Below are 72,089 nucleotides of genomic sequence, written 5' to 3'. Positions count from 1 at the left end.
TGGACAGAGTCTCCCCACCTCAGCTGTAGATCTCTGCAGTTCATCCAGAGTGATCATGGGCCTCTTGGCTGCATCTCTGATCAGTCTTCTCATTGTATGAGCTGAAAGTTTAGAGGGACGGCGGGGTCTTCGTAGATTTGTAGTGGTCTGATACTCCTTCCATTTCAATATTATCGACACAGTGCTCCTTGGAATGTTTAAAGCTTGGGAAATCTTTTTGTATCCAAATCCGGCTATAAACTTCTCCACAACAGTATCTCGGACCTGCCTGGTGTGTTCCTTGTTCTTCATGATACTCTCTGCGCTTTACACGGACCTCTGAGACTATCACAGAGCAGGTGCATTTATACAGAGACTTGATTACACACAGCTGGATTCTATTTATAATCATTAGTCATTTAGGTCAACATTGGATCATTCAGAGATCCTCACTGAACTTCTGGAGAGAGTTTGCTGCACTGAAAGTAAAGGGGCTGAATAATTTTGCACGCCCACTTTTTCAGTTTTTTATTTGTTAAAAAAGTTTGAAATAGCCAATGAATTTCGTTCCACTTCATAATTGGGACCCACTTGTTGTTGATTCTTCACAAAAAATTACAGTTTTATATCTTTATGTTTGAGGCCTGAAATGTGGCAAAAGGTCGAAACGTTCAAGGGGGCCGAATACTTTCGCAAGGCACTGTATGGGACGCACGCTCAAACCAAGTGAGCTACCAGGGCGCCCCCAATCTATCAAATAAAAGTCAAATATTTGTGTATTAATAATCAATAATTATGGTACATTTGCAAATGTATTTTAATTAAAAAGTCAATAAACTCTTTAAAAAATGGAAATGTTGTGGTTATTCACAATTACAGGTTTCTCATGTTCTTTTACCATTAATATGTCAATTCAAAGTCTATTTTTGGTCTTTTTTGGGGTATTTCGTGTTTGTTTAAAAAAAAAGAGGAAATATCTGTAAACTAATTCGGTAAAATTATAGTTTTTTTGCAGTCTGGACACACTCCTGGGGTCTGGGTGGAGACAGGAGAAGGTTGTCCAGTACTTGCAGGGTTGGTGGTTTGATCCCAGCTCCTCCTGTTGGTTTGTCAAAGTGTCCTTGAGCAAGACTCATCACCCCAAAGCTGCTCCAAATGGACTTTAATAGATGCTTTATAAATGCAGTCCATTTACCATGGGTGGGGGTGAAGAGGGGGGGGTGGTTTGGAGGGGGACACGTGTGAAATGAACCAAATGAAAGAGAAGAGATCTGCGAGCCTCTCATTAAAATTAAAGTGCTCATTAAAACTAATTGCCAATTTAAGGAATCTAGAGAATCTATCCGGCTCCCTTTCTGCGTGCGATCTCACCGCCTGTCAATCACAACCGGCAGAAAAAGACCACCGAACACCCCCCACCCCACACACCCCACACACCCCACCCCCACCCCCACCAAACCAGGCCGGAGCCAAACCTGAGCCGCACCTCTCCTCCTCTTCTTCTTCTTCTTCTTCTTCTGAAAAGGTGGAAATTAGCAATTGTTGCTGTAACCTGGCCCAAGACATATTCTCTTGTTTAACAAGTTTAATGTTTATTTGTGCATTGTCCCTGTTTCAAAAACAAAACAAAAATGTGTGTGTGTGTGTGTGTGTGTGTGGTGGCAACTCAACCAGCCAACATCCAAAATTATCAGGATGATAAAAGTGAGGAGAGCAGGGGGCCCTTCAGCATCGGCAGGAGAGTCATTCATTTCAGCAGAGTTCCTCCAGGCAAACTATTTGCTTACAGACACACAGAGGATGCACATACAGCATACACGCACACGCACACACACACACACACATGCACTCACACACACACACACACACACACACACACACACACACACACACACACACACACACACAGAATATCAATATAAATAGCATGTGAAACACACCTTGGATCAGTTTAGCTTTCAGCCAAAACAAGTTGCCGGCTGATTGTGAACAAGCATTCAAGCTTGTGTCAGCGAGGTCAACAAACGGGCGTACAAGTCCCCACCAGCGGCAGCTGCCGCCACCGCACATCGATCCAAAACGCATCACCAGCGGGGTGATGGCTCGCCGAAGGTCAAACACGCCTTCGGTTCACGCAGAAACCACCGCACACAGTGTTTTCTGATTTACTTTACAGGACCGACGGATGTTTATGACGGCTACGTGTGTGCAGCTGCAGGCCATGAGACATGCTGTGGATACCAACCACCCGCTGACCTTCCCTACAGCACCAACACAAGCTCACAATTCACTCCTGACAAACACTTTCAACACTGAGTGGATTTTACTACAACTTTTCAAAGGATATTCTTGGAAAACCTTTTTTTTTTTGGTGACCCACTGACCCTGTCTCCAGTGTCAGCATTGGTAAGAAATAACCATATACGTACACTGAAAATAATAAAAAAAAAAGAAAAAAATAACTGCAGCAGGCCTGTGGCAGAAAAATTGAGACTGAATCCACTTTTAGAGAAACGCAACCGGATGTCGCTCTGCGGTGGCCAATCATGTGCGTTGATCAGACTTGTCAGAATGGTTTGAGGCGGTGTGAGAGTCCCGTACAGGAAACAGGAAACATCACTGCCTCTATCTCTGCCACAGGAACGTTTTTAAAACACCAAACACAAGCTCTGAACTGCCCGGGAGTTTGTGGAACAGCTGACTGTTTTTTCAGTCCCTCCGTCTATTTTTTTTCTCTCTTTCTCCGTGAATTGAAGCTGCAGTCGAGGTCCATGGCTATGTGTGACATGCAGCCTTATGAGGCTCCATCTCCACCGCCACGTTTTGGTTTTTACGCGTTAAGTTTTGAGCCAAAAGCGATCTCGGTGCACCAAGTGTTTTTATCTCCAGTAGAAGAACTAATCTCCGTTTAAACTAACACGCCCAAAACCTCATATCTCATCAACATCCTGGTATACTGGACATAAACAGGAGGCAGCGTGGAGACTCCGCCCACTGCTGGTAGTTGTCATGGTAACGTTAGTAACTTTAAGACCTATGAGACCCAATCAGGACGGAGAGAGGTTGGCGTCAGTGTCGGCGTTGCCAGAGGTCTCCCTTTGGAGCCGTCGAGACTGAAACACCACCCGGCAGAGTACCAACCAAAACGGGTCAGAAGTGTTTCCTAATGTCTCCGGTTTAGGGGCTCGGAAACGCCAGAGCAGGGGGAATGAGAGGGGGGAACACCAGAGCAAGGGGAATGAAAGGAGTAAACACCAGAGCAGGGGTGCTATACAAATAAAGTTATTATTATCATTATTATTATTATTATTATTATTATTATTATAAGTACAGAGCAAAGTTCTTTGTCTGAAGCAATTAGAAGGTCATTTGTAATTTTCTCTGTGCTAAGATGCTCTCTAAACCCTGACTGACTGTTTATTGGGACACGTTCTCCTTTCATGGGTTTAAAGATGGCGTCTGTGTTCAGTCTCCAGTGAGAGATGTGGTTTATTGGAGCTCTTGTGCTGGAAATATGAACAGCATTCTGGGAAACAAGTCAGCAAAATCTCATTCATGGCACGCAAGCACACGCACTCACTCACTCACTCACTCACTCACTCACTCACTCACTCACTCACTCACTCACTTCACTCAGACACCCTGCAGGCCTAATAGGCTCGGAGGGATATTAACATTTGTGTTTTGGGATCTTAATTACTCGTCGGTGTGTGAGAATGTACCATTTATAACGAGCACCCGGCAGCTCCGCTTACCTTGGTGAGCTCTCGCTAAATTGGGCGATTACTCACTCGGGCGGGTAAACATGACACGCAATAATTGCCGCTTGCAGATTTGACTTATTAGTATGATGTATCAATCCGTCTGGCCCCTCCGCGCACGCCGGCCACGACTCAAAATCCATAAGCGCTGTTTCCTGTTTGTTATCTGTGAAAAAAGGTCAGAGAGAGGGAGGCTGAACGTTGCAGGTCGAGTCACTTTTTTTATTTTGTTTCGCACATTTCAAACTAACGGTATCTGATTTAAAAACAACACCTACTGATGCACCACACGCCCTAACCGCTTGGGAAAGGCCCTTCCTTCTTTTGGGAGCGTGCCTATGTTCCCACATTTCTAAGAGTTTTTTTTTTTTTCACTGAAAAAAAATTTGGCCCTATTTTCCCACATTTCCTTTTTCATAAATTTGTATCAGATTTTTATCCCCCTTTCTCCCAATTTGGTAGTCAATTACACCCAACCTATTATCCAGTAGCAATGGACTACAGATGGAATGTAACCCTAACCCTAACGTAGGGTCTAATTTTAAGAAAAATCTTAGAAATGTGGGAAGATAGGGCTGTGGGACCATTGGGCTGTGGGACCATAGGGTTGTGGGACCATAGGACTGTGGGAACATTGGGCTGTGGGAACATTGGGCTGTGGGAACATAGGGCTGTGGGACCATTGGGCTGTGGGAACATAGGGTTGTGGGACCATAAGGCTGTGGGACCATAGGGTTGTGGGAACATAGGGTTGTGGGACCATAGGACTGTGGGAACATAGGGCTGTGAGAACATAGGGCTGTGAGAACATAGGGCTGTGGGAACATAGGGCTGTGGGACCATAGGACTGTGGGAACATAGGGCTGTGGGAACATAGGGCTGTGAGAACATAGGGCTGTGGGAACATAGGGCTGTGAGAACATAGGGCTGTGGGAACATAGGGCTGTGAGAACATAGGGCTGTCCCCCTTCTTTCAACGTGACATGGTCAGTAGTCCATCCAGAACTTTAGATGACATTTTATTGAAATTGAAATTGTTAACCTGAGTCTCAGTAACTTCGCTGGCAACAGAACACAGTTGTTTCCTTGTTGTTTCCTTTTACACAGCAAACCCTCTGACTTCCAGCAGATAAAACCAGAGGTGGAACTAATAACAAGAATGATGCCTCTGTTCCAGCAATTAATAATGTGACTGGTTACATCTGTGTCTGAAAAGTCAAAATGTCGAGTAGGTTAGTTTTACTCCCGGGTGCGTCCCAGGTAGTTAATTGCGTCCACGTTTCCTTCCCTTGCCTCCTTGCCTCCTTTCCTCGCGTCTTAGTCCGAGGAAATCGTGGGAGGAGAGAGGCAACGAGGGAATGTGTTTCAGAGGGATGAGATGTCCTTTCCTCTGAAGAGTCACGTGAATATGTCAACTGTATGGGCGGAGTCAGCAACTCCTTTAGCTGCACGGTTAACATTTTTTAGGGGTTAGGGGTTTTAAATCTTAAAATGTGGGAACATAGGGCCTAATTTAAAAAGAAAACTTAGAATGTGGGAACATAGGGCCTAATTTAAAAAGAACACGTAGAAATGTGGGAACATAGGGCCTAATTTAAAAAGAAAAATGTTAAATGTGGGAACATAGGGCCTAATTTAAAAAGAAAACGTAGAAATGTGGGAACATAGGGCCTAATTTAAAAAGAAAACTTAGAAATGTGGGAACATAGGGCCTAATTTAAAAAGAAAACGTAGAAATATGGAAACATAGGGCCTAATTTAAAAAGAAAACTTAGAAATGTGGGAACATAGGGCCTAATTTAAAAAGAAAACTTAGAAATGTGGGAACATAGGGCCTAATTTAAAAAGAAAACGTAGAAATATGGAAACATAGGGCCTAATTTAAAAAGAAAACTTAGAAATGTGGGAACATAGGGCCTAATTTAAAAAGAAAACTTAGAAATGTGGGAACATAGGGCCTAATTTAAAAAGAACACATAGAAATGTGGGAACATAGGGCCTAATTTAAAAAGAAAACTTAGAAATGTGGAAACATAGGCACGGTCCCGACTCAAAATAAGGTTCTAACATCAGCTTCTCCGCAAAGACACTTGTGAGTTGAAATGCAGACTTCAGATATGAACTCCAGTTGTTTTCATCTGTAGGAGGGGCCGGTGGGGTGATCTCCTTCCTGCTGATGGATGGGACTTCCTGCTCTTTGTTTTGACAGGTAGACTGATATTCCCGTTACACCCCGATCACCACAGACACGTCACGAAGCAGGAAACGGCTGTGAGAGATGAATGCAGCGGTGGCGAGAGCCGGGACAGGTGGCAGCTTCGATTAAATGTTAAATGATGAAGAGTGTGGGTGGGGGGGAGGGGAGGGAAGGGTGGGGGAACGGCTCACCTGTCACAGCCCCTGTCGCCTCCGCAAACGTCCCCAGAAACGCCAGAAGGGATCTCCGGACAGGCTGATTCATGACCCGGCTGGCAGGAGGCTCTCAAAACTATTTAAGGATGAAGTATCGTCATTTTTTAAAACCGCTGTCGCTCCGCTCCGCCCGTTTTTTAACGCCTGACACCACGTTTTCTCTCCTTCTGTGGTTAAAGACTTCCAGCGCTTGGCGGCAACTCTTTTTGTCACAGCTGACAAGTAGTTTGCTTCAAACTGTGACACCAGTGGAAATGTGTCAGCTCCTTGATTAGTAAAAGAACTTTAATTGGATCATTTGATGGCATGAGGGATCTTTATTAGTTTACGTTTCATTTTGTGAAGCCCATTAGTCGGCTCCAACAGGAACGTGTCTCTGAGTGTTTGAGACACAGAAGATGTGTCGTGGTTCTGCAAGCAAAGGGCCTCGCCGGCTTTCCATTTTAATAAGAAGAAAAAAAAGGAAGATAGGCATTCAAGTGTCAGGCAGTGATGAAGCAATGGTTCCTTTTGTCATGTAAATCTGGCTCTAACAGAGACGGGGAAACATTTGTTGCAAATAATAAATGACGCGGAGCTGGAGGCTGGACCTGGATACTGTCTGGATTAAAGCTGAACACTTTGATGCTGGATTTGGAGTGGGGGGGGGGTGCAAGTCCTCACAGTCTCACCTGAGATCAGGACTACACACACACACACAGACACACAGTCAGAGAGAGACACACACACACACACAGACACACAGAGAGAGAGACACACACACACACACAGACACACAGGCAGAGAGAGACACACACACACACACACACACACACACACACTCAAACACACACACATAAACACACACACACATAAACACACACACACACATACACACTCACACACAGACACACAGGCAGAGAGAGACACACACACAAACACACAAACACACTCTCACACTCAAACACACACACACTCACTCAAACACACACACACACATACACACACACAGACACACACACACACACACACATAAAGACACACACACAAACACACTCACCCACAGACACACAGGCAGAGAGAGACACACACACAAACACACTCTCACACTCAAACACACACACACACTCAAACACACACACACACATACACACACACACACACACACACACACACACACACACACACACACACACACACACACATAAAGACACACACACAAACACACTCACACACAGACACACAGGCAGAGAGAGACACACACACAAACACAAACACACTCTCACACTCAAACACACACACACTCACTCAAACACACACACACACATACACACACACAGACACACACACACACACACACATAAAGACACACACACAAACACACTCACCCACAGACACACAGGCAGAGAGAGACACACACAAACACACACACACAGACACACACAAACACACACACACTCTCTCACACACACACACACACACAGTCACTAACACACACACACACACACACACACACACACACACACACACACTCAAACACACACACACACACACACACACACACACACTCACTCACACACACACACACTCAAACACACACACATAAACACACACACACACATACACACACACACACAGACACACAGGCGAGAGAGACACACACAAACACAAACACTCTCACACTCAAACACACACACACTCACTCAACACAACACACACACACACACACACACACACACACACACATAAACACACACACACAAACACACTCACACACAGACACACAGGCAGAGAGAGACACACACAAACACACACACACAGACACACACAAACACACACTCTCACACACACACACACACACACACACACACACACACACACACACACACACACACACTCACTCACACACACACACAGTCACACACACACTCACTCAAACACACACACAGTCACACACACACACACACAAACAGACACACACACAAACACACACACACTCTCACACACACACACACACACCACAACATAACCCGAACTCATTACCTGACGGAACAGCTGGCACCTCACCTAAGAATCTCCAGCAGTTTTATCTCCGTTTATTTTTCACATCTCTTCTTCAGGCTCCTTAAAGGATGAAGAATATGTTGGAGACACACTTAGTTGAAATGGATAGCAGCATCATCATCCCGAGGAGAGTATTCCTGTGAAACTATATGACAGCCGGGCTAATTAACTCTTTTTATTCAGACTACAAACACATAAACACACAGAAAATTGACTAATTACAGCGATTATTCACTGTGTCTAACGTATTCACTTTATTTTCATTTTGTTTAATCAATAAAAAAGCCCTTTTTTAACAAGCTGCCTCCACATGATAAACTGTCTTCAAGCTCACTTTAACTGCTGTGAATACCGAACACGTTAAAAGTAAAACACTGCTGCTGTTTTTTTTCATATTATTTTTTTCTTAATTATTTTTTCTTCCTCAGGTCAAATATATCAGGGGATGTTTAAAAAGTGAAGAAAAAAAAATAGTGTGTTCTAAGGATCGACCGATACTGGCTTTTTGAAGGCCGATACCGACTATTACGCATTTACAGTCCAAATGGAAATCTTTAAAGGGGTGATAGAATGCAAAACCGATTTTACCCTGTCATAGCTGAATAACGACAGTTCGGGGGGTAAATAGGACATTCATAGAAGCTCAAAATCCCACTGACACCCCTTTACTATGAAAATCTCATATTTTGAAACTGCCGCTGAAAACGGACAAATCTCAACAAAGCTGAAAGCTGACGTAAGCATCTCAACACCTGTTCCTTTGTCACTCCCATGGGTGTATTAAGAGAACGGTCATGTCCCAACATTTACATAGGCTACACAACTTACCTGAGATCAGGTCTTCTGAATCTAGATCACGCAGATCTCTGCTATTCCATTACTAAAATTCACTTCTGAAACTTTTTTATGCGAGAAATCAACCATGTAAAGCTCAAATATGGGCCGTTTTACGAAAATGGATGGCTAATTGCAAATTTTGTCCGACTGTGTGTCGGAGTTCAGAGGCCGGTGCTGCTTGGGTTGCTACATCGCCGCCCTGCCTCTCCTCCGTCACAAACCCCGGCCTGCTGTGAGCTCGATTGAGCTCGGCCGGCAGCCCGGTGCTCAATACCCGCGCAAACTCACCCTTTTCTGGGTGACTGGACTACCACACGCCGCTGCCCTGACAGAGCTCCAGGGCCTGCAGCTCGCTGTTCCACCTCCCCTCTTCCTGCTACCGGCCGGTCAATGAGTGACTGAGAGCGCGGTCAGCGAGCTTGTTACGCCCGCAATCTCTTACCACAGCCCGCAGGTTCCAGTTAATCTTCTAATGGGTATGTGTGTTGAGTTATTTAAACAAACAATCGGGGAAATAAACGCCTCTTGTCCACGAGTCTCATTGATAGAGCCGCGGTGAGCTGGAGTCTATCAATGAGAGCTAGCTAGCCTCCTCCTAACGAGACCTCTGACATTCACAAAAATGCATTCAATTGAAATCCGAAATCGGACAAGTGTTAGCTAAGCTTTGTAAGACCTTGGGGAACCTGTAATGTTCATGTCGTGACGAAATTCAAACTGTAAATATACTATAGTTATGCCGAAAGTGTAGCTAGCTAGCTGCGATATTTCCCCATTGTATTGAATGGGACATATAGCTAGCTGCTCCTCGTAACAATACCTTAAATTCAAATCGGACACATCGTTAGCTTTGTAAGACCTTGGGGTAGCTGTGATATCAGTGCCGTGACGAAATTCAAACTGTAAATATGTTATAGTTATGCCGGTAGCCGGCCGCGGAGCCCCGTATGCAGTATCCACAAAGGGTGACTTTGCCCTGGGTATGGAGCCCAGCAGGCTGCCGCTTTCTCGTCAGACTGTGTGGAGCTCCTAAAGTCCAACACGTCTTACCAAATTTGCAATTAGCCATAAATTTTCATAAAACGGCCCATATTTGAGCTTTATATAGTTGATTTCCTCGCAAAAAAAATGAAACGAAACATCGCAGTGTCTGGAATATGAGATTCTGTTGCGTCTCTAATGGGGGGGGGATTCGCTCAACCAATCAGCGCGCGTCTCTAATGTGTGTGTATGGCGATTCGCTCAACCAATCAGAGTGAGTCTCTAATGTGTGTGTATGGCAATTCGCTCAACCAATCAGCGCGCAGCTCATCTAAATATTCATGACCATACCATATTTGGAAGAAAAGCTCTTGTTACAAATTGGGCCAAAACACAGGGATGCATAAGGGCCAATAAAATATCAACCAGGCCATTTTCAGCCCAACCAATGTTACATACCCCATTAGGAGACCATAAGGAACAGTGTGAAATACCCTATATAATCATTCTATCACCCCTTTAAGACAAATCTGGATTTTGAAATGTGACAAACACAAAACTTTTGAATGCTTTTATCAAGTATTTAATGAATAAAAAACACTTTGAACATAATCCCCTGAAAGAGAGAGTCAGATAATGTTGTTAGGGAGAGGGGGCCTCATTTTGTCATCGTGTCAAATTTGACCCGTTTTCAAAGTTTTTTACATGATAAAACATGGGATGTAGAAATAAGGGCCGAAAATGTAAAAAAAAATAAAATATGACAAAATGTTGGGAAAAGCAACAGAAACACTGAAACATCAGGAGAAAATGTCAAAAACTTCGGAAAAAGCGTCCAAACCATAAAAAAAAGCCCAAAACATTGAAAAAGTTACAAAATGTCAGAAATAAAATGACAAAATGTCAGATAAAGCAATGTCAATTTTGAAATAAGTGAACAAAACGTTGAAAAAAAAACACAAAAACTTGGAAAAAAGCAGCTAAAACATTGAGATAGGGACAACAAAGGTGTTTTCATGGTTGACGGGAAGACAACACAAGGGTTAAAGATGCATAAAACTAACTTTCTGTTATAATTGCTGAAACTGACCCTATGTTCCAGTAGAACTACATGAAGCAGGTCATCTAAAAATAACCCACAGCCTGTAGTGTGATTTGCAAAAATCCACCGCTCCCTGTTCAGATGCACCAATCAGGGTGTGTCAACACTGCTCAGACACATGCATTAATTCTCCCTTGTGGGGGGAGGGGCTTAGGAGACCGTTCTGGGCTGAGAAGTTGTCGATGTTCACATTTTTTGGCTAAGTCCTGGATCTTCACAATCCTACCTACAGCACCTTTAAGTCAGACTCAGTGTTGAGTCAAACCGAAGTAGAGGGACAGACACAGAGCTGTAGAGGAGCCAAAGTAGAACACTTTTTAATCATTAACTTTATCCGTTATCAGGAAAATAAAACACAGATACAGATCATCTGCAAACTGCCAAAAAAAGGCCAGATAATCGGCCAGGTCCGATAACCGGTCTAGCATTAAATTGTTTTGATAGTGTTAGTGTTGCACAGCCTTAAAAAGCCAAATGATATGTATCTGACTCAGGACTGAGTGCAGCAGCGGAGGTGGCGCTCTCCGTGGTGCTGATCCTGCTGCTGGGAGCAGACAGGGAGCTGTCCGTGGTGCTGACTTTCTCCCATAGCTGTGTGGAAGTCTTCTGCCAGTGGGAATTTAACCAATAACTTCCTCTTTAAATCATTGGCTTCACCTCTTTCCTATCACTCACACACACACACACACACACACACACACACACACTCACACACACATTTATATATATATAAACAGCCCTGTTAGTGTTTTCTGTTTATCAGCCGATAAAAATCAGCGATCAGTCTCCATAATTCAATACAAGTTTTTAAAGACTTGTTTCGTTCAGTAGTTCACAATAACCCTCAACACGCACACACACACACACACACACACACACACACACACACACACACACACACACACACACACACACACAACACATATAGCCCTGTCAGTGTTTACTGTTTGCAAAATCTTGAATCTCCACCGTAGACTGACCAGTTAGAAAGCCTTTTGGATGCCAAAATATTTTGAAGCCCCCCACATTTACACGTTTCTCAGACTCAGGGTTTATTGCCAAAGTAAGTTGCACTTACAAAGAACATGCCCTGGTGGTTGGTGCATACATAAAACAAACAAACATATTGAACATTAACTTGAAATAAATTATAAATACAAAAACAAATACTCAGCCAAAAGGATAGTCAACAGACGACAATTGGATTCATATCAAATCGATTTGAATCAGATGGTCAAGACACAGCTGTGAAGAATCTGGTTTGAAAAGAACCAGGTTTAACAAATGTGTGGAAAGAAATATATTCGAGGGTGGGCCACACACACACACACACACACACACACACACACACACACACACACACGCGTAAATGTGTGAGTGAAGATGCTTAATGCGAGCAGAAGAACATCCACACTAAAACCAACAGCCGGCCTATGTTTGATCCGTCTCTGTGGTCGCATCCCGCTGGACAAATTAGCCGTCAGTTGGCTTTCGCAGAGGATAGGGGGCTGGGGAACGTCTCCATCGTGGACATAAAAGCCAGAGGGGGAGGGGGCGAGGGAGATAAAGAGGCGGCGCCGCGCCTTGGCGAGGATGTTAGCGGCCCCTCTCGGCCCCCCACCCCTCTGCTCCACCGCTGCCCTGCGCCCGCCGAGAGGCCAGAGGACGAGATGGCTTTCAAAAAGCTCCTTCATGTCAGCAAGCTCACATCAAAGAGCAGCTGAAAAGCATGCTGGGAAAGCGAGAGGCATTCACACACACACAGAGCGTTAAGGCATGTGTCAGAACATCATGTTACACACACACACACACACACACACACACACACACACACACGCGATTCTGTCCTCTGCACATTCATTTTATAGATCCTGAACTTTTGCACATCGCTTCACATTTGCACGTCTTGCACTAATCCATACAGCCTCTGTTTTTCTTTCTTAACATTAAATTATTATATGTATGCATGTGATATTTCTGTATTTATTGTGTGTTTGTCTCATATTAATGTTTAATTTGTTCATGTATGCACCAACTACCAAGGCAAATTCATCATAAAAGCTTCTTAGAAATAAATCCTTTCCTGATTGTTATTCTGACACACACACACACACACAGATACATACACACACACACACACACACACACACACACACACAGATACATACACACACACACACACACTCTCTTTCAGCAGGGAAGGCGTACCTGCAGTGGTGTCGTGGCCTCTCTGGTTCACTGGATCCCTCCTCCCTGCTTCTCTCTGCGGGGGAGGCTCATTAGACTGAATCGTGTGGTCTGTCCGTCACTGAGGTGGAATGTAACTAAGTACATTTACTCCAGTACTCTACTTAAGTCCAAATGTTGAGGTACTTGTACTTTACTTGAGTCTTTTCTTTTCATGCCACTTTCTACTTCTGCTCCGCTACATTTCAGAGAGAAATATTGTACTTTAGTTACTCCACTACATTCATCTGTTACAGCTTTAGTTACTAGTTACTTTAGTTACTCCACTACATTCATCTGTTACAGCTTTAGTTACTAGTTACTTTAGTTACTCCACTACATTCATCTGTTACAGCTTTAGTTACTAGTTACTTTAGTTACTCCACTACATTCATCTGTTACAGCTTTAGTTACTAGTTACTTTAAACATTAAGATTCCTGCACACAGAACACATGTAGTTTATAAAATCTGATGTTTGATTCTAAATGAAACTAGCCGACAATATAACGGCTACAAGTCCCGCTGAACTTCCACCGGATGTCCTTCTTTTCTTTTGGATGTCCGTCCCCTTCCTCTTTCTTTGTGTTGGCGTTCTAACCTCCGGTGGATTTGTGAGGACTATGGTTAACTGCTCCTCAGATCTCTGCAGGGTAAATCCAGTCAGCTAGCTAGACCATCTGTCCAATCTGAGTTTTCTGTTGCACGACTAAAACTACTTTTGAACGTTACACACGTTCCACCAAAACAAGTTCCTTCCAGAGGCTATTTAGCAGAGGCACCGCCCAAGACGATTGTGATTGGTTTAAAGAAATGCCAATAAACCAGAGCACGTTTTTCTCCCATCCCGGAATGCTGTGTGGACTAGCCAGACCTTCCTCCGCAGCACTGTGGAGGAAGGTCTGTCAATGCTAGACTACTCACCAAATGGAAAATGGCGCCGCGTCTGCGCTTGTCGAGCATTCATTTCTGAGCCTGTTTACAGGCTCACTCAGTGTGGTTGTAGAATCGGTTCAGCATGATTTCCAGAAGTCAAAGTTAATATAAAATTCCTCAGAAAAACAAAGACTTAAAGTTAAGTTGAGACACACTTTAAACTTCAGCGATGCATTGGTTGTTATTTCTTCGCAGCAGCAGATCTGCCTGACTGTGTGTGTAATTATGACAGGAAGTCAGTCAGTACTAACAGAGATTTAAAGCTAATGAGAAGACAAATGAAGCGGAGGTGAAGCCCTCCCCCCTCCTCACCCCCCCACCCCCATCCCCAAGCATAATCAAAACATGCAGGAATGCCGACTCATTACCCACATATAATTACCAAGTCATACTTACTGTATGTGTAATGGGAAACTTTGGTTAGTCTTTTTTTTTGTTCTAAACCATATTCAGTATCCATTTTGATTTCACTTTCTCTGTCTCTCTCTCTTTGTCTCTCTCTGTCTCTCTGTCGCTCTCTCTCTCTCTCTCTCTCTCTCTCTCTCTCCGCTCTAAATTGTATTCTGCCATTAGTCTAATAATACATAATTGCATTTTAAAGAGGCGATAGATTATAAATTCGCATAATGAGGTACCGCTGCCATCTCATCTATGGCATAAATCTCTGTCAGCATAATGTGTGTCCTTAATAATGCTTGTTCACAGCCTGCTGAATTCATCTAAATCAATTGAACCTGATGTATAAATCAAGGTAATAAATTATTTCATTATATTGTGTCGCTTTGTGTCGACAAAAGCGACTATTTGTCAAGTGTTTGTGAACGCAGCTCAGCGGCAGAGTCGAAGGAAGCGGTGCGATTGCTCGACGAACGCCTGATAAAAAGGGGGGGGGGAGTGCTCGACATTTAAAAGAGGCAGTTTGTTCTTTAAAATTAGAAACTTATTACCCAGTTACATCATCTGGAAGTCTGACACATTTTCAACCAAAATGAATGCAGACTGGATTACATTTAATATTAAAGGTCCCATATTATGCTCATTTTCAGGTTCATAGTTGTACTTTGGGTTTACTATGAGAACATGTTTACAAGGTTTAATGTTAGAAAAAACACTTTATTTATCGCATACTGTCCGTCTGAATATGGCTGTATTTAGCGGCTGTCTCTTGGATAGCCGCTGTCTCTCTCTCTGTATGTTGTCGTTGTCACACTTCGAGCTAATGAGCTACACTCTGAAAATGTCAAGTTCTGATGAACGTTTGGACAGTGCAACAAAGCAGGCCTGCTTGGTTCTTTTGGGGAATGATTGTAAAGATTTACAAAGAATATGTTTAGGGCATTTCCTCTCTAACTGGGAGGTTTTGGGACCGATTGGTGGGATTGCTGTGGACCAAGTACACACGGAGATATACTGGTAAGAGCCAATGAGGTGTAACCATGTATCAGCTAATTTAAATAACTCACGTTACTGTATTGTGTCAACAGTTAACGTCATTTAATATTGTATGTGGCGTTTTCTTTTGGTGCAAATGTTCCACCAAAACAAGTTCCTTCCTGAGACTATTTAGCAGAGCCACCGTCGCTGCGTCTGGAGGTCAGACAATTGTGATTGTTTTAAAGAAATGCAAAAAACCCAGAGCATTTTCTTCTACTATCCCAGAATGCATCTGTGGTGTAGCCAGATGTTACTCCACAGCGCTGTGGAAATACAGCTGGTAATTCAAGATTAGATTTGATACGAAAAAGGTCTGCAGTGACTTATGTATTACTATTTGTCCGTCTTACCTCTTTCTGTTTCTTTTGAACCATCTGCAGACCAAACAACTCCGACACTCTTCAGCCCTTTTTCTGGATCAAATCACTGTGCATGTAATGATGTCAGTATAATGTGTGTCAATGTGACGCATTAAGGCCCCTGAGCCCCCTCTGTCTGTGACGAACCACCAGGTATGATCACAGGTGGCATCCCAGAAGCCCCTGCACAGTGTGAACCGATGTGGCTGTAATCTGGTTTTCACGGCATTACTTGATATTGAAAACCCAATATGTGGTACACGGCGTGCTTCCTGCAAAGTTCCAAAGATCAGCTGGCCATTTACACCTCGGAGGTAGCCATTGACCTGCGTTAATGTAGAGGAAGTGGATTTATCAAAAGCAGGTGGGGAGAACCAGGGAGAAGGCCCGAAGGGCGGGGATAAGTTGATTTGTGTAGCAGGATTGATTACAGTGTAATGTCTGTTTCTCTGCCGAACACATTAATGTCCCGAGCTCCTCAAGTGGCTCAGCTTCCAGACAAGCACTTGTGTATTGATTTATTACGCTGTCTTGGTCTAATTACTGGGGAGGAAGGGCAGCGAATGAAGGAAAAGTAGGAAGAAGCTGCTCCGAGAACAGATTTCAGTTTGATTCAGGTGAAACCACAACGGAGGGGTTGTGCCTGCAGGGGCTTCTGGGATGCCACCTGTGATCATACCTGGTGGTTCGTCACAGCCAGAGGGGGCTCAGGGGCCTTAATGATAGCATTACCAGCACAGTGATTTGATCCAGAAAAAGGGCTGAAGAGTGTCAGAGTTGTCTGGTCTGCTGATGGTTCAAAAGAAACGAGGTAAGACAGACAGATAGTAATACTTAAGTCACTGCAGACCTTTTTCGTATCAAATCTGGTTGAATCCCATTTCTCTGTCTTACCCCTTCACCTTCCTCTACCCCTTTGTCTTACCCCTAGTCCCTCGAAACAGAGTGGTAAGGGCTAGGGGTGAAAACATACCCCTATGAAATGAGACACCACTTGTACGTCATCATACATTGTACATACTTGGGTCTGTTTGCAATAAATACTCTTATACACACTGCATGGTGTGTTGTATATTCAGTTTACACTGTTTTGACAAAAATCTGTCTTTATTGCCCAATAAAGTAAACATAACAGGCAAAAACATTATATGAAAATAGAACCATTATCAATTATTAGAACCATAACTTACATGGCACACACATAAAAAAGGCACTCAAATGTATAAAACAACAAAAGACACAAAGACCACAAAGAAACTACAGCTATTGTTGGCCAGTAACCTTTCCCTCCAACCCCATTTCTTTCATTAGTGTCCTGTATCATAACCAACAACTATGTACAGGTGCATGAACCGGAATGAATTACACATGATTACAATAATACAGTACCAATACAATAATGAATGGCTACAACATGAACGCAGAAACTTCTGCTTGTTTTCAGCCCGAAAGTGTCCTCAGGCGTCCCTGTGTGTGATACAGGACGGTATATGTAAAGCATGTATCGATGTCTCCAAAGGAAGTAGTGTTATGCACTGATATCAAACGAAATTCGCTGCTAATGGACTTTAGTTAAAACCGTAGACATGCATGGAGTCCATTCAAGGCAGAGAAATGCGGGACTGTTGTGCAAATCAGCAATGTAACGTTAACGTTAGCGTAGCAAACTAGTGATTTTTAAAAACGTTTCAATTAAGAACATGGTTGCAAATATATATGTACAGGACTGTGTAGAGCACAAAACAAGACCGTCGTAATTTTTTAATCAATTCTTTAAGCCGAAAATGAATCTCCTTGTTTGTAGACAGAAACTTTGAAAAATGAGCTGGCTAACCACAACCGTTAGCTCATAGCGTTAGCGTTAGCCGGCTAACGCTAGCATGCTACGTCGTTCTCAATAGCAAATCACTGCTACAACACACACAAGTTCACCATAATGTACAAAAGAACTACTTACATGTGCGCCCTCATTTAGAAGTCTCCCTGCCTTGTAACTGACCAAAGTTGGAGAAACAGCTTTCTTTTACTGTCTCTAGAGTTAGCTAGCTGACATGCTCTACATCTGAGCTACTGAGCATGTGCGAGTGCAATCAAAGATAGTACAGAAGAAGAAGATGAAAAGAGGTCTCACTCTGTAGCTAAAACAGAAACCAGGTGAAAAGAGGATCTGCAGCAGTGAGAGAGAGCTGTGCAGTACAACAACAATATGGTGTTTTTTGAAAATTAAACCATGTAAACCTATTCTGGTAAAACCTTAAAATATAGTTATGAACCTGAAAATGAGCATAATATGGGCGCTTTAAGTTAAGCAAAACGTTGTGGGTGGGCTTACGTTTCCATGACACGCGGGACAACAATGGGACGATCGGGTTTAGGAAACGTGACATGCAGGACACGATCCCCGGTCTCCTGGGTGAAAGTCCTGTTGTTTGACCCATCCACCACCCCAACCAACCTCCCTATGTGGATTTTCGGTATCATACTCGCTCTTAATGTTACGTCATCTTCTCATTGACTTTACTTTGGCATTGTTTTCCGCGGTGGCCACACATAATTTTCACACATTCGGTGCCACCAACACGTATTGCGCTGTTTACAGTTTGTGATCATTTTAACGGAATTCTGTGAGACCAGGCTGAAAAAGGCTTAAGTTAAACCTTCAGAGACATTTCCTTGAACCACTTCCTCAATGGCTGCACACAGCTCTTTTACAACAAGCACAAATTCAACTTTAACTGCTAATATTCTACAGCAGCGACGGTGGCTCTGCTAGTCTCTGGAAGGAACTTGCACTATGCAAAAGAAAACACCACATACAATATTAAATTAAGTTAACTGTTCACAGAGTAATGGGATCCTCATTCCACCAATGAATCAAAGTCGTTTTGCTATGTAAAATTAATAATCAATGTTTACATTAACCACTTTGTTCTGTTTCATGCATCCAGGATAAGCTTGAAACGGGGCCATTTTTTTGGTTTAGCAGCCAGTTTTCCTGACTTATTTTATTTGGGGTTGTCTTTTATAAACCTTTTTATTGTTGTCTTTACTTTGGACACACTGGACGGCTGCTCAGCAATATTTTACATAATCTGTTACCATCTCTGGTTCAATAAGTAACTCTTTTTTAGTTAGTAGTGGATGAATTTCGGTGTCTTGACACTCATCCTTGCAGGTTGCGTCAGGAAACGCCCATCCTCATCTCCCTGCGTCGAAACATGTCAGCTCTCCAGAAAAGCAGGACACTCGTTCCCAGGATAAAATACCTTTTAATCTTTAAAGGAATTATGTATTAAAAGATGTGTAGGTGGGTGAGAGTCAGATGTTTCTGTCTCTCGAGAAAGTCGACAACAAGCAGCCAATTAAACGCTGATGCTAATGCGATTTAGCACAGTTCAGGATTAGCGGCCCACAGCTTTTTGCTCACAGATGCACCGTCATGGCTGAGCTGCTTTGACGGACGTGTGGAGCAAGAACTGGAGACTCTGGACATGCATGTTCATGTATAACACAGACACACACACACACACACACACACAGAGACCTTCACAGTTTTCTCATTAATCTGCTTCCAGCCAGCTGTGAGTCAAACATTGAAGAATATATTATCACTCCTCCATCATTCCTCCTCACTGGATTATCATCTTCCCTCACTAGCAACTATTGATTATTTTCGGAGGGATCTCTGAGGAGCTATGAGCGAGGATGGAGGGATCTCTGAGGAGCTATGAGCGAGGATACAGAGTGCAGCCTTCCTAGAAGCAGAAAACACCCAAATTCAATTTAAGTAGTGAATTGGTCGTTTATTTTACGGAACCATCCATGTTATTTATTTTTATTTTTTTGACGTGATTGAAAGAAACCCACAGTTTCTGACATAAAAACCTTTTGAAAACGGGTCAAATTTGACCCGAGGACCACAGGAGGGTTACAATAATTTAAAGGTCCCATGGCATGAAAATTTCACTTTATGAGGTTTTTTAACATTAATATGAGTTCCCCCAGCCTGCCTATGGCACCCAATGGCTTAAAATGGTGATAGGTGTAAACCGAGCCCTGGGTATCCTGCTCTGCCTTTGAGAAAATGAAAGCTCAGATGAGCCGTTCTGGAATCTTGCTTGTTATGAGGTCATAAGGAGCAAGGTTACCTCCCCTTTCTCTGCTTTGCCCGCCCAGAGAATTTGGCCCACCCATGAGAGAGAGAGAGACATCATGGCTTACAAACGAGGAAAGTGGCAGTTGGTCAAGGCCACACCCCCACCCTCCACTTTGCCCCGCCCTCTCTCCTCCTCAATAGCTAGAGACACAAAAATGGCACATCCTAAGGAAAGCACATTGTGGGACTGGCTCTAGTGGCTGTAATTCTGCACCAAGGCTGAATTTCGGGAAAGAGACTTCAGATACAGTATTAGGGAACCACTAAAGTCTATATAAAAGAGACTTCAGATACAGTATTAGGGGACCACTAAAGTCTATATAAAAGAGACTTCAGATACAGTATTAGGGGACCACTAAGGTCTATATAAAAGAGACTTCAGATACAGTATTAGGGGACCACTAAGGCCTATATAAAAGAGACTTCAGATACAGTATTAGGGGACCACTAAGGTCTATATAAAAGAGACTTCAGATACAGTATTAGGGGACCACTAAGGTCTATATAAAAGAGACTTCAGATACAGTATTAGGGGACCACTAAGGTCTATATAAAAGAGACTTCAGATACAGTATTAGGGGACCACTAAGGTCTATATAAAAGAGACTTCAGATATAGTATTAGGGGACCACTAAGGTCTATATAAAAGCATCCAAAGAGCACCATGTCATGGGACCTTTAAGATTTTGGAAGACTTGTAGGACCCATCAAAACATACGGTTCACAGGAGGCCTTCAGGGCCACTGCGGGTCCGGAGCACCGGTCGCTACTCCAGCTTTTAACCCTTGTTTTGTCTTCCCGTCGACCTGCAACTTTGTGCTGTTGGGTCAAAATTTCAAACATTTTGTTTTTTTCTACACTTTTTTTCTACACTTTTCTCGACGTTTTTGTGGATGTTATTCAAATTTTTGTTGTCACTTTTTTTTTCCAGTTGTCAATGTCACTTTTTGGCATTTTTTTTAAATTATTTTTTTGTCAATTTCTTAAAGTTTTTTGTCGCTTTTTCTGATGTTTTTTTTAACAAGTTTTTCTCACCTTTGGCGATGTTTTTGATGTTTTTTCTGGTAACTTTTTTCAGCGTTTAAAAAGAAAATGTTTTCGCAGCAATTTCCAACATTTGTCACTTTTTTCAACGTTCTTTTGTCATAGTTCTGATATAGAAAGTTTTTGTAAACGGGTCAAATTTGACCCGAGGACAACAGGACGGTTAGGAGAGAATGCCTATCCAGCTTTTAAGAACGCACACATCACCCTGAGAGAGATTCCTGACTCAGAGAGTTGGATTAAACTGCAACACTTCTCCCTCTGCGGAGGTTGACTCTGCTCGCTCTCTCTCCTCGGCCGACATGCTGTTTGCTATATTGTCATCTTAAATTGGGATTTGAACCCTGAAAGACCTCGCAGCTGCTGATGTCTTTGTCTGTTTGTGGCTGCATTCACTTTAAAACCCCTCGCTGTAGTCTTTACATGCGGCGTGCAGGCGCAACGCGATAATCTCTTTTTAGCATGAGGATAATCTCCTCCAATTCGACTATAATCAGGCAGACATCGCGTCCTCTGCTGACCCAGAAGCCTTCTTGTTCTTCATCTTCTTCTTCTTCTTCTTCTTCTTCTTCTTCTTCTTCAGCTAAGCACTTAAAAAAAAAGAAGTGAGGTGGAGGAGCAGCAGCGACGGAGACATGATCAACAGAGCTGAGCCTCGGGCGTATCAATCGCTAAATCCCTCTGAAAGAGACTAAAAGAAGAAAGCACCGGGTTTTTTTTTTTAAAGGGAGACAATATCATCTGAAAGGAGGTGTGAAAACAGAGAGAGAGAGAGAGAGAGAGAGAGAGAGAGAGAGGGGAATAAAAAAAAACATTGTTAGGAATCTGAGCCGGCCGGCCGGCCGGGGGAGAAACAATGGCACTTTAATTGTTTCCTGGGGGATTTAGCGTTAGCTGCGGATTTTTTCGTGCAGCCCCCTCGCCTTCATTATGATGCATTCCCCCCCCCCTCAAAACAATTCCTGGCACTTGTTGACGTGGGCACCATGCCTCCATCTCCTCCTCCTCCTCCTCCTCCTCTCTTTTCCTTTCGCCCACAACCGCTCAATCTCCCTCTTTCTTCTTCTCCTCCTCCCTCTCACAGCGGGCCTCGCTCCCTCGCTCGGCTTGGCACAGATGGGCGAATCCAGCAGATGTTTTATCAGACCGTGTTTTTTTTTTTTTTTGGGTTGCTTCCCCCCGCCCCCCCCCTTCCTGTCTTTTTCCCTTCTCTTCTCCCCATTCGTTCGTCTCTCCTGCTGCAGAACGGATTTGGGTTAGGGAGTTAATTAGGTGATTTGCATCTGTCCAAAGCTGTTTGCTGTTGATTGTTTTGAGGGAAGAACAACAGGCAGAGAGAAGGGAAACTACTTTTTTTTCTGCTTGGAATGCAAAAAAAAAAAAAAACAATCTCATTTCTAAAGTAATTTAGTTTCTCGTTGAAGTCATCAAAACCTTGTTTTCTAAAGACAAGATGAATGCTCCGAAATGATGCAAAATTTCAATCTTTGGACAATCACAACATTCTGGAAAGGAAGGACATTTGTTTGTGTCATTGTCAACTCTCCAGCACACGCCGCTGTGCTATTTCCAAACGTCACAACACACATAAACTCTTCAGGAAAGCTGCAGTTTTATCACATTCCTCATTCAGTTTGACACCTGTATATACGGGCCGCTGTGCCCTGACTGCTTCTTCTTCTGTATGTATGAGATGTCTGCTGTGTTCTACGGGTATCAAATGATGCATTGGTCAAAGACATTTTTCGAGGATGAGGACAGTTTTAAACAGGGAGGAGAGTTTTTTTTTTTTTTTTTTATAAATATAGTACCTGTAAAAGAGTAAAAATCCTAAATGTTTTAGCGGACATCTGCCACTGACAAGCTCACAGTTTCCCACCGTTCAGACCTGAAGGTCTGTAAACTTTGTTTCTCCAGTTTTAAAGGGGAACTATGCAGTTTTTTTTAGCTTAATTTACCTTAACTGAACAGCTTCGGAGTCACTGTAATGGTTATATGACTTTTTTTGGGTTGATTGGTGGTCGTTTCGCTCCTCCCTAGTGCCTGTGAGTGGAAAAACCACCCTTACAGGAACCGGCTAGCTATAAGAACAAGGTAGCGTCCGTAGCGATGGAGTTTTTCACACTATCGTCATGGCTGAGCCGGCAAAAAAGAAACAGAAAGCTAGGAAAGCATTGTCGGAGGAACAGAGAAAGAGGAAACGGAAGACTGACCGAGAGAGGAGTCAGACACGAGGAAACATCGGAGCTGCGTTTCCAGAATGGCGAGAACTGAGACAAACGGAAGCCTGCAAATCCGATGCTGACCTGGCGTTCTTGCTGTTGCGCATAGTATCTTTGATTGAGTTTCTTGTCAGCTTGATGTTGGCAAACGCAAGTTGCTTCTGCTCCGACAGCGTTCTACGGCCACTGTAGGAAAAGAGAATAATGTTACGGACCCGGGAGAGAAGGGTAATATTTCGAGAAAACCCTCAATGGACGTGGCTCTGTGCGTTCGCCGGCTTCTTTGAAAACAACTGCACATGACCAAAGGGAGAAGATGGGAGGGGGGGAGAGTCACCAATGAGCTATAGGGGGAGCTCTATAGAGAAACCTGTGAGCAAAAAGTGAGAAAACAGCAAAGAAATTCCCAAAACTGCATAAAGCCCCTTTAAGGATTTCCATGCTACAACTGTACCTGTAAATTAGTATCAGATTAACAAGGGCTTTGATATGACCAGAATAGTGACCATAATATTCCGGTAATTGCCCTAATTCTGAAAAGGACTAAGCTGTTTACGTGGCTAATGAAAATGAATATTCCACTCATATTCCGGTTTACTAAAGCTGTGCAAAATAGGATTTTTTTTTATAGTTTTCCACTGGTGGTGAACTAAAAGGCAGCGTCCCTCTTTCATTCCTTCAACCAGCTTCTTGAAAAGGTCGGCTCATATCCAAAAACTTGTTGATATCCAAGTCTTTGATAATGTTTAAAAAGGTAACCGTGTTTCTCCTCTCTTTTCTTTTGGTCATGCATCTCTACCACAGCCCTGCAAACTGTCGGCTGGTTGGTTTGTGTACAACAACCATAGCAACGCAGAGAGCTGCAAACTGTCGCAAACTGCAGCAAAAACTCTGATTGAGAAGCAGATTCTGAATGCGCTGTATACATGTTCAATAAATGCTTCTAAAACGTGAATAATACCGACCACATACCCAAGATTGTTCTTCATTCACGATTTGGCTGACATCTCCCAGACAGCCAGAGCTTCCACGTTAACTTTTTTTGGGAGTGAGTGTTAAGGTGCAGTAGGTAAGACTTATAAAACTAACTTTCTGTCATATTTGTTGAAACTGACCCTATGTTTGAGTAGAACTACATAAAGCAGGTATTAAAAAAAATATCCAGCTCCTTTGGCTCCACCTACAGCCTGTAGTGTGATTTGCAAAAATCCACCGCTCCCTGTTCAGATGCACCAATCAGGGCCGGGGGAGGGGGGGCGGGCGTGTCTAACTGCATGTCAATCACTGCTCAGGCACACATTCATTCTCCCTTGATCAGGACGGTCTCACGAGGCTAGCAGTTGTGGTCTTGAAATAAAATCTTGAGTCCTCTTTATCTAAGACCGAGACAAGACCGAGGAAAAATGCGGTCGATTTCAAGACGAGACCTTCATCATAAAGTGGTCTGGAAACCAAAGACTGATCTGAAGTACTACATGACTGCACCATACTCAAGACTTTGTCTGTTAATGAGAAGCTCAATAGGCTTAAAAGCTCCACAAAGATGCAGAGTTGGAAGTATTCTTTGTTAATCAACAACATTACCCAGTCATTTGATCCGTTGCTGTTATAAAATGTATTGATCGGAGCTTTTAGTACCGTACCTGAGTAAATGTAGTTGGTTGCAGCCCAGCTGTGGTACTGATATGAGGACAAAGAGGCTCCCTGACAGCTGCGGGCATGTTCAGTTTATATCCAGACTCGTATTACCAGGATGCATCTGCTCGTTTGGGTGTTGTTCACATTTTTACATCTCGGACAGATCTGCTGGACGCTGGAAGCATTTTTCCTCTCAACATTCTTCCATCTACGGCGGTGTAATTAATCTAGCTGACAGGTGTCTGCGGTGCAGGTACAAACAGCCAAATAATAGGCTCTGTTCAGGATGTGACGGCTCCCGCTGCGCTACGCAGAAAAAAAGAAAAAGAAAAGAAAGACCAGCAGGTGTTTGCTAAAAATGAAACGGAGTGGAATCAGCAGTTTACAGCAGTTCATTCAGCAGCAGCAGAGAGACGGAGCAGAGGGAGTTTTTACTGATTATTCGTATCCTGCCTGGGTTTTATTTAGCAGTACAGCTGAGGCCTGGTTCACTTTCACAGTGGAGCGTTACGGAGCATCTGGCTGCTGATGTCACAGCTTTAAGACTTGGTGTTAAACCTGCAGTATCAAGAGTGATGCTCGTAAGTGTTGGCATGTTCTGTGGAAAGATCTACAGCACACCAGATCGGGCTGTTCTCACGAAGCATTCGTAGGCCTACATTTCGCTATGAAAAGTAATGCACTGTATTTCGTATGTATTCCACGTATTTATTACTGTCAGCACCAGGGCCTGAAATTAACACCCGACCACGCGCCAAATGTAAAACTGTCAATCTACCTTTTGAGTGAATTGAGTGAATCTGAGTTTTTTTTTTTTTGCCATTGTTCTTTCACATTTCAACCATGTCCTCCATATGCTTGGATTTGAGCTAAAAATGTGGTGGCGCATTACTGGGGTGAAGAGGCCAGCTGAGACAAACTACCAACAAAAAGATGAGGATGATTCAAAGAAAAGACGTTTTATTACCAAGTGGACAGTTGGCGACAATGGCAAGGTTCGTGAGATGCTGACTTACGACAGCAGTACGGAACAAATGTACTGCGGTGATGGTTGTGTGTATGGTTCAGAGAAAGAGGTGGAGTAAGAGGAGTGTGTCTGCACCACATTGACTTCTGCTGTATAAGAGATCCTCGTAGGGAGGAGGTCGGGGGGGATGTTTGGCTCCTAAAAACACAGGGCTTTTAAGATGGGGAGCGGAGTTCATGTCCCGGAAGAAGTTAAGGAGAAAACACAAGACTTTCACCCAGGAAACAGGTGTTCATGTCCTGAAGAAGTTAAGGAGAAAACACAAGACTTTCACCCAGGAAACAGGTGTTCATGTCCTGAAGAAGTTAAGGAGAAAACACAAGACTTTCACCCAGGAAACAGGTGTTCATGTCCTGAAGAAGTTAAGGAGAAAACACAAGACTTTCACCCAGGAAACAGGTGTTCATGTCCTGAAGAAGTTAAGGAGAAAACACAAGACTTTCACCCAGGAAACAGGAGTTCTACTAAGGGGGCCGGTGATTTAACCCAAACCACGATCTTTAGTTGTTTTGGAAGCTCAAGAGTCATTGCTCTATGACGAGCGGTACCCAGCTCGCCTTTTCTCGGATAAACGTAACTGTAATGACCAGACCAGTCTTTCGTAGGCTATCATACAAATTGTTGTGCGTTTTCTTTACTAGTCTTTTTGGTGCCTAAAGTTAACTTTAGTCGGCTAAAACGGCCGAAACTTCACAGTGCTCTGTACCCATCTCACTGTCACCTTTTCTCGGCTAAATTTAACTGTCATGTTAATTTCATTGGTAATGTCATAGGATATCTAAATATGAATTATTGCGCGTACATTTTTGTACAATATCATACATACCTGCACACAGTTCACGTACCTACAGTACATGTGATTTAAGGGATGATAACTTTCAGTTCCATTACTTATGACAACACATCGCTCGTCTGTGTGACAACACATATTCAGCTGTCTCTCAACAGGGCCGCCCTCTCTTTCACTCGCTGTCTAATACGTGTCGCTGTTAGGGTTGGGTACCTTTCGCATCTGAACCAATATTGGTACCAATACCGGTACCTGAAATTCAAACCTATTTATCCTATTTACTTAGACCATTCTGTTATTTATTTATATTTTACAGTCTAAAGAAATTATACAAAAATAAAACTAAAACCCCTCCCTCTCTCCTCCCTAACCTGTCCCTACAACCTATTAAATTGAATAATTATTAATTTCTTACTCACTGTAACTTTTATTCTTGTATTTTTATATTATTTGACATTTGACATTTATTTATTGCGGAGGAATAACCCCTTGAGATGAACCATCTCGTTTTCGAGGGGGTCCTCGAGTCCAGGTACAGAAATAGACACTGACCTTGCAGTGGCAGTCAAACAGAAGAAAAAACAAAAACAAAACAACAACAACAATAAAAAACAACTTACTTTACGAAAATGGTAAGTGCAAAAATATATAATATATAACTCATACAAACAAAACATACACACACACACAAGACTCTCCAAAGGTTGCTCACTCATCCCTCAACAAAGTAAACACATGAAATATATATATGTACTGAAACACACATCTAGACACCAGTAAAACACGTATGCACACATAAATGTAAGGAGTTAATGCATCATGCTTAAATAGGTTTCATTTAGTCCCGTTTAAGGTATCAACTCCATCAGTGGTAAAGCAGTAGTGAAGTAGTGAACACCAATAATGCTCCAGCATCTGTCCTGACCTGTGCACTCAAACCAGCACATAGATCTAAAAAAAAACCAAAGAGAATACATACACATATAATTAAAATAAAACAATTGCAAATTGAAAAAAATTTACTTAACGTTTGCAGCAGCTCACATACACAGGTAGCAACACACCGGGGAAGCACATGTCAACGGGGCGGGGTCACCCTCTTAACCTCCCTGGGGGGAACCTGGGTAAAATAATAAAGGTTCCGGGGTGCAGTACCCTTAAACACTGCGACACAGTTTCAGTCTGTAACACCTCCTTTAAAAAAAAAAAAAAAAAAAAAAAAAAACTTCTCCCCTTTAAAAAAAAAAAAAAAAAAAAAAAAAAAAAAAACCCCCCCCCCCCCCCCCCTTGTAAACTCATGAACGTATATATTTTCTGTCACGTTACGGCCTTTTCCTAACTTACAGAAATGTGTCTTGCATAACAATTTTAAACAACAATCTACCAAATGCTTTGTGCTTGAATATATTTAACATATAATATTAATAACATTTTTTTCCTAGCGTTTGGAACGTTTAACATGTCAGTCTATCTGGAGGCTTGTGCTGCCTCTTAGATCTCCTTAGTCCCACTGTGGGACCAACAGGTCCTGTAGCAGGTTGTGTACTCCCAGCCAAGTTTGGGGTGCAGACAGGCTGGTCTACCTGTACAGACTCACTTTGCACAGACAGTCCATCAGTTTGCTGTGGTGCTACTGGCACCTCAAAATCAGCCACCGAGCTGTCCACACTGTCCTTGCGTGTAACACTCTGAGGCCCCTCCCCTTCAGCCCCACGGCGAGCACGCAGGTGATCCTGGTGCCTGCGGATCTGCCGTCCATCCAACAAGTCCACCGTGAAGGACACCGGTCCTGTCTGGCGGCTGATGAGTCCTGGCAGCCAGGGAGGACCCTGAGCAAAGTTCTTGGCAAACACACAGTCCCCAGGCTTAAAAAGCCTCTCTTTAGCATGTTGGTCTCGCCTCCCTTTCTGCTCTTCCTGCGAACGGACAACCTCGCTCCCGACGTCTGGGTGGAGCAGATCCAATGAGATTTGGGCTTCCTCCCCATTAACATTTCTGCTGGGGAGATGGCCCGTGGTTGTGTGGGGAGTGATCCTATATTGGAACAAGAAGCGGGAAAGCTTAGTTTCCAGTGTATGTCCTGACATCTTTCGTAGACCATCTTTCAGGGTCTCAACGGCTCGTTTCTGCAGCCATTGGAGGCCGGATGATAGGGAGCCGTGCGGACATGTCGAATACCATTTTTCTCCATGAACTCCTGGAACAACTCACTGGTGAAAGTGGGCCCGTTGTCTGTCACAACAGTATCTGGCAACCCGTGAGTAGCAAAGATGCTCCTGAGCTTTTCAATGGTGACTGGGGCAGTAATGTTTGACATGATGTGTGCGTCCAGCCACTTAGAATGTGCATCCACCAGCACTAGGAACATGTGACCAATAAATGGACCAGCAAAATCCAGGTGGAGCCTCGACCACGGACGACCAGGCCACTCCCATGGGTGGAGCGGGGCAGGTGCTGGCATCTTCTGGTTACTTTGACATTGTGCACATGCCTTTACCTTTTCTTCTAGAGCACTGTCCATCCCCGGCCACCACACAAATGACCTGGCAAGGCTCTTCATCCGGGACACGCCAGGGTGGGCGTCATGCAGCTCGTCCATCACCCGTGCCTGCCCTGGGGGTGGAACAATCACTCTGGAGCCCCAGAGGAGACAGCCATCCTGAACACTTAGCTCTAGCTGACGCTTGAAAAAGGGCTTAAACTCCACCTGCCCAACAGCTGCTGGCCAGCCCTGCATCACCCATCTCTTAACTTGAGATAACACTGGGTCTCTCTCAGTCCACATTTTGACTTGCTTTGATGTCACTGGAGTGTTAGACAGCCTATCTAACATGAACACAGTCTCTGGGGGCAGGAAAGTTTGGTTTGGCGCGTCTGGAAGAGGGAGTCGGCTAAAGGCATCAGCATTGGCATTTTCGCTGCCCGCCTTATACACTATTTCGTACTGATACGCTGAGAGGGTTAGTGCCCAGCGCTGTACTCTTGCTGAAGCCATGGGTGGGATGCCTTTTGACTCACTGAACAGACCCATAAGGGGCTTATGGTCTGTATAGATGGTAAAGGGACGACCATACAGGTACTGGTGAAACCGTTTCACAGCAAAAACCACAGCTAGTCCCTCTTTCTCTAGCTGTGAGTACCCTTTTTCTGCTGGAGTGAGAGTGCGCGACACATATCCAATCGGCTTTTCAGAGCCGTCCTCCATCTGGTGCGAAAGGACCGCCCCCACACCATAGGGCGAAGCGTCACAGGACAGGATGACATCCCTGTCTGGATCAAAGTGCACCAGCAGTCGATCAGAGTGTAACAGTTCTTTTACCTGCTGGAATGATGCCTCTTGTGTCAAAAACCAGGCGGTTATACTTGAACAACCCTTTGTGGGTGTTGATGGTGACATACTGTTTGGATTTCTCGTCCAACAGCAGCTGTTGGTACGCATGACTCATGTCCAGTTTTGTGAATGTCTTTCCACCTGCCAGAGTAGCAAACAGGTCCTCCACCCGTGGCAGAGGGTAGGTATCGAGCTGTGAGGCCCGGTTTGCCGTCAGTTTGTAGTCTCCACAGATGCGATGCTTACCATCATCTTTCAAAACTGGCACAATCGGGGCTGCCCAGTCTGAAAACTCAATAGGCTCAATGACACCTAGCTGCTGGAGCCTCTCCAGCTCCGCCTCCACCTTGGCTTTCATGGCATATGGCACTGGGCGAGGTCTGAAGAAACGTGGTTGTGCGTTGGGGTCTACACATAGTTTTACAGTTGTGCCATGGAGGGTGCCCAGCTCATCTTTAAAAACATCCGCGTACTTTCCTAGGATGTCTTCAATCACTCTCACGCGTTTGATTTCCCCAGTTCAGGCCGAACTTTCCGCAGGGATGTCACGACCAAGCACACTTGGCCCTCTCCCTTAACCACAAACAACCTTGCCGTAGCCTCCTGCCCTTGGTACACAATGTTAACTTCTATAGCTCCAAGAAGTGGAATGCACTCACCCGTATATGTCCTCAGTCTGACATTAGTCCCTTTGAGTGCAGGCGTACCTCCGGAGCGCCACAAGTTGAGGTAGGTAGCTTGACTTATCACTGAAGCAGAGGCGCGTTTCCACTTCCATTTCCAGCTCCTTTCCATTTAACTGCAGTGTTGCGTTGGTTATGGGCTCAGCCCCGGGCTCGCTGAGGTCGATGAGGTTGAACATGTTAAAGGAAATCTGTTCCTCAGCCTCTTTTTTCTCTCAGGTGATGTGTGTCGATATTGTGCCTAGATTTCCCCAATCCTTTCTCTGTTTATTCTTAGCAGCTCTGCACTTCTTCGCAATGTGCCCCTTTTTCTTACAGTTATGACATACAGTGTCTTTAAAGCCACAGTCATTGGCAAAATGTGCTCCCCCGCACCGGTAACATTCAACTGACATCACTGGCTTGCCTGTTTTCTCCTTGAACACGCGATGAACAGCGCGGTGCTGCACACTCCCGTTGGCCTGTTGGATGTCCTTAGTATTATTGGCCGCTGTTTCCATTGCTTGTGCAATCTCTAACGCCGTCTTGAACGTGAGATTAGCTTCTCCTAACAACCGGCGTTGCATGCCGTCGTCACTGATGCCACAGACTAACCTGTCGCGCAGCATGTCGTCCAGGGCTGCTCCAAACTCACAGTGCTGCGATAACTGTCTCAGCTCCGCCACAAACGCAGCCACCGAAACCCCTGGCCTGCGGGCATGAGTATGAAACTTGAAGCGCTGAACAATTACAGATGGCTTCGGGTTGTGGTGGTCTTGCACCATCTTCACCAGCTCCTTAAACCCAATACCTCCCGGGCTCCGCGGCGTAGCCAGGTTGCGTATCAGTTTATACGTCTTCGCCCCGCACACACTGAGGAGGATGGAGCGTTTCTTGTCCTCTTCTGTAATGTCATTCGCCAGGAAAAAGTGTTCCAGTCTCTCGACGTATTCAATCCAATCACTGTCCGACTCGACATATTCACTAAGTGAACCCACAGTAGCCATGCGTAAACTACACGGAAACTTCTTCTTCGACCTAACTCGGTTTAAATCCTCGTCGCCAGTGTTATAACCTTGGACGGTTAATAATGCACGCAGACTTTGAACTGTTAACGGACTTTACTTAACGTTTGCAGCAGCTCACATACACAGGTAGCAACACACCGGGGAAGCACATGTCAACGGGGCGGGGTCACCCTCTTAACCTCCCTGGGGGGAACCTGGGTTAAATAATAAAGGTTCCGGGGTGCAGTACCCTTAAACACTGCGACACAGTTTCAGTCTGTAACACATGTATTCTGAAGATGTTGAGCTAGGGCATTTTTAAACATTGGAAAGGAAGTCAAAGAGCGAATTGAAATTGTTATTGTTATTCCACTCATAAGGTGCTTTATGTTGAAATCCATATTTTCCTATTTCTTTATTAATTCGAGGAATGAGAAAATAAATTTGGTTATTGTGTCGCAAGTTATAAAATGAGCTAAATAAGATTAGATATTGTTTTAAATAAGAAGGATAGTCCATATAAATACATTTAAAAATACATTTTAACCAATGAAAACGCCTTCTATCTGGTAGGGTCAGCCAGGACAGTTGACGGTACATTTCACAATGGTGTGTTCTGTAGGGGCAGTGGAGAATAAATCTACACAGGCTATTGTAGGCAGTGTTAAGGGACTGAAGGCAGGAGGCTGTAGCATTTTGATACACAATGTCGGCATAATCCAAAATTGGCATTAAAAGTTGAGAAACAATTCTTTTTCTGACAGGAAAATTAAAACAGTTAATTGATTGGTATAAAATTCTAAGTGAGCAGTTGAGCTTATTAGTTATATTATGCACATGAGTGCTAAAAGAAAGATCAGAATCAAGCCAAAGGCCAAGATACTTGACCTGCCTAGTAGGTTTTATGGGAGTTTGATCAAGAAATGTAATTTGTAGTGAATTTTCAAATGAAAGATTCAGCTTTTTTTGAAAAAGCATTAAATATGATTTTGATTTGTTAAGTAGAAGCTTGTTGGACAATAGCCACCGCTGGACGGAATCAAAACCATTTTGTAATGTAGTGCATTCAGTGCAACTACGCGGAAGATCATTGATAAATATCGAAAAAAGTAAAGGCCCGAGAGAGGAACCTTGAGGAATTCCTCAGTCAATGCCAGTGAAATCAGAGAAGCTACCCCCAAAAGACACACACTGACGACGATTGTGTAAATAAGAATTGAACCAAAGCAATGAAAAAGTAGACAGACCAACCGAGTACAATTTGTCTAAGAGTAGATAATGATCAACTAAGTCAAATGCTTTAGTAAGATCTAAAAATAATGCACCAGAAGAAAATTATTTTCTCAAAAACTTTTACAACACTATTAATGATTGAGATGGGTCTGTAATTATTAATATTTTCATGATCACCACCCTTGTGAAGTGGGATAACTTTGGCACATTTCCAGGCTAAAGGAAATTTACAAGAAGAGAACGACAAATTAAAAAGTGAGGCCAATGGCACTGCTACTACATGAGAACCAATTTTAATAAACTTATTCTCGATGCCATCTGGACCAGCACCACTGATAGAGGACAGTTCACTTATGGCCCTTTGCACATCAGCTGCGCTGACCTCTGTAAATAAAAAAGAACTGCCTGGCTGGAAACAAGGGACCAGATCAGGTTGAAAAGTAGAAGTCTGTAGTTGTGGTGCTAGGGAAAAATGCAAACTAAAAGCATTAGCAATGGTAGCTAGATCATCTATACTTTCATTATTCAGGTTCAAATTAGTTGTAGCCCGCCCAGATCTCCCAAGTACATTATTAACCTGTTTCCAGAATCGTCGTGGGTTTTTAAAATCATTCATTAAACAATTTTTGAAATAATTTGATTTGGAGTTTCTCGTTTGCATAGTACAAATGTTCCTTAATCGTTTGTATTCTTCCCAGTCAGCAGTGTATCTTGTATGTCGAAATTTGTACCAAGCCCTATCCCTTTGTTTAAAGAGATTAATAAGGTCTCCATTTACCCACGGTAAGTGACTAACTTTAACTTTAACTGTGGTCCAAGGAGCATGCTTGTTTATAACATTCTGAAGCTCAGTATATAGAAAATCCCAAGCATCATCAATAAATGTAATTAGATTGAGCCTGTACCAATAAATTTGTTGCAAATCATCAATAAATTGGTCACTATTGAAAAATTTGGTTTGCCTTATCTTGATAAATTTAGGAGGGAGACGTGGCTTCATAATTTTTCAAATACAATAAATCATGTGATGATCACTAAAACAGTCTGGTAGTACCCCAGATTTAATTATTTGTTCTGGGTGAGAAACTAGGGCCCAATCCAAAAGAGATTTAGAGGTAAGAGTAAGTCTTGTGGGCTAGGTAATAAGTTGAGTCAAGTTTAAGCTATTAATCATATTTCTTTCAGTAAATGCTGATGAATGAAGCCAATTAATGTTAAAGTCACCCATAAGTATCATTTCCTTATTAGAAACTAAGGAAGATGCAGTAGAAATAATAAGTTTTAATTGAATCGAGTTTGGGAGAGTTAGGCGGTCTATAAATATTCCCAATAATTAACTGCTTGTTTTCATGAAGAGTGATTTTAATGAATAGTCCTTCAAAATGTACAAGAATTATTCTTTTTTAGCCTGGTTTACTTTCATCATGACCATTTTTAAATGCTCTTTAATGTTTCATGTAAAGCACATTGTGATGCCTTGTTGCTGAAAGGTGCTGTAGAAAAAGGTTGCCTTGCCTTACAACCTCGGCCTGTCAGTCAGTCACCAGGGCCCAGAAACCACTGTGTGCCTGCTTGTCTCAGAGGAAGTGTAATGTCAATGTGTGTGTGTGTATTTGTGTGTGTGTGTTTGTGTCGGAGCTCCACTCTCTCTCAATATGCAGAGAGGACAGATAAGCTTGCGCTTACTCGCTCTCAGGTACCGAAATTTGGTACCGTTTGATTTAACCCTCATATTGTCCACAAAATGATCAGATCTCTATTTTCATAGAATTTTGGGTGTTTTATAGCATTATCCTGACTGATCTTAACCATTAGTCAAAATCATTCGTAATTTCTGCTTTTTTCTTACACAAAAATTTGAAAATTTCATATAAATAATGTTTATTAACCATGAATTCCAAAATTAAGTGTAAAACTAGTGCAAATAAATAGGTATAATGGTAAATAGACTGGTGCTAATGGAAACACGTGCCAAAAACGTTGAAATAAGCAAAAAAATGTAAAACAGTGTCTAAAAGAGTGTTAATTTAGACACGGGAGGACAACACAAGGGTTAAAGTGAATAGGTCCTCGGTAGTACCGATGTAACTTGGTCGGTACCCAAAAAAGTACAGAGTTCAGTATCCAACCCTAGTCGCTTTTTAAATGAATGCTCTTTCTTAGTTGAGTATTAAGTTAACGCTACTTTTTTTTTACACTTTCAATGATTAGACATAATTAAAAGTCAATACACAGCTAAAATAGCAAATGTATTGTCATAGTACTGTATAGATATTGGGTGGGGGTTGTTTAGTCTCTGACTCTTATATTGAAGGGAAAAAAATCAAGTAACAAAAAAAGAACTGGGAGAAAGCAGCTTTAACCTGCTAACCTCGGTTATTCAGTGAGCACATGAGGAAATCTACTGCTCCTGTGAGAAACTGCTGCTTGATAATATCACGGACATGTACAACGGTACGTATAGCTGATGTATAACTCCTCTATGGACTAACGAGAAACTCCATCAACACTTTATGGGGGGAATTAAGACGAGTGTGTGTGTGCATAAGCTGCTAACTCGGGTCAGAGGGAGTCAGCAGAGACCGGAGCAGCAGCAGCTGTAAAAATAGTTTATGGAGGAATTAGAGCTGATCATCATTAACCCGAAGCCCAACACAGAGCGATAAAAGACCACCGGAGAACCTGCTCGGAAGCTTTTTAACGGCGGTGAAGGGCCGGCCGCTTAGCTCCTGGGAATCCTGACGGAGTGATGAGAAATACGAGCCAACATGAAGGTTGTGAAGTTAACCAACACCATCTGATGTAGATTCAACCTCAGAGGGAGAAGTTCACATCTGCAGCTCAGTATCACTCTTTAATAATCCCTGCCAGAACATTAACATTTACATAACGTGAATCGGGAGCATTTGCACAAGGAAGAGCACACTGAAAGTAATCCTCTTAACGTTGCATTAACACTGCAGAAAAGCTAAATCTTACCAAGTATGTTCATCTAATTTCTAGACAAAATATCTAATAACACTTAATATAAGACACAATCACCTAACAAGTCATATTTCAATGAGATATAGGGACTTGTTTTTAGACAATGCATTTTAAATATTTTTGTTAAAGGTGCCATAGGTAGGATTGTGTTCCAGGACTTAGTCAAAAAATTTGAAAATCGCCAACTTCTCAGTCCCTGCCCCCTTTCTGCTAAAGCCCAAAACGGTCTCCTAAGCCTCTCCCTCAACAAGGGAGAATGAATGCATGTGCATGAGCAGTTATTGACATGCAGTTAGACACCCCCCCTGGCCCTGATTGGTGCATCTGAACAGGGAGCATTGTATTTTTGCAAATCGCACTACAGGCTGTAGGTGGAGCCAGAGAAGACAGATATTTTTTTAATTACCTGCTTCATGTAGTTCTACTGGAACATAGGGTCAGTTTCATCAAATGTGACAGAAAGTTAGTTTTATAAGGCTTACCTACTGCACCTTTAAGTGAAAGAATCTTGAAACCTACTTGTTTTGAGTCAAACCATTCTCACTCCGAATTGGTAAAATACTGACGCTTGGGCAGTGTCTGTCAGCGTCAGATACGACACAAAAATCCCCCTTCAGCGTGTGAATGGAACGCACCGGGCAGAGCAGTAGCTACACAGAGTTTGAAGATGATGTAGTATTTAAGAGAGACAACAGTAGAGAATAGTATAAAAGCCCGAAATGCCGCCTAGGGAGAGAGGTTGGGGGGGTGGATGGGTCAAATAAAACAGGAAACCGGGGTTCATGTCCCGCGTGTCACGTGTCCTAAACCCAACTGTCCCGTTCTTCTTTATCTAAACCCAACTGTCCCGTTCTTCTTTACCTAAACCCAACTGTCCTGTTCTTCTTCACCTAAACCCAACTGTCCCGTTCTTCTTTACCTAAACCCAACTGTCCCGTTCTTCTTTACCTAAACCCAACTGTCCCGTTCTTCTTTACCTAAACCCAACTGTCCCGTTCTTCTTTACCTAAACCCAACTGTCCCGTTCTTCTTTACCTAAACCAAACTGTAAACGTACCTTTTATAAGCCCACGCACCATCTTTCCCTAAACCTAACTGCGTCCAAAGTGATGCCAATAGTCCCGATACAGCACGTTACGATGTGGCGCTAAAGGAGACTTTTAGCATCAATAACAAACGCCAAAGGCACCTGACCAAGCATCCGCACGTTACGTGATGGTAGTGAGAATGTGTCGTTTGAGTCGTATCTCGGATGGTACGAGCGTTTTGTGACATTTCATAAGGTTTTTAAGCTGCTGTGTTATTTATAAAAGATCGCTCATGTTGTTTGAAGATCATATCTTATTTCAATAAATCGTACCAAGTGAATATTTTGGCAGATATTTTTCCTCTTATTTCAAGCAACAAAAAAACACCTGGATTCATACTTGTTACCTTAATTGCAGTCTTGTATAAAGTACTTGAGTAAAAGTACAAGTATCTTACCAGAACATGACTACTACTTTGGTAGAAGTTAAAGTCACCTTTTAGATTTATTACTTGAGTAAAAGTCTTAAACTATCTGATATTTACTGAACTTAAGTATCAAAAGTAATGTTCTGATAATTAATGTACTTAAGTATTAGAAGACTTTGATTATGAACTTTATGGCCAAAGGTGTGTAACGTTATCTTCATCACCACTGTTGTCGGGGTGGTCATTATCTGTTACCATGGCGGCAGAGCCTGCACCAGGTGTTTCCATGACGCTATCATGTAATTATGCTTCTTTCTCTTCTTCTTTAGTTTTGGCCTATGGTTGTTTTGTTTTTTAGGTCACCAACTGAAATGTAGCGTGCAGTATCTTGGCAATCGAGGAGCAATAATTTCGCCAAACCTGCTTTTTTTCCAATGTAACAAATGTCTTCTGATTTTATTTTGTAAGAGCGAAGTAAAGTACAGATATGTGAAAATTCTACTTAAGTATTTGCACTTTGTAACATTACAACACTGCTTATTTGGCTATTTTTTAATATAGTTTCAGTTAATTGTTTGTATTAAGTTTCAGGTACTAATAATATCTTTCACTGTTTTCGTTTTAGTTTACTGTAACGACCCTGGTTGAGGGAGGGTGTATTATGGGCTGAACACAATCATTATTTCCAACAGGCAGGCAGTGTTCTTTGTTTGACTTCGATTTCATTTCCTGCAGAAACAGAAAAAGAAAGCCCAGTGTCTGTAAAAGCACACATAAGGCTGCTGATTAGCCGCCTGGCTGTTAATTCCCGCTGACACTGTATCGGGGTTGTTTGCAGCAGCCGTTCAGGCCTGCAATGACCGTGCCTCACACAATGAGGAAGTGACATTTTAATGTGGTGGATAGATCAAAATGGCTAATGTTTTATTAGCCGCCTGCCATCGGCTGCAGGTGAAAGCTGCTTTTATTGGCGCCCTCCCCTTCCTCTCGCAGCACTCTGTGCAGAAATAAATGAAGGTATTAACATTAAGCACCTCTCTCAATGAGGCGCCGGGGCCCTCAGCGCCCACCATTATGTCCTCCGGTCGGAATTTACCCACACAGCCAGGTGAATCAAACCACAGCTCAGTTACAGCTGTTGTGTGTTCACATTTCTGCGTGTTGTTCTTAAAATGAAGCTGAGGTGATGTTCAGGACGCGTCGGCTCGGTGCTGGTATCATGGGGTGGTGATGGCACAGTGGATATGACCCATGCCTATGGCGTGGGATATCCGGGTTCGATTCCCACTGCGATACATCAACCAATGTGTCCCTGAGCAAGACACTTAACCCCTAGTTGCTCCAGAGGTGTGCGATCTCTGATATATAGCAATTGTAAGTCGCTTTGGATAAAAGCGTCTGCTAAATGACATGTAATGTAATGTAATCAGATCGGCTGCACTCGTGTGAGAGAGAAGAGAACAAAACAAAATGGAATGAATTGTGAGTGTGAACTTAGCAAGAGTCTCTCAGTCAGGAGTCACACACACACAAGTTCCCCAAATCAGACGACGATATTGATCGTTTGTTCCTAACCCTCTAATAGAATGTTTCTCAAATGGGGTACTTTGCTATCTTGAGGCCACTAACCCCCACTCCCTCCCACAAACATCTTGTCGGTGATTGGCTGGAACGTGGTTTGTTGTATTTTGTGTTTGTTTGACGTTTACGATCCCTGCGTTGTCTCCCGAGACCGGATTTTTTCAGGGTGTATTCAGGGGGCAGGCAGCTAGTGGATCAAGGAGAGATGCCTACGATGTGAGACAAATGAAATTGCGCTGAAACCATGCAGGAACTCATAGTGCACCTTTTAAAAATCAAAATGTATCAATGTAAATGTAGCCTAAGATGAAGACTGGTGGCATTCTGTTGTGCGAATTTAGATCTCTTAATTTTAAAGAAACTAGGGCCCCTGATCTGAACTGACTCTTCCCTGGAAGTGCTGATGAAATGTGTTCAGACACGAACAGTGTGAAACAAACTGTTTCATCCGGCTGCAGCAGCCTACACTTCAGCAGTTTCCTGAACTCTCTAAAGCTTATTAGACGAGCTAAAGTTGCCCAGACAGCCTATCTCGTACTGCCTTGCCTCAGCGTCTGGGGCTTGTAAACACAGGCGATAGATGCAGCTAAATCCCAGCAGGAGTGGACCGCGACATGAGTCCCAACGCCCCGCCTTGAAATGGTTCAGCACCCGCCCAGCTGTGAGAACGGATGTAAATATTTAAAGAGCAGAAGAAGTGCTTCTGCTGCTTATCTGCAAACTAATTATACATGTGTACATACATACAGACTGTCTGCACTCAGTCATTCAAACATCCTAAATGTACACACTGCAAACATAATATTTGACAGTGTTTCTTAAGCAAATCAATTTCAAGTAGTTTCTAAAATTGAGATCTAAAGTTCTATTTTTTGGGGATTATAGTGCAGCATCAGTCTCGTTCAACATCAGGAGGAAAAGTAATCGTACTGCGATGGCACTTCTAAGAATATATAAGAAAATAGGTTTTTAAGCCTGAAATAGAAATCAGAAGACAGAAATAATTTCTGTAACATTTCATTAGATTTGGTTGCTTCAGTTGAATCATCTTGAAATCAGAAGTTTGCATTGCCTTTAAAACCTAAAGCAAAGCCAATGCTTTGGGTTTTTTAAACATTTGTAGTATAAAGCAAGTATGTTCAATACTTTTAGGGGTGTAACCTTTTGGGTATTGCTTCAGTATTGTTACTGGTATGGGATGTTCTGTTCAGAACGTGGTGAAACAATGCAACTTCACCAAAAACATATCAAACTATTAGCCCAAAACCTGTACGGTGAATTGAGGGTGATTGGGATAGTTTTAGAATTTTCATCTTGTTTACGTTTTCTTGCCATAAATTTAAAGAATTTGCTCAACACTTTACATTTCTGTAATACAAAAGGTGTTAATGTTAGGGAAGGAAAGAAGGTTATATCATATTCCAAAAAGACGTGGCGTAAACTGACCCAAAACCTTTTTTTAGTTAACATTTGGTTGGTTGGGACAGCACATCTTATGATTGATTTAGACTAGTCTAAGCTAATTATTGCACAATTTAATTCACACTTTGATTTTCCTAACCCCCTGCATCTCTGTGTCAAATTCCTGTTTGATGCTTGCACCACCTACCTAGGTGATGTAACACCAATGAGGGCATGCAATTTTGATTATGTGGTTTCACAGCTAGGGCTCAGCAAAGAACTTTGTATTTTAACATGTCAGGGGAGAAAATAAACCCTTTATAGTTATACTGTCCCATTTGACCTTATGTCCCAATCACCCTTAACCCTCCTGTTGTCTTCGGGTCAAATTTGACCCATGTTGAAAAAGTTCCTATAAAATAAATGTATTTTGATTGAATTTAGATGTTTTATTCAATTATGTAGCATTTACATTTTTTTATCATTTTTTAAAAGGTGACAAAAATGTATAATAATAAATATCAACAAAATGTGACAAAAGTGTCTAAAAACAACCAAAAAAAAGTTTTAATTTTAAATTTTGACCCAAAAAAACAAAAACTTGTGCGGTCAACAGGGAGACAACACAAGAGTTAAAGCTTTAGTGTGTAACTTTTTGATATTAATGAACGTCCGTTACATTCAAGCCGTTGCCAAATGAGTTGCTACAAAGCTAATTAAGACTATCAGCTCCACACAACTCTCTCTGGATCTCTCAGTGTGACTGTGTTCAGAAGATTGTGGCGTCCGGCGACTTTCTCACGCAGAAACTTGAGTGAAGATAATGACCTCTTCTGAAGAGTCCATCATGTTTTTTAATCCTCTGTGTCCTCCTTGGCTACTAGCAACTGCGTGGAGCAAGGGTGGGGAGGGGTGGAGGGGTTAGGGTGATTGGTGGGCAATCACGGTAGGCTTGTATCATGTGGACGTGCCAACAGTGTTGTTGTCATTACTTAGAATGCCTCATGGGGGCGACAGAAACTACGCACTATACCTTTAATTCACCCTATGTAAGACCTTGAGCAGGTTTCTCTCACCGTGGACTCTCTTTGCACTCCTACTGTCGAAAATATGATATCCAGTAAATTTCATGCTCCATGATTTGTCCAAAAAATTATATTTGTTATATTAATTTAATAATTTAACTTTAAACCCATTGGTGCAGTTGAATAAAGGGTTGAGTGAGTGCGAGCTTCCAGATGTGAGGAGCGTCTGACTCGGGCTGCTGACGGCGGCCTTCTTGTGTCGTGAATCTCACACTGGCGCTGCAGATGCCTTTTGTTGTCGCCTCTTAACTTGGCACACCAGGAGCCTGACACTTAACAATCTGGAGCTCATAATGCGCGGCGAGGAGGCGCGCACATCTCCCAGCATGCACTCTGTGTTCTGTGTTCGGTCCGTGCCCTGGAGCGACTGGATAACGATTCATAAAAAGACTCGTGTCGAGGTTCTATTATTTTTTTTATTATTTTTTTTTTATCAGGGCTCTTCTACAGAACTGAACTCCAGTTCCTGATAATGTGTCAGTTAGGTTTCTCTTCGCATGGTTGCATGTTTTTTTCAGACTTGTAAAGGCGTCAAGGAAGTTTTTTTTAAGTGTGATGGCAGGAAGAAGAAAAATAAAACATGTCCAGAGTTGGAGCTGAATTGCTGAATAAGTCAGAAATATTGATTATGGCTTGCTGTATTCTGCAGCCTCATGGAAACGATCTCTTTGGTGTCTCCACATTTTTTCTCCGGGCAGCATGAAATGGTACGATGCTTTGTAACGGCGCAGATGTGCTGAGGTTTGAGTCGCTTTAATGCACCCTGACAGAGAGGAAAAAAAGAAGAAAAAAAATTAAAAAGAAAAGTGTCCTGCCTCTGAAAAGTTGATGACATGTTCAGCTCGCCTGTCTGGGAGAATGGCAGCTATGAATTTGAAGCTGTCAAGTTGATCTTTGATGGCGAGTCAAAACTCTCCGAGAGGCCGGTTTGATTTCCTGAGAGTTTAGATCACATCCCGTCACCTTGGCACTTACAGGTGTCATCTCCGGTTTGGCTGCAGTCAGATAAAACGAGAGCTAGAAAATACACCAAAATTGGCAACAACAGCTCCTACTGGTCTAAGACAACATTACACATATATATATATATATATATATATATATATATATATATATATATATATATATATATATATATATATGATCTGTTGGTAGTCAGGGTTCTTACTTTTGAAGGACAAGTCTGATGGTATTCTATATTTTGTATGTTCAGACTTAAACCAACATTGAATGTATCTACTACCGGGTGTGTGTGTGCATGTGTGTGTGTGTGTGTGTGTGTGTGTGTGTGTGTGTCTGTGTGTGTCACAACCTGATATAAAAAAAAAAAACAGTAAAAAGCAAAAGAAAATCCCTGAAAATAGCGTTCTAAATGAGTTCCTGCATGACGTCAGTTCTGTTGACGTTCCAAGTAAATACCACACAAAACAGATCAAGCTCACCCCTCTCCCCATGTTTCAGTAACTGTCACGACTAACTGTCACTAACCCCCACAGTGATTGGCTGGAACGTGGTTTGTTGGATTTCGGTGCACAGCCTGTGCCCCTAGTGTTTGTTTGACGTTTACGACCCCTGTGTTGTCTCCCGAGACCGGGCTTTTTCACGATGTGTTCAGGGGGCGGGCAGCTAGCGGATCAAGAAGAGATGACTACAATTTGAGACAAAAATGAAATCGCGCTGAAACCATCTAGGAACTCATAGTGCACCTTTAACTAAGTAGTTTTGGTGCCTAAACCTAACCAAACTGCGACCGTTTCACAACATTAAGGGCATGTTTAAAACAGCAACCGTTACTTTTTCTGCTTTAGATATGACAATGAAAAAACGCTCTTGTTGGTCGTATTAGATGGGAAGAATAAACAACCTATATCCCCGTATGGTTTGGAGGACTTGTTTGGAAAACAGGATAATGTGTAATACCAACTACGACCTGCAATATTCAGTACCATACCCAGTAATATTACAAACAGTAAGTGGCCATAATGTACTTCCAGGTGCCTGATATAGACAGCACAAGATTCAGCAGGAAAGCAAATCAACACAAGTCCATAATTATTTTTGTTCTGTATTCACTGTTACATTTCCTGTGAGCTTTTATTGCTTAAGCCCTGAAGATTTTACTAAGAGCGCTCTGCCGGAGGAGTCTTTTCTCCTTCTTAATGGTTTCAACAGCATCTTAGTTGTGATGTTTATTTAAATAGAGAAAAGTATGCTGAGATCCTCTCTGGTAAATGCAGCAGTTGCATAAAGCAAAGTAACGCTGTCTAAGACTCCTCACTTCTGACATTAATTCACTTTTATACAGAAAGCTGTTTAATAGGCTCTTATAGACTCTCCCCGAGAACAGTCACGTCCACGACAGACATTAATCCATAAATTTGTACAGTATGTAATTTTACGCTTCAGAGTCATTTCATGTCTGCCTGACTTTCTAACAGATAAACAGAAGTGAACGCTGCTTTTCCCCGAGCTTATGTATGAAAGTTTGAGTCGAAGCCGTTTGTGGATCCAAATTTAAATCCAAGACTTTATTTCTGACATAAAGAGAGATAAGAGTGGAGGGATGATTAGGGATTTTCCTTTTTGGTAATTAAAACAATTCCCATTACTCTTAGGATCAGATTAAGCCAAGGACTTTTCACACCACTTCTGGGAATCTTCTACATCCTGCTACTGTTAAACTCTTATACAAACAGCAATCAAATGTGTCTCAGGCTCAATTGTGTTTTAAGTCCCCAACGTCTCCTTCCAGGCAGCGCTGCGACCGTTGACTTCAAGCCACCTAAACCTAACCTTTACACATAACTCTCTCTCTCTCTCTCTCTCTCTCTCTCTCTCTCTCTATATATATATATATATATATATATATATATATATATATATTTATATATATTACAGTACAGGCCAAAGGTTTGGACACACCTTCTCATTCAAATGCGTTTCCTTTTATTTTCATGACTATTTACATTGTAGATTCTCACTGAAGGCATCAAAACTATGAATGAACACATATGGAATTATGTACTTAACAAAAAAAGTGTGAAATAACTGAAAACATGTCTTATATTTTAGATTCTTCAAAGTAGCCACCCTTTGCTTTTTTTATTAATAAGGGAAATAATTCCACTAATTAACCCTGACAAAGCACACCTGTGAAGGTAAAACCATTTCAGGTGACTACCTCATGAAGCTCATTGAGAGAACACCAAGGGTTTGCAGCGCTATCAAAAAAGCAAAGGGTGGCTACTTTGAAGAATCTAAAATATAAGACATGTTTTCAGTTATTTCACACTTTTTTGTTAAGTACATAATTGTGTTCATTCATAGTTTTGATGCCTTCAGTGAGAATCTACAATGTAAATAGTCATGAAAATAAAGAAACACATTGAATGAGAAGGTGTGTCCAAACTTTTGGCCTGTACTGTATATATATATATTTTATTTATTTATTTTAATTATTTTAATTATTTTTTTTGTCCTGTCCAGTGGTTCTTTTAACCTGCTTTTAATATCTGGCCTTCTTTTAAACAGCTTTTATATAACCAAACCCGGCTTTTTAAGGAGGTTTTTAAGTGTTTTATTTACACCAGTGGTCCCCTTGTGCCCGTGCCCCTCGCAGCGCCCATCCCGGGCGTTCCGTTTTAACCCAAACCTAACCCTAACAATTGCCTAATCGACTTCAAGGCAGCGCTGCGACTATTGACTTCAAGGCACCTAACCCTAACCATAACCATAACCATAACCATAACCATTGCCTAATCCTAGTGCTGCCTGGAAGGAGACGTTGGGGGCTTAAAACACCGATAAACGTGTCTCAGCCGCTAGAGAGCTGAAGAATATGCTAAGTAGTTGGTCTTCAAACTTTGGTTGTTTCAATCTGCGGCTAAAAGCTGATTTGGTTTCAATGAAAAGTTTATAAGACACGGAGACCCGGAACTGTATCTCCCCGTGTTACGTTTTAATGTGTCCATTAAAGCTGCAATCCGCAGCGTTACTGTGGTGATTTACTATCGTACTTCCATAAATTGGGGGCACTTGTGAGAGAAAATGGTGAAGCAGCAGAAGCTGAGATATCCTTATTTAGTTCCTCGTCGTCATACTCAGATTCTAGTCAGAATATGAGTCTGATACTGCTCCATTGGGCAGTGATTATGGTGAGTGTTTCAACCGAACCAGAAGAGAAAATACCTCTGCACTCAATTGGATAGACCTACAACCAATCAGAGCAACGGAGACAGATGTCACAGAAGCTGCAAGTCAAAGGCAGGCTTCGACAGAGAGAAGGCAGAGGCGGCAGTTTCCGTGTTGTGTGAACGGGTGTGGCAATGTGTATACATACGTGATCACTGTTCTCTGTTCCTCTTTTAAAATGAATGCGCTGTCGATATCTTCTAGAACAGACGCGATGGCAGCCATCTTTGTTGTAAACAAATTCAACCCAATCGCTCTTTGGTGACGTGGTTGATTACGTTACTGTTGATCATCTGTCCATCATCGTATAAAGCCCGCCCTGACAATATGATTGGTCCGAACAGCTCTGGTTCGAGCTTAGTTGCTCCACAACGGATCAAGTCCAGACCAAACTTCCCAACCTCAAATGTTGTGGGCGGGGCTAAGTTCGACTGGCATCCAGGCTAAAGTATGGGTCAACACCCACGTCATTAACTCTCTGAGGTGTTTCGTATCAAAATGTTCAGAATAAACTCAGCTTTCCGTCTAGAGACGCCCATAATTTTTCAAGAGCAATGTGTGAAGACATAATTTGGCGCTAAAGTTGAAAACGTTGATGTTGGCTTTTTGAAATTCCTCCAATCGCTTTTGAAAACAAACATTAACTTATGATGCGTTGTACGAATTGTTTCGGTGCTTGAAATAAGTTCACCAGAGTCTTAGGTTATATATGATTAAAATTGAAAATAAATGTCTGAAATGAAATTTTGTAATTTTAATACTCCAAACCCAGGGAGGTCATCGGGGAAATTTTCTCAGACTTGATAAAGCTTCTCCAGAGCCAGACAGACTAGACAGATTAGTATACATCTGTTTTTAAAGGCTGAGGAGCACTCAAACTGATCTTCAATTGCAAAATAGGTGGAGCGCCACCTTTAAAGGTACAGTAGGTAAGACTTATAAAATTCTGTCATATTTGCTGAAACTAACCCTATGTTCCAGTAGAACTACATGTGTCAAACTCAAAGCCCGCGGGCCAAATCTGGCCCCTTGCTAATTTTGATCCAGCCGCTTATATACTTTTAGGTTAACAATACATTTTTGCCCACCTACTTTTTGTCACTTTTCACAATGTTTTTTTCCGATTTTTTACGCTTTTTCCAAACGTTTTTGGCATTTTCTATCGACCAAACCATAAGCGAGAAGACTATATGAGACATGCAATAATATAGTCAAACATATTTGACTTTTCTCATGACATAAAAACAATAAACTCTCTGTCTGGCCTTCTCATTTTCTAGTGTGGCCCTTAGGGAAGTTGAGTTTGACACCCCTGCTGTAGAACTACATGAAGCAGGTAATTAAAAAAAAATTATAAATCCAACTCCTCTTCCACCACCTACAGCCTGTAGTGCGATTTGCAAAAATCCACCACTCCCTGTACAGGTGCACCAATCCGGGCCAGGGGGAGTGTCTAACTGCGTGTCAATCACTGCTTATGCACATACATTCATTCTCCCTTGTGGGGGGAGGGGCTTTTGGGCTTTAGCGGAAAGGGGGGAGGAACTGAGAAGTTGTTGATGTTCAAATATTTTGGCTAATTCCTGGATCTTCACAATCCTACCTACAGCACCTTTAACAAGACACAGACACATTTTTGAATGATGAAATATTGAAAAGTGAAGTTTTCAGCTGTTTTAGGAAAAGATATACAGCTTGTACTGAGAGATAGACCTGGGATTTAATTTAATTCCATTTTATGTATAGTGTCAAATCATAACAGATGTTATTTCAGGACACTTTACAGATGTCCTTATGTTTTATTACCGCCCAAATGTCCTGTCTTTTTGTTAGTGTTGTTGTTTTATTGCACCAATTGTCATGCTATTGCTTCGCTGTAAACCTTGTTATGCCATTAAACAGCCCTTCATAGCCTTTTTTCCACAACTGAAATGATATTTTTTGTTTGCACGGAGCAACAAAAAAACGAGGATTTACCTGCAAGTACATTTGGATGTAGTGCTGTCTGCCTCTTACCAGGAAGAAAAAAATTATAGTAGGTCAACTGGCATTTTTCTACACTCAGCAATAACCAAGTTATGGTCTGACCCTGTTATGCCAGTTTTCCCCGCAAAAAAAGGGGAAAAAAAAAAAAAAAAAAAGGAGAAGAAAAACCACACACCCCAAGGGGGGGTCCCCCAAAAAAAGAAAAACAGGAGGGAGAAAAAAGAAAAAAGAAAAAAAAGGCGCTTTCCAGAATAAGTTTTTTTTTTTCTCTTCCGTTTTGACTTTCAATTCAATTTTATTTATAGGGTCAAATCATAACAGAAGTTATCTCATGGCACTTTAGTAGGTATGTCTAGACCACATTATGATTTGCAGAGACCCAACCAATCTTCCAAGAGCAAGCATTTGGTGCAACAGTGTCGAGGAAAAAGTTCCTTTTAACAGACAGAAAAACATCAGACACAACCTGGCTCTTGGTGGGCAGCCATCTGACGCATGTGTGTAATACCTTTTTACAATAAATACAGAAATATGATTCATTATAATTATAGCAGTGGGTAAAATGAAATGACATGATGAGCAGTGGCAATTATAGTAACAAAGATATTAAAACTTATTAATAATTATAATAATAATAGTAGCAGCAGTGGGCGTAGAGCCGGACCACAGTAGAAGCTGCAACCACGATCCAGGTGCCACCACAATCCAAGGAAATCTGAGAGGCAATCTGAGAGCACAAGGGTAGAAGCTAAGTTTTTAACATAATTGGACATTTATCAGTCAAAGAAAATGTAGAATAATCACAAACATTCCTCTTAACTCAGCGGAGTTAACTGGGTTTAAAATTTTGTGTATTTCTTTTTCAAAAATCTCTGTAAGCAGTACAGTAAGTGGCCTGACAGCTGAATTTACAGCAGCTTATATACTTTTTCTGCTGCCAACATATTTTCCCATCAGGGTTAGATGACAGCTGGATTTTTCCATAAAAACCTGGACGGGTGCTGCTTTAACAAACTGGCGAAGCTCAAAAAATGAAGTTGGAGCTGCTGAGCCTGCCTGCACATTCTCTGTGAACGCAGGTTCAACCAAACAGCTGCCAAGCCGGTGTGGCGCTGCATCGAAGGCCAGCTTTTCCATTAGCGCTGGATGTTAGTGAGGCGTAGCCGACGGCGACGGATGCTGTTGGCATCGGCACGTTGTACACTCGCCGTTTCTCCCACACACAGGAAAACAGGAAATGCAACAGGGAGTAATGTGGAACAGATTTGACGAGTCTGCAGCCAGCCACTTCACTCTGCCAACCACAGTGGCGACAAATGGAAGAGAAATTAAGAAAGACAAGATGAGATGATAGAAAAGGAATGAGCTTACTGGGGATAGGCTTTAAGGAATGCCAAGACAAGATACTCATGTTTAGACACTTAAAAAGACAAATGGCATCTACCTCTCAATCTATTCATCTGTTTTGGATGCAGGCGCTAATTAAAGCCAGGCACTAGAGATCAATACCAGCCTCACCACCCTGCACAGTGGCTAGAAAGGGCCATATGAGGGAGAAAGTGAGTGAGAGAGAGAGGAGGGCTGAATGTCTGCCTTCATTTATTGAATTTCCACTTGCTTTACAACACGGTGCTAAGCAGAGGCACGAACAGCCTGCGGCTGCTAACAGCTAACACACTGGACCACACACAATGTTCCTCTCACTAGTCAGGGCGTTTTATTAAATAACCTTAATTTACCGGTGGCTCATCCTTAAGTAATAACCTTTTAATAATTCTAAAATTACCCGTACTTTAAAAATAAAGTCTCTTCATCATATGATAATACAAGTACACAGAAACTTTTCTTTTCCTTCGTCTTTAACACACACAATCACACACACACACACACACACACACACACACACACACACATAACACACACACTACGTGCCTACTCTCAATACCAAATGGGGGCTGGACAAAATATTTTTGCTTACTTTCCAAAAGAAATTCCATATTCAAAATTCACCAAAAATATTACTCACGCCATAAAGAACTCCCAACTTTGCAAAAACGTTATCACATTCCAAAAATAGTCCCCAGTCTGAAAGTCCAAAAAGTGTTCACTTTCCAAAGACAGTTCCCATTTAATGACTAAGTGAGGACCCAAAAAAAAGTCCTTACTTTATTAAAAATATTCTCAATTTTCTTAAAGTGCCCATATTATGAAAAAATCACTTTTTCTGGGATTTGGGGTGTTATTTTGTGTCTCTGGTGCTTCCACACACATACAAACTTTGAAAAAAATCCATCCATGCTGTTTTGAGTGAGATATGGTTTCTCAATGTGTCCTGCCTTCAGTCTCTTAGTGAGCTGTTCAAAATCGGCTCGGACTGTGACGTCAAAGTCCGAAATGAGCTGGCTAACCACAACCGTTAGCTCGTAGCTAACGGTTAGCATGCTAACGCTAGCATGCTACGTCGTTCTCAATAGCAAAGCACTGCTACAACACACACAAGTTCACCATAATCTACAAAAGAACTACTTGCATGTGCGCCCTCATTTAGCAGTCTCCCAGCTGATCCTGCCTTGTAACTGACCAAAGTTGGAGAAACAGCCTTTCTTTTACTGTCTCTAGAGTTAGCTAGCTGACATGATCTACATCTGAGCTACTGAGCATGTGCGAGTGCAATCAAAGATAGTAGTGAAGAAGAAGATGAAAAGAGGTCTCACTCTGTAGCTAAAACAGAAACCAGGTGAAAAGAGGATCTGCAGCAGTGAGAGAGAGCTGTGCAGTACAACAAAAATATGGTGTTTTTAGAAAATTAAACCATGTAAACCTATTCTGGTACAACCTTAAAATACAGTTATGAACCTGAAAATGAGCATAATATGGGCGCTTTAATGTCTATATTTTACAAAAACACTCCTCGCTCTCACAAAATATCCTCACTTCCTAAAAATGTCCGCACTCTCCGAAAAGGTTCAAACTTCTCAAATAAAAGTCCTCACTTTGAAAAATTGTTCCTCACAAAGATGGTAGAAGAGCAAACACACAAACACACAAAAACATAAATTGCAACAACACTGACTTTCCTAAAATAAGATAAAATCAGCAAATGTGGTAAGATTATTTTTCAGAAATAGTTTAACACTGAAAATATGAAGAAATATCAATACATTGCTTCATATTTCATCCAAAACATCTTAATATGAGAGCAGATGATTATTTTTCTTTTTTTTAATGGACAGGAAAGTTAGACATGAAAGGGGAGAGAGAGGGCGAAGACATGCAGGTCAGACTCGAAACCTGGACCCTCTGCGTCGAGGAATAAACCTATATTAGCTCTATCAACTGAGCTAACCCGGCCACGGAGCAGATGATTTTTTAAATAATGTGTTTTTCAACGTTCCCGGGGAAGAAGACGGAGCCTTTGCCGCCCCATGTGCCGATCGATGGCAACAGCAGTGTTGAAGATGGCATTACGAATTAGCAGCCGATTCTGCAGTAGAGCTGAAGATCTTTGCCTGAACGGGTTCGGTCTTAATTTCTATCATTTTACACGGGCTCGGGCTTGTGCTCTGGGTTGTGCGGTAAATGAGCGATCAGGTGATGCATTTTGATTAGTGTGAAAATGTATGCTGAGGAGGTGAAACGGAGGCTGGCCTCTGGAGGACTTTATTTTATTCCTTTGTTCCAGCTTCCAAGTGGCCTATAGCCTCCGTTAGTCAGGAATACATGATGTTAAAACATGTATGAATGACTCATTCTTGACAATAATGTCGTGCTGTAAACGGGTTCGGGCTTTTAAAAAGCGGTCAATCAAAATGTACTTGTCGGGCTCGGGCAGAATTCTGTCGGGCTCGGGCCTTGTCGGGCCGAACTTTTAAGGCCCGATTACAGCTCTAGTCTGCAGGCTGTTCGCGACACCTTCGTGTGCTCGGGCTCGCTCACTGACAGCCTCCATCACTACTGATGTGATGCTGAGCCGGGCGTGTTCATGTCTCTGATGCTTTGATTACCCCAAGGTCTGCAGCTGCCGCTCTGTCCAATTATTGTTATGTATGAGCTCCGTCTCATCAGCGTGGATGCCTGTCTCCATCTATGCTGGTCCCTGGCCGGTTGGCCCTGAGCTGGAGAGAAGGAGGCAGCCACCAGACCTCAGGGAACAATTCATCCAGGAAAGTTGAATCTTTGAAGTCAGCTTTTGTTTTCAAGTTGACACAACTTTTACCTAAACCCAACAGATCCCATTCTTCATTACCTAAACCAATTCCATTCTTCTTTACTACCTCTTCCACCTTCTTCCTTTCTCTAATACCTATAACTAAAAATCCCGTTCTTCTTTACCTAAACCCAACTCCCAACTTCTTCCTTACCTAAATCCTAAACCAACTTCCGTTCTTCCTTCCAATTCTAAACCTTTAACTGTCCCGTTCTTCTTTACCTAAACCCAATTACTACACTTCCGTTCTTCTTTACCTAAACCCAACTGTCCCGTTCTTCTTTACCTAAACCCAACTGTCCCGTTCTTCTTTACCTAAAACCAACTGACTGTCCGTTCTTCTTTACCTAAACCCAACTGTCCCGTTCTTCTTTACCTAAACCCAGCTGTCCCGTTCTTCTTTACCTAAACCCAACTGTCCCGTTCTTCTTTACCTAAACCCAACTGTCCCGTTCTTCTTTACCTAAACCCAGCTGTCCCGTTCTTCTTTACCTAAACCCAACTGTCCCGTTCTTCTTTACCTAAACCCAACTGTCCCGTTCTTCTTTACCTAAACCCAGCTGTCCCGTTCTTCTTTACCTAAACCCAACTGTCCTGTTCTTCTTTTCCTAAACCCTACTGTCCCGTTCTTCCCGCGTGTCATGTAAACGTAAGCCCACCCACGACCTTTTCCTTAACCTAACTGCATCAAAAGTGACGTCAATAGTCCTGACCCAGCACGTTTAGATAAAGCACATTTAGATATGACACTTAAGGAGATATTTAGCGTCAACAACAACGCCAAAGGCACCTGACCAAGCGTCCGTATTTTACGCGATGGGAGTGAGAATGTGTTGAAATGTATGATGTTACTATGTTAGGTACAACAGGAGGGGAAAATGTGTAGAATGAATGGGGTTAAACCCATTATAAGAGAAAGTTCTTTTGGGGTTACCCAGACAGAACGAAATATGAATAATTCAAATCCTCAGAAGTAACTGACTGTCGTTGCAGCAGAATACGGTGGTAGGATAAAGTGTAATTATAGGAACTGCCAAGGTGTGTCTGAAGCATATGGCGATGTTTCTCGCTGGCTGACTGTTGTTTTTTCCGCTGGGTTTCAGGGAAGAAGGACGCCCGTCTTTGTTCTGGGATTTGTGACAACAGTATGTGATTACTGCTGTTTTATTTATGGCTGCCTGTTTTTCTTATTTTCCAGCTTCCTTGTTTTTCTCCCCCGCCAGAGGATTTCGGCTGCTGCCAAAGGCTCTGTCCCAGTCATTTATCATTTAAAGGTGCCTGTCAATAAATTATATGAGTGAATGATTCATTCAGGCACTAAGTGCAAGCAAATACAGTGTAAGCTGCTGTCCGTGTCCATGTACTTCTTCTTTAATTCATCAGCCCGTTTCTCACTCAAGACTCTCAGGGCTTCTGTGGATGCTCCTCGTACACTGTAAAAAAAACTCCACCTTCGTCAATCAAATCAACTTGTTTTGACAGATTTAAGCATCTTTTTTTTTTTGCAATAATCTTCCTTATTTCTACAGAGATTCATTTGTAGAATTAAACAAGGGAAACCTTTGAGAACAAATGGATTATTAAGATGTTTTCCTTATTTTTTTAAAGCTTCAGGTGCTCCAAATCAGGTGCTCCAAATTTGGCTGAGGGACTGCAAACAGGCTTTCCAAACTACCTTAAAGGTGCCGTAGGTAGGATTGTGAAGATCCAGGACTTAGCCAAAAAATTTGAACATTGACAACTTCTCAGTCCCTCCCCCTTTCTGCTAAAGCCCAAAACGGTCTCCTAAGCCCCTCCCCCCACAAGGGAGAATGAATGTGTGTGCATGAGCAATGATTGACACGCAGTTAGACCCCCCCCGGCCCTGATTGGTGCATCTTAACAGGGACTGGTGGATTTTTGCAAATCCCACTCCAGGCTGTAGGTGGTGCCAGAGGAGCCTGATATTGTTTTTAAATGACCTGCTTCATGTAGTTCTACTGGAACATAGGGTCAGTTTCAGCAAATATGACAGAAAGTTAGTTTTAGAAGGCTTAACTACTGCACCTTTAACAATCAAGTAAAAGCCGTTTAGCAATGGTGGAATGTAAGTACATTTACTCCAGTACTGTACTTAAGTCGAAATATTGAGGTACTTGTACTTTACTTGAGTCTTTTCTTTTCATGCCTCTTTCTACTTCTACTCCGCTATGTTTCAGAAAGAAATATTGTACTTTTTACTCCACTACATTCATCTGTTACAGCTTTAGTTACTAGTTACTTTACACATTAAGATTCCTGCACACAGAACACATGTAGTTTATAAAATCTGATGTTTTATTATAAATGAAACTAGCCAACAATATAACGACCTACAAGTCCAGCTGAGATGATTAGACCATTAAACAGAATCTTTTTTGAAGCTTTTTTTTATACTTGACACATTTTTGATGCTTTTTCGTTTCCAGTTTAAAACATGCGAGGATGTTTCTGCATTGAGTACTTTTGTACTTACAGACACACATCTTAATGTGTAAAGTAACTAGTAACTAAAAGCTGTAACAGATGAATGTAGTGGAGTAAGAAGTAGAAAGTGGCATAAAAAAACTAATTTTGGTCAGGCCAATCACATCGTGTATTGTGGTGGGTGGGCTTATGGCTGCTGCTGCTGGTGCTGGTGAACAGCGGTCTTCTGGAAGACTTGGAGTTCAGCTTTTCTTTGAGAACAGAACAAAGAACGGCACTGAAGTCATTCTTAAAAAAGGAAGATGTGTTCGGAGTTTTGCCGACCGGATATGGCAAAAGTTTAAAGTTTAATCTATCAACTAGCTCCGCTACCTTCTTCGTTGCTCTGCCTGCTTGTAGCGCTATCCTATTACGTGTGGAGGGAATTTGAAAGACAACCATTTATCCCGCCCCTCAGGTTGAGCTCCGTCAATGGTGAGTTCCCAGACCCAACATCTTGATGTGGGTCTGGCTTGTCAGGCTATCGACAGCCCATTTCAATGTCTAATTTATGTTTACTTCAAACTTACTGTTTTTGAACCTGCAGTGCTTCATGTAGTACAATTACAACATTGGGCGCCTGAGTAGCTCACCTGGTAGAGCGCACGCCCATATATAGAGGTTTACACCTCGGCGCAGCGGCCGTGGGCCCTTTGCTGCATGTCGTTCACCCTCTCTCTCCCTTCATGTCTTCAGCTGTCCTATACAAATAAAGGCCTAAAATGCCCCCCTCCCCCCAAAACAAAAATAATAATTTAAACCAGCGTGAAGAGAAAAAGAATAGGTCTTTTTCTTCTGGGGAAAGAAAAAAAGCTCAGTGAACAGACATGACAGAGCTGCTTACAGCTGGAACAAAGGTGGATAGTTTACGATAGTGGTGAAAAAGCCTCTGCAGATGCCCAGAAAATAAAAATATCAAGAAATCCTTTCTTAGAAAAACCGCTTCCTCTCATTTTTTTTATTACATTTTAACACTAGAAATGGGCTGTATGACTCAAAGTGAGGGCTCACAGTAAGCTGTTCTTCTGTGAATTCCTTGTATCATTTCCTGTAAATGAGTAGAAGAAGTTCATTCATTTCTTTTATTCTGCAGAAACCGAGCGCCGTGGGCATTAGTACATTGTATAACCTTTACAGATAATATTACACATTGTGAGTATAATGTATGGAAGTGGGACACAGTAAAAAAAAAATGACAACAATCTTCATTAAAATGGAGATTTGTAGCAGTGCAGTGGTGCCTCCTCCTCCTCTGCTTTCAGTTTGCCTGATGGTTTAAAGCCTGTTACATAACTCACAATCCTCTGTTGTCTCACTTTTTTTTTTTTTTAAGTGCACAAGAGAAGATTCATTCTCATCTGTCACAGTCTTAATATCTGCCACTGAACGCTTGGAGCGGCTTGGAGGAGCTGCTCGGAGACTTTTTCAGTTCAGTGTTTGTGGAATAAAAGCAAGAGGAAGACAGACAGACGCTCGGCACCCCGAGGCCATAATTATCCTGTTTGTTTCAAGGCCGCCGTTTTGTTTCATTCAAATCTCCGCAGGGCTGACGAGGCTCGGGAAAAGGCTCATTTAACTGTCATGTCAGGTTTGTCAGCACGGAGATGCAGCTTTGCATTAAATATCTTTTAGTCTTTTGTTACAGTACAGAAAGAAGTACAGGAGACAACAGCGTTTTAACAACCCTGCTGAATCTCATGAAATGAGATGCAGATTCATCATTTCGGCGTGGCAATCAAATAGTAGACAGTCCCAGAAAAATGTCAAAGTCAAAGTCAGGTTGGCAGACTTAATATAGGAACTGTTTCTACAAGTACAAATTACAGTATAAGGCCAAATGTATGTGGACACTGTAGGAAAATTTGTGTGTATGTGCTCGTTGTAAAAGAGCTGTGCGCAGTCAATTGAGGAAGTGGTTAAAAGTACTCCGGGTGACAGAAGGTTAAGCTTAAAGTGCCCATATTATGAAAAAAACACTTTTTCTGGGATTTGGGGTGTTCTTTTGTGTCTCTGGTGCTTCCACACACATACACACTTTGAAAAAAATCCATCCATGCTGTTTTGAGTGAGATAAGGTTTCTGAATGTGTCCTGCTTTCAGTCTCCTAGTGAGCTGCGAGCAAAATCGGCTCGGACTGTGACGTCACAGTCCGAGCCGATTTTGCTGAATGAATGAGCTGGCTAACCACAACCGTTAGCTCGTAGCGTTAGCTTTAGCATGCTAACGTTAGCATGCTACGTCGTTCTCAATAGCAAAGCACTGCTACAACACACACAAGTTCACCATAATCTACAAAAGAACTACTTACATGTGTGCCCTCATTTAGAAGTCTCCCAGCTGATCCTGCCTTGTAACTGACCAAAGTTGTAGAAACAGGCTTTCTTTTACTGTCTCTAGAGTTAGCTAGCTGACATGCTCTACATTTGAGCTACTGCGCATGTGCGAGTGCAATCAAAGATAGTACAGAAGAAGAAGAAGAAAAGAGGTCTCACTCTGTAGCTAAAACAGAAACCAGGTGAAAAGAGGATCTGCAGCAGTGAGAGAGAGCTGTGCAGTACAACAAAAATATGTTGTTTTTTGATAATTAAACCATGTAAACCTATTCTGGTACAACCTTAAAATACAATTATGAACCTGAAAATGAGCAGAATATGGGCGCTTTAACTCATAAAAATAGTGTAGGCCTTATATGGCATAAAAGTGCATTTTTAAAGGTTACGAGAACAAGAAGAGGAAGTTGCACCACAAAGAGGCCCCAACCCTGATGTTTGTGTGTGTGTGTGTGTGTGTGTGTGTGTGTGTGTGTGTGTGTGTGTGTGTGTGTGTGTGTGTGTGTGTGTGAAAGATTTCAACATCTGCCTGGAAACAGAGGACACCCCCCTGCAAGAAGAGGATAAGAAGTAAAGAGTAAAATAAAAAGTGCATAAACTCTGCTACTGAGTGTTTATTTACTTAATATACTGTAAGTACACCTACATGTAGGCCTAAGAGATTACAATATAAGCCTGTATATTACTATTAGGACTATAGCATACATATGTCAAGGATGTATGAATTAAATAAACTTCAGCTGGAGTCCGATTTACTACGGCAACACTTGACCGCATCAGTGATCTCTTTTCATCCTGCATTCTTTCTACAGCCTTTAATACCAGTTTTCAGGCTGCCAAATAGTACACACATTAGTGCAAATGAACCTGAGATATCAGGGTTTCAGTCTCCACCTCTGAAAAGTGACGCTTCTCAGCCGGATTACGTCTCGCCATGTTGTAAATTATAGGGGCGAGGCCTCAAAACCAAGAATATATTGGGGCGTGATATTTAAATGAGGATCGTTTCCAGCCGCTGCATTTATCACTGTACGACCATTCTTACGATCTGATTGGTGTTATACGAACGTTTTATGAATCACACGTGAAGCCTGTCGTAAAATGATTTCTGTGCTCATATCTGCGCTGGTTTCTACGTTAGGTAGATAAATGAGGGCCAGTGTCTTTTGTGAACCCACATATGTGATTGTACCTTATCTGCTGTACTCAGTACACTTTGCTTAACTTGAATCCATCGTCTCAGATTTGATCTTTGAGTTCTGGTATTCATAAGTCCCTTCAACAGACGTGCGGACAGACATGAACAGGTGTTTTGAACTTTGGTTTGAGTAAAGTAGCGAACTTTTTGAAGTCAGTTGACTCACACGTTGTGGAGACATACCAGTTTTAACACACATATTAACCTACGCTTCCTCCCGCTTGTGGTGTTCCTGCATATGTACTAACGAGCAGCTATCGCCTCACCTCACAGTGCTCTGTACCCGGCTCACAGTCACCTTTTCTCGGCTAAATTTAAAGGTGCAGTAGGTAAGACTTAAAAAACTATCTTTCTGTCATATCTGCTGAAACTGACCCTATGTTCCAGTAGAACTACATGAAGCAGGTCATTTAAAAAAAACTAAATCTGGCTCCTCTGGCTCCACCTACAGCCTGTAGTGAGATTTGCAAAAATCCACCTCTCCCTGTTCAGATGCACCAATCAGGGCCAGGGGGGGTGTCTAACTGCGTGTCAATCACTGCTCATGCACACGCATTCATTCTCCCTTGTGGGGGGAGGGGCTTAGGAGACCGTTTTGGGCTTTAGCAGAAAGGGGGAAGGGACTGAGAAGTTGTCGATGTTCCAATTTTTTGGCTAAGTCCTGGATCTTCACAATACTACCTACGGCACCTGGCCGTCGCTGTGATTTCGTAGGATATCATACAAACCCGTTAATGAGAATACAAAGTGGAAGAAGCAATAAAATATGCTTCAGGTGGTGTTGGTATGCAAGTACAAGCACAAAAAAAATCCGGGTTGTCCCCTTTAAGAAAAAAAACCTTAAGTTTCCCCCCTCTACGCAGAGGTCCAGGGTTTGAGTCCGACCTGTGACGATTTCCTGCATGTCTTCCCCTTTTTTTTTTTCTCTCTCTCTCTCTCTCCCCTTTCTCCCTTACTTGTCCTGTCCATTAAAGGTGGAAAAGCCCAAAAAAACATTTTTTGAGGGAGGACAGTCTTGGAACGCGACGCAGTTCCTGTCATTGTGGACACAAAATGAAGACGGAAAAAACGTGGTGGAAATTCTATGTAGATGCAGGGGGTGTAGGAGTGTCATATATTGAGGTGTACTGCTCGACAGAGTGGCCGCAGGTTCGACTCCGACCTGCGGCCCTTTGCTGCATGCCATTCCCCCTTTCTGTCTCTCCCCTTTCATTTCTTCATCTGATTTTTCTGGATTTAATTGCTCTTCTTTGAATATGTAAAGGGGGTGGGGTTTCATGTTAACATATCTTTAAGTATAGTCATGCCAATAAAGCAAAGTTGAATTTGAGAAAAACGGAGATGTAAAGCAAAAGGACGGAGACATATGTGTGTGTTCCTGGATGGCACGTCTTCAAAACGCTGCTGCTTGAAACGAGTCTATAAATACTTTGTTCATGGATGAAATAATAACTCTCCTCTTCTCCTCCCCCTGCTGCTGCTGACATGATTATTTCATGTAATGACTTTTCTTTGGAGATGATTCTCCCGCGGAGCCTCGTTTGCTTCTTTCCTGCTTCTTCTCCTCCTTCTCCTTGCTGCCGTGGTGAGACGGTGATAACTCTGTTGCCTTTAATGCTTCAAATCACTCAGCGTGGAAAGTAAAATGAGAGTTTTGTGAAGCGGACGACAATGCTGCTGCCACCGCAGCTGAATTCCAAGAAATGCAATATGAAAATGTTCAGGGATGGAGGCGACTTTAGTGATCTATGGCATGGAGGAGAAAGAGATATCAAGGCTTTGATACACACAATACTTTAGTGAGTAGATACATTCGCTGTTGGTTTAAGCCTCCTGTTGTCCTCGGGTCAAATTTGACCCATTTTCAAAAGGTTTCTACATCAGAAATTTGGGTTTCTTTCAACCAAATTGTCAAAAAAAAAAAAAAAACGTGGATGCTTCCATATGACGCTGTTCACAAGTGAAATAAATGATCAGTTCACTACTTTCATTGAATTTGGGTGTTTTATTCAATTTTAGAGCATGTGAATAAAAAAAAACAGACAAGACAAAATGATGCTGGAAAAAGCTTCAGAAACGCAGCGAAAAACATCGACAAAAACATCAAAGCATCGTAAAAAGTGACAAATAAATGTGTGGGAAAATAAAACAACAAAATGGCTGGGAAAAGTGACAAATGTCGAAAAAGAACAACAAAAAGTTGCACGGTCGAAGGGAAGACAACACAAGGTTTAAGGCTGAACATGAAGACAAATGTAGAATATCACAGACTGTTCCTTTAAATATGTTTTAATGTAAAGTCTAAATGTTCTGAATGTCAGGAGGACAGTAGTCTATAATAGGCGAGTCAAACTCAATTTCCCAGAGGGCCACACTGGAAAAAGAGAATCCCACCGAGGACCAGACATGTACAGAGTTTATTGACGTGCTTTTGTTACTGCATGTCACTTTTTTTTTTTTTTGATTTGGGTTGTTTTTCTTCCGACTTTTTTGTGGCTTTCTCAGACATTTGTCACCTTTTTGTAAATTTGTTACTTTTTCCGACATTTTTGTTGACATGTAGCCCTACAAAAGTCATCAAAAGAGTTCCTTAGCCATCGTAGAATTTAGCAAATCAAGCAAAACAACGATAACAAATTTTTAACAACCTGTTTCTCAGCCTGAATATGAAAACTCTCTCTGCTGCTTCTGGGGGAATTTCTGAGTCTCAGAGTCGGCAAATGTGCCCAAATTCTGCTTTGAATGTCCGATAACTGCAGTTTAAGAAACACTTTCCAGTGTTTTTGGTTTGGCGCACAACTAGGCGAGCCAAAATGTATTGTGAACGGGCCGGATCTAAATCTGCAAGGGGCCGGATTTGGCCCGCGGGCCTTGAGTTTGACACATATCAACGACTGCTCATTTACCGGATTGTTCCGGCTCACTTTCCGCTTTTGTTGAGTTAACTTCAAACTCCAGTCGGAAAGAGCAACATTAACCCTTGTGTTTTCTTTCCCTCGACCATGAAAAAAAACACTTTTGTCCCTGTCTCAATTTTTTTTTGCTTTTTTTCGACAAAAAAATAAATGTAATGTTTTTTTTCAACATTTTTATCGTTTTTTTCCCCCTTAATGTCTTTGTCCCTTTTTGTTGACGTTTTGTCACTTTTTCGACGTTTCGAAGCTTACTTTCGGTGTTTTTGAAGTTTTTTTGGGTAGTTTTGTCACTTTTTCCAATATTTTTTTACCCTTTCCCCCCCCCCAACTTTTGTCACCTTGTTCGACATTTTCAGCGTTTATTTTTCGACCTCCCATATTTCTGATAATAAAAAAACTTGTAAACGGGTCAAATTTGACCCCAGGACAACACGTTGTCTTCCATGTCGACGGCAACTTTTTGTTTTTCTGGGTCAAAATTAAAAATTCAAACCGTAAGACACTTTTCGCTTTTATTCCCCGAGTTTTTGTTACTTTTCCCGATGTTCTTCATCACTTTTCATGATGTCTTTGTCGATTGTTTCTGCGCTTTGACATTTTTGTTGTTTTTCCCGACTTTTTTGTCACTTTTTTAAACGTTCTTTTATCAATGTTCTTATTCAAATGCTATAAAACTAAATAAAACACCCAAATTCAATGAAAGTAGTGAACTGATCATTTATTTTACTTGTGAAGAGCGTCGTACGGAACCATCCACGTTACTTTTTTTGACAATTTGGTTAAGAGAAATGCTCCTTCAATTGTGATATTCAAAGCCAGGCTCAAAACTCATCTTTTTAAATTGGCCTTCCCAGCATTTTAATTGTCTTATTCTGCTATGTTTGTAATTGTTTGTCTTTCGATGTACTTTTTAGCCTGATTTGTACATGTTTTATTTTATTTTTCTTATTTTATTTTATCACCCTGTGGCTAATGCGCTATGTACAGCACTTTGGTCAGCGCGAGCTGTTTTTAAATAGAGTGCTATAGAAATAAACTTTACTTACTTACTTACTAAGAGAAACCCAAATTTATGGTATAGAAACTGTTTGAAAATGGGTCAAATTTGACCCAAAGACCTGAGTGAGCATTTTGGTCAGCTTAAACTGTGTTTAAATGTGGTCTAGAAATAAACTTTACTTAATTACTTTACAAGAGACAGGGTTTAGAGAGCAATTCTCAAAGTAAACGGAAGTACGTAATCCTTGTTTTGACAAGACAAGGGATATAGAAACCTTTAGAAAATGGGTTAATTTTGACCCAAGGACAACAGGAGAGTTAATATTATTTGTGGCGTTTTCTTTGGCGGGATGCAAAAGTTCCACCAAAACCAGTTCCTTCCCGAGACTATTTAGCAGAGCCACCGTCCTGTGTCCGGAGCTTAGTGCGACTGTGATTGGTTTAAAAAGAAATGTAAAACAACCCAGAGCGTTTTTTTTCCCTCCAATGCAGAAAAGTTGTTGTGTGGAAGGACCGGACCTTCCTCCGCAGCGCTGTGGAGATAGAGCTGGCTGTACTAGAATAGGAGGACAAGAACATGATGAACCTGCGTCCTCTGAGCCCAGCAGGTTCTCCCCCCAGACAGGTGATCCATCAGCTCCGGCAGGGTGGGGCTCTCGCTTCTCCCGGCAAGAGCCAATCAGTTGCGAGATGCTCCTGCCCCCCCCCCCCCCCTCCCTCTCTCTCCTTGCCGAGCCAAACGGCAAGCTGTCCTGGTGCGATGGGAGGGACAAGGGCATCGAGGAAGCCCCCCGCGTGAGCCAGAGACACTTTTAGAAGCGGGGCGAGAAGCGAGGCGGCCCGATATAGCGGCCAGGACGGAACAGGAGGGGAGGACGCCGAGGACGCCAACACTAAACTGATGACAGCAAGGACACAAAGGGAGGGAGGCAGGGTGGACGGAGGGAGGGAGAGAGGGAGGTGTGTTCTCAAGGACGGGCTGTGGCACAGGGGAGGAGGAGGAGCAGGTGGAGTAGTAGGAGGAGGAAGAGGAGGAGAAGGAGGATGAAAGGATCAGTTTGCTAAACTTTCCAGCAGCAGAACAGGCGGTGATGACGCGGTGATCTCACCTCAAAACTCCTCCCACCCTCCGACTTTAACCTAACCCTCATGTTGTCTTCCCGTTCGACCATGCAGCAACTTTTAGTTTTTCTGGGTCAAAATGTAAACATTTCGGTCGTCTTTTTTTTTTCAAAGTTTCTGTCAATATTTTTCTGGCTTTTTTGACGTTTTTTCAAAGCCCATGTTTTTGTCACTTTTCCTGACATTTTTATGAGGTTTTTTTTCAACGTTTTTGTCACTTATGGTGTTTTTGAAGATTTTCCTGACATTTTTTTCCTACGTTTTTCAACGTTCTGTTATCCATTTTTCTTTACAAAATTGCATAAAACACAAAAATTTAATTAAAGTAGTGAACTGATCATTTATTTAACGGCGGTGGAGCGGGTCTGTGAGGTAGGAAGGAGCCTGGTTATGGAGGGCTTCGTGGGTGAGGAGGAGGACTTTAAACTGGATGCGTTGGGAAACAGAGAGCCAGTGGAGGTTCTGAAGGACGGGAGTGATGTGATCATGGGAACGGGTGTGGGTGAGGAGACGGGCAGCAGAGTTTTGGATGTATTGGAGTTTATTTAAGGCTATTTGCAGGAGAACCATTAGAGGATGCTGTTGCAGTAGTCAATTCTGGAAGTGATGAAGGCGTGAATCAAAGTTTCGGCAGCAGAGAGGGTGAGTAATGGGCGGAGACGGGCAATCTGATATCTAAAGGCAGCTGGTTCCACAGTCGTGGAGCAGCAGCTGCAAAGGCTCTGTCACCTTTTAGTTTGAGTTGAGATCGGGGGACATACTGTAGAGGAGAGATCTGTCTCAGATCTAAGACACCTTGGGGCTGAGAGCCTTTTGAATAAAGATCTGTGATATAAGATGGTGCCTGGCCATTAAGAGCCTTAAAGGCGATCAACAGGGTCTTAAACTGGATTCTAATGTCGACAGGTGAGTCAGTGAAGAGAGGCTAGCACTGTTTTGTTTTTTTTAGTACCAGTCAACATCCTTGCAGCTGCATTTTGGACCATCTGTAGGCCATTGAATGAAGACTGGTGAAGGCCTAAATGAAGGGAATTGCAATAGTCCAACCTGGATGTAACGAAGGCATGAATTACGTTTTTCCATATCATTGAAAAACAGAACTGGCTTGAGTTTGGAAATGGTTCTTAACTGATATGAACTATTTTTTAACAACACAGCTGATTTGTTTAAAAGTATGATTTTATAAAAATTCAGAGTAGTTAAAGACCTTGAGCCTCAGCTCCTCTGGGATGTTCGGCACAAATAGCAAACACAGCTGTTTCCAGATGTTTCCTCTGTCTGATGCATCAGCACATGAACGCCTCGCACTCCCAGACAAACAAACTGACGCTGATGACTCCCCCCCCACCCTCCCCTGTGGACACTGTGTCACTGTTTGACTAGGCTACACCTGTAGCTGCTGACAACGATGTGTTAGCAAACAGGCTAACAACGTAGGCGTGTGTGTGTGTGTGTGTGTGTGTGTGTGTGTGTGTGTGTGTGTGTGTGTGTGTGTGTGTTGTGTGTGTAAGTGGCTCAGGCGACCGCTCTCTCCACCTGTCAGCCTCGACGAGACGAAACTAGAGGGGATGCCTTGTTTAAAGAGAAAACAAACCTGATTGGAAGTTGCGATAATGTCGCTAACGTAATTATGACTCCAGCGTTCGCGGGCCGCGGCCTGGCTTCCTTGACAGTGAGGAGCATTGTGGGAATTATGTGCCCATACAGTGCAGTATTAAAACATTTAGAAGGTGCTGATTGCCTCGGATAGTCGGCGGCAGAGTTGTTGTCGTCTCGCGGAGATAAAAAATGACGGCGACAGGAAACAAAATTAGCGCGTTTTGAGGCGGCGGGGAGTTCAAGTGACTGCAGGAGGAAGGTTAGCTGAGCGTTGCATGAATATTCACAGGGAACGTCCCCCGGGGAGGACAGACCCAATTAACAAATCCCATTAATTACCAGACTATCACAACTGATTAGGATATGGCCGCCTGCTCTCGGCTCACTGCAGCCCACATTTTCTGCTTCACGGAGAAGAGATGCAGAAAAAATGAAAAGTAGAACTACAGACTGCCACGTAGGATCAGATGCTGCTCGAGTGGCCTCGCTAACGTGAGCTCGTTAATACGGAAACGCCACAGACTGTGACGAGGGAGGGGACAGCAGGAGATTAATACGAGACTAAACTCAGCCAGAGAAGAGAGAGAAAAGGACTCCATTTGGTCCCACTGAAGGACTGACATCTGTACATTAATTTGTGTTTTCTTTCCTTTTTTTTTTAAACAGACAAATACACAAACAAACAGCAGCGCTACAAGACTGGTTCGTGTAGTAAACAGAAATGTGTCAATTGTCCATCATATTATCTATCCATTCAAGGCCAAGATTATAGTCCATTCCCAAAAGTTCCAGTGGCCTCTTCCATTTTCGCAGAAAAATATGAGTTCTTTTCTTGATGTAGTGTCCAAGTTTTTCCAAAGTCACAACCTTTGAAATAAGAGATTTCCAAATGGAAACAGTAGGAGGGTCATCACCGACCCACCTGATCATTATCACTTTCCAGGCTAGCATTAAAAGTGACTGAATTACATCTCCATGTTTTTTAAGAGAGACAGGGACCTTCCCAAGCAAGCAAAGAAGTGGTTTTACTGATACCTGCTGACCTATTGCTGTACTGACATCAGTCTGGTACCTACATGAGATTTACATTCGGGACAATTTGGTGAGGCTCCATTTGTATACTTACTGTAGGTATGTGAGGATATGTAGACCCGATGCAAAATATTATATTGCAAGTCTTTATATTTGTTGCAAATCTAAATTTAGGAGGGCTAATGTGTGTTTTTTATTGTCATGTTTATGTGATCGTGCAGCTGTTCTCTGGAGTATTTTGTGAAAAGATGATTTAATGATGTTATTAGTAGTCTAGAGTAGGGCTGGGTACCGAATTCAATCCTTTTTAGGCGCCGACCGAATTGCTTCTAAAGTATCGAAAAATGCCTCATTCATTTGATACCCAATTTCAATACCTAAGGAGCAAATCTCATCAGAGTCAGTGAGCCAATCAGCACACAGCGTGTTTCTACTAAGACCTAATAATGTCTGTGATTGGCTGTCTTAACAAAAACAACAAAAACTCTGTTACACAGAGACGGACTCACGTAGTCGGAGCTGGAACATAAATACAAAGATTTGTGCCGTAATGTGTAATGTACATTTCTAACCCTCTTTGCTTCTCCGTCTTCGCCCCTCCTGCGGCTGCCCGCTGGCAGCTGGCAGCTGATGACCATGATCCAATAGAAATCCCAGCAGCAGGTCACAGTCGTCACATCTCAAACCCAGCAGAGACTGATGGTGTGATTTGGAGCGAGCCGTTTGTTCAGCGGGGGAGCCTATCGGTGGCAGGAACCGCGTCCTCCTACAACATAACGCACACAATAATTATCTCACTGTTGAGCCAGTAAGAACCAGAGAGTTTCTTTACTGAAGCCTAATCATTTTAATTATAAAAGACAGTGGAAATCAATATGTTGTGCACACATGCACACATACGCTGCAGGAAGTCAGATATCCAATTATGCTTATCTTATTGCTGTGATTAACAGCGAGCAGTTTGACCACACAGGAGTCAGTTGTAGAGTCTGAGGCCCGTTGTTCGCTTCAATAAAACCTCCACATGTAAACAAAATGTCAGTCTCATTAACCAAAGCAAGAATAACTGATTTCCAATCTTCTAATTGAATGACTGAGCTGCTAACACGAAGACTAGTTCCCCAGATGAATACATACAAGTTTTTAATCTCCTGAAAGATTTCTGCCCTTTGAAATCTTTAAACTAAACTATAACTGTATATCAATAGTGAATTAGGGCTGCAATTATTTGCCATTAATTGTTTTTGTCTATAAAATGTGAAAAAGAATGTAAAAACATTCATTCCAGTTTTTCAAAGTCCAAGTTGATGTCTTTAAATGTATTGATTTGTCAGTCCAAAAAGCAAAGATAGTGTTGAACATGATAGAAGAGAGCAGGAAAACTCCATATTTGAGGGGCTGAAATCAGCATTTTCTGTCATTGTTGAAGAAACATTTGTTTTTCCGACGAATCGATTATCAAAATAGTTTGCGATTCTTTTTCTAGCGATCGGCTCATCGATTAGCTGACAAATCGTTGTGGCTCTACAGTCAATGGTCCCAGGCCAGCCTTGGTTTTGCACTCACATGTTATATTCTTAGAACTAATGAAGAGAAACATCAGTCGATGAAGGGCAATTGATTCACCAGCGTGCAATAAAAACCTCCTTTTCTCTGATATTGATTCCAGTATAACTCTATGGGCCCCAAATGGGTTCATAATGGGAGGCATTTGTCCATCAGCTGCAGATACAGTCGGCCACTGAGGGTCTTTTTCTTTGGTACAAGTGGGGCCCTTGTGCACTCATCTTTATTTGTGCGCTTCTATGATCGGGCCTTGGGAGACCAAACAATGAGGGGCCTTTATTGGCAAAAAAATGGGCCTCAAGTGGGAAATCTGTTGGTTGTGTGGGATAAACAGAACTTTCTTTCAAGCCATGGACAGTCCACTCAACTACTACTCCTGCTTTATTCAGACTGCTGCTTAGGGACAGATACAGGCTCGGAAACAGAGAGCCTTTACAAAAAGAAGCAAACACAACAAGCAGAGACAAATCAGTAGATATAGTGAAGAATTCCTGCAGAGAGCCAGCTGCACATTAAAGTGCCTGACCGCCGACTGTTTCACACCAAATAAGCAAGAATACACAGTATTTGAGATGTGTGAGGTAGCGTAGAGACTGAAGGGCAGTACTTACAGTAAAGCATCACACAGCTGGCAAGGTCGTTTTGCCTTCAGTTTTTACAGTGCTTTAAAAAATAGAAATATGGATATGTCTTTTTCACTTCATTGTGTCCCGTCCACTTCTGAATCCAAACCTATACCCTTGTCTATGGAGGACATGAAAACTCAAAATTAAAATTTTTCAACATGACATTCACAAACAATTGGAGATAAATGAATAGTTCGCTCGGGAGCGTTTCTCCCCCTTGGTTCCGTTTAGTTTGGAAAAATCCAATCGAAACAAAGTGCGTCACTACAAACCATGCAAGAGCGTTCACTCCACTTATTGGTCAGATGTAAATACAGGAAGAAGGTCCTGTGTTCTGGACGTCTCCATGGTCAAACCAGCTCATTTCATTTAAATAATCAGACATGCTCTGCTCACCGGGCGGCTGGTTGGAGCATCTATTTCTGTGAGAGAAACATTGCACGCTGCCACTGTCTGTCTGTCAACATACAATGCTGCAACAGTTTGCTGCTCTGCCGCATCACAGATTGTGGTAGTTGGTCGGATAACGTTTGCACCACAAATGAACCGTACCGAAACGTACCAGAGTTCGAGACCACCTCTTCGAGGTCTGGTTGTTTTGGTCCTCACCTGAGCGTGATTGCTGTGCACTCAAGGGAATATACATTAAACTAGTTTTGATTGATTCATTTTTAGAATGGCTTTTATCTACTTTTACAAATTAACTCTTCAAGTGTTGATGCACAAACATAACCTCTCCTCCTGTCTTCTCAACAGACCATTACTCCCCCCTCCTGTCAATGACGCCATTTCATGGTCGTTGTCCAGATCAGCGTATCTGAGAGTCAAAGTTCAATTGAAAGGAAACTTTGACCCCAAAGGCTGGTTGATAGTGAGTGCAGTGCATGCAGGGCAGCTCTCTCAATTTAAAATTATGGCCCAGTTCTGCACAATGTCACACTCGTGCATGGGGTGTGAAATCAGGAAGCACTGGAAGGATTAGAGATAGAATCGGCTGATTAAGCTGAGGGCAGTTAACTGACAGAGAAGTCAAAGCAGGAACTAACAAAGTAACAGGGAAACAGGAAAGTGTTACTTAGAAAATGGAAAGGCTAGAGGGCTGCAGGGAGCAGATTGGCCCCGAGAAATTCAATAACAACTTCTTGTGGTGGTAATGGACCTTCTACACGATTCTGTCTGGTTTCAGGGAGTCTGGATTAACGGAAGTACATTTCCAATTATAAATGTCTCTGTGTCGCCGTTCTTGAAATCCCTTCGCTACGGTTGCTAGTTTGCAAGCTACACGCTGAAAATGTCAAGTTTTAAGGAACATTTGGATTGTGCAACAAGTCAGGCCTGCTTGGTTGTTTCGGGGGAATGATTGTAAAGATTACAAAGAATATGTTTAGGGTTTTCCCTCTCTAAATGGGACGTTAACTAACAATTAACTTAATTTAAAGGTGCACTATGAGTTCCTGCATGACTTCACTTCTGTTGACGTTCCAAGTAAATACCAAACAAAACAGAGCAAGCTCGCCCCTCCCCCCCAATGTTTCCGTAATTGTCATGAATAACAACCACCCCCTCCCCCAACCATCTTGTCGGTGATTGGCTGGAACATGGTTTGTTGTATTTTGGTGCACAGCCTGTGCCCCTAGTGTTTGTTTGACGTTTACGACGCCTGTGTTGTCTCCCTTGACCGGGCTTTTTCACTGTGTATTCAGGGGGGCAGGCAGCTAGCGGATCAATGAGAGATGCCTACGATTTGAGACAAAAATGAAATTGCGCTGAAACCATGCAGGAACTCATAGTGCACCTTTAATTTTGTATGTGGTGTTTTCTTTTGCAGGGTGCAAATGTTCCACCAAAAACAGTTCCTTCCCGAGACTATTGCGCTGCATCCGGAGCTTAGCGCCGCCCAAGACGATTGTGATTGGTTCAAGGAAAATGCAAACAACCCGGAGCGGTTTCTTTCCTCCTATCCCAGAATGCATCTGTGGTGTAGCCAGACCTTACTCCACAGCGCTGTGGAGATATGTCTGGAAATGCGAAACTAGATTTCAGGATACTGACAAACCCCACAAACAAACTGTAAAAAGGAATAAAGTCCCGGAGACAGAATATGAGCATCTGCAGGACGTTCAGGTGGATTACATTTTTCTTTAGTGACTCAGCTGTTTCTGCTCAGAGCCTCATTTAACTCGACAACGTGGCACAGCCTGACCTCCATTCATAAGCCCAAGGAGGGATTCTGCTCTGCTTTCATTCTGTCTTTGATTTTCGGGCCGCCGCTGACTGTACAGAACATTTGCATGTTTGACTAAACATAGTGTGAGTATGGTACAGTGTGCCGGCAGACTCAGCGTAGAGGCGGGGGCGCTTTCACAGTAAAAATAATGCTAATCAGGCCGTCAGAGCTGACCGGCACTCTGTCAGCTCAGTCCAGCCTAACAGGCAGAGAGGTAATACATTTTTAATTGCAAGTGTGATTATACGGCATGAGGAACCTGCACCGGCTGATTAAATGCATTTGGGTTAATATTAGAGGCCAATCATTCCCAGTGACAAAGCCTCTGGAGGAGGGAAGGTAATTGCGGGAGGACAATTATAATCCCTCATATTGTAATAACGGAAAATAATGTCCTCCAGGAGGCTTTTTTTTTACCAAGCAGACAAAAGATAAATGATTGGATGGGTGCTCGTATGGACACTGCTGGCAGAAAAGAAAAGGTGAGCTTCATCAGGAACAATGACTGGATGCTTATGTCAGCGGTGCGGCTGTACAATACAGAAATATTAGTGCCGATAACACGGATTGGTTGTTGTTGTTTCAAACAAATGTAACCATGCGGTTGTTCCTGTTTTGTGGCAGTGCATCCCTGCCACAATAATCCAGTCATTAATTCTTAATTTTCAGCGGATATTGTGCCAGGAGAGGGCGATCTACATCAAGATGTTGGGTCTGGGAACTCACCATTGGCAGGGCTCAATCCGAGGGGGGCGGGATAAACGGTTGTCTTTCAAATTCCCTCTGCACTCCCTCTGCAAACTCCGAACACATCTTCCTTTTTTTAAGAATGACTTCAGTGCCGTTCTTTGTTCTTTTCTCAAAGAAAAGCTGAATTTCAAGTCTTCCAGAGTTGGATTTGAAAGTAGCGGGGAATTCACGCGGAACCGTCGCAACTCTGCCGTCCTTATGTTAAGCCCCGCCCACCGACTCTATACACGATGTGATTGGCCTGACCAGAATTTGGTTTTTCCAGCTCGCAAACCAACAGAGAATTGCTAGACTGACCCTGGCTGCAAATTACATTTGCTGCCACTAGGGTGCGTCTAGATTCCTAGGCTAGGCGATCATTACACTCGGCCCCCCAGTGCAGTTTGCGTTGTTTCAAGAGTTTTCTTAAAATGAGTCAGAATCTCACACAAGCAGAGTAACACCTCCTCCAGATATAACACACCTGTCACGTTTTGTGCTTCAAGCAGCTCATAGAGAACTGAGAACTCTCTGGAAATGATGATGGAGATGCTCACAGATGACGACTCCGATGATTTCAGATTATAGGCAGCTTTATTCAATATTGAACAAAGGAGATAACCCTGTGTACACACACAAGCTGCATGTACCCAAAGTGTCTCTCGATCTTAGGATTGAACATACATTTTATACTTTCTGGGGCCGCCCACCAGGAAACCCTTATTCATGATTTCATCTTAATACTGTCAGGTTACCATGCTCTGATAGATTCAAGCATCCGGTAGGCCCCCTCCAAAGGCCATTTGTTACTTAATCAGCTAGTGAATTAGTTACTCTAATTTGTTATTAACTTAAACATCTGAACCAGATGCCACCATCGCACGCATGGGGCCTCTTAGCCTCACTGTGACCTTCTTCCTCGATCATAATAACACATTATAGAACATATGAAATATGAAAATACATTTGAGTAGATGCAGGCTTGATTATTTCACCTATCACTCATACTGTTAACACTTTTATCATAGGTGTAAATCCAGGGAGGGGGCGGAGGTTACCGTCTACGTGTTATTATTGATATTTAACTGTTTAACTATGACTCAAACGTGTCCTAATAACAAGACAGGTGTTTGGTGTTTTTTGCCCTTTCCAGGCAGCACAGCAATGGTTATGTATTATGCATTGTCTTAGTC

The 72,089-nt window shown here is 42.4% G+C and overlaps 1 pseudogene; it reads right to left on the bottom strand.

Annotated features, from left to right (window-relative positions):
- Nucleotides 1–28,399: 28,399 nt before the first annotated feature.
- LOC120566561 lies at nucleotides 28,400–31,945 on the bottom strand (annotated as a pseudogene).
- Nucleotides 31,946–72,089: the final 40,144 nt, after the last annotated feature.

The sequence above is a fragment of the Perca fluviatilis genome, chromosome 10 (assembly GCF_010015445.1).
Source record: "Perca fluviatilis chromosome 10, GENO_Pfluv_1.0, whole genome shotgun sequence".
NCBI lineage: Eukaryota > Metazoa > Chordata > Actinopteri > Perciformes > Percidae > Perca > Perca fluviatilis.
Note: the sequence above shows the minus strand (reverse complement) of the source record. Positions and strands in the feature narration are given on the sequence as shown.